Below are 72,089 nucleotides of genomic sequence, written 5' to 3'. Positions count from 1 at the left end.
CAATGGGAATTCCGTGTGCACCCACAGCATGGGTGGCTCCCTGGAACCCACTGACTGTACATAAATGTATCCCATTGCAGTACCCATCACAGCTGAGGTAACGTCCGATTAAATGCAGGTGGTCTTCGGCCCACACTGCATGCCCCAGTCAGACTGGGGTTCTTTAGAAGTGGACACATGCAGTTACAACTCCGTGTGGACCGACAGCATGGGTGGGTGCCAGGAACCCACGGGCGGTACATAAATATATCCCATTGCATTGCCCATCACAGCTGAGGTAATGTCATGTTTAATGCAGGTGGGCTTCGGCCCACACTGCATGCCCCAGTCAGACTGGGGTTCTTTAGAAGTAGACACATGCAGTTACAACTCCCTGTGGACCCACAGCATGGGTGGGTGCGAGGAAGCCACCGGCGGTACATAAATATATCCCATTGCATTGCCCATCACAGCTGATGAAACGTCAGCTTTAATGCAGGTGGGCAAAAAATTTATTGGATTACACTGTAGGCGAGGGCCCCAAAAAATTGGTGTACCAACAGTACTAATGTACCTCAGAAAAATTGCCCAAGCCCAACCAAGAGGGCAGGTGAAACCCATTAATCGCTTTGGTTAATGTGGCTTAATTGGTAACTAGACCTGGAGGCAGCCCAGTTAAAATAAAAATTGGTTCAGGTGAAAGTTTCAACGCTTTAATGAGCATTGAAACGTATAAAAATTGTTTACAAAAATTATATGACTGAGCCTTGTGGGCCTAAGAAAAATTGCCCGTTCGGCGTGATTACGTGAGGTTTCAGGAGGAGGAGCAGGAGGAGGAGGATGAATAGAACACACAGATTGATGAAGCAAAAATGTCCCCGTTTTTGATGGTGATAGAGAACAATGCTTCCATCCGCGGGTGCAGCCTACGTATTGCTTAGGTATCGCTGCTGTCCGCTGGTGGAGAAGAGAAGTCTGGGGAAATCCAGGCTTTGTTCATCTTGATGAGTGTAAGCCTGTCGGCACTGTCGGTTGACAGGCGGGTACGCTTATCCGTGATGATTTCCCCAGCCACACTAAACACACTCTCTGACAAGACGCTAGCTGCAGGACAAGCAAGCACCTCCAGGGCATACAGCGCGAGTTCAGGCCACGTGTCCAGCTTCGACACACAGTGGTTGTAGGGGGCAGAGGCGTCACCGAGGACGGTCGTGCGATTGGCTACGTACTCCCTCACCATCCTTTTACAGTGCTCCCGCCAACTCAGCCTTGACTGGGGAGCGGTGACACAGTCTTGCTGGGGAGCCATAAAGCTGGTAAAGGCCTTGGAGAATTTTCCCCTGCCTGCGCTGTACATGCTGCCTGATCTCTGCGCCTCCCCTGCTACCTGGCCCTCGGAACTGCACCTTCTGCCACTAGCGCTGTCGGATGGGAATGTTACCATCAGTTTGTCCGCCAGGGTCCTGTGGTATAGCATCACTCTCGAACCCCTTTCCTCTTCGGGTATGAGAGTGGAAAGGTTCTCCTTATACCGTGGGTCGAGCAGTGTGTACACCCAGTAATCCGTAATGGCCAGAATGCGTGTAATGCGAGGGTCTCGAGAAAGGCATCCTAACATGAAGTCAGCCATGTGTGCCAGGGTACCTGTACGCAACACATGGCTGTCCTCACTAGGAAGATCACTTTCAGGATCCTCCTCCTCCTCCTCCTCCTCCGCCTCCTCCTCCTCCTCCGGCCATACACGCTGAAAAGATGACAGGCAAGCAGCATGGGTACCCTCAGCAGTGGGCCAAGCTGTCTCTTCCCCCTCCTCCTCATGCTCCTCCCCCTCCTCCTCAACACGCTGAGATATAGACATGAGGGTGCTCTGACTATCCAGCGACATACTGTCTTCCCCCGCCTCCGTTTCCAAGCGCAAAGCGTCTGCCTTTATGCTTTGCAGGGAACTTCTCAAGAGGCATAGCAGAGGAATGGTGACGTTAATGATTGCAGCATCTCCGCTCACCATCTGGCTAGACTCCTCAAAGTTTCCAAGGACCTGGCAGATGGCTGCCAACCAGGCCCACTCTTCTGTAAAGAATTGAGGAGGCTGACTCCCACTACGCCGCCCATGTTGGAGTTGGTATTCCACTATAGCTCTACGCTGCTCATAGAGTCTGGCCAACATGTGGAGCGTAGACTTCCACCGTGTGGGCACGTCGCACAGCAGTTGGTGCACTGGCAGATTAAACCGATGTTGCAGGGTCCGCAGGGTGGCAGCGTCCGTCTTGGACTTGCGGAAATGTGCGCTGACCCGGCGCACATTTCCAAGCAGGTATGACAAGTGTGGGTAGCTTTTCAGAAAGCGCTGAACCACCAAATTAAAGACATGGGCCAGGCATGGCACGTGCGTGAGGCTGCCGAGCTGCAGAGCAGCCACCAGGTTACGGCCGTTGTCACACACGACCATGCCCGGTTGGAGGCTCAGCGGCGAAAGCCAGCGGTCGGTCTGCTCTGTCAGACCCTGCAGCAGTTCGTGGGCCGTGTGCCTCTTTTCTCCTAAGCTGAGTAGTTTCAGCACGGCCTGCTGATGCTTGCCCACCACTGTGCTGCCACGCCGCGCGACACCGACTGCTGGCGACGTGCTGCTGCTGCTGACACATCTTGATTGCGAGACAGAGGTTGCGTTGGAGGAGGAGGAGGAGGAGGAGGAGGAGGAGGAGGGTGGTTTAGTGGAGGAAGCATACACCGCCGCAGATACCAGCACCGAGCTGGGGCCCGCAATTCTGGGGGTGGGTAGGACGTGAGCGGTCCCAGGCTCTGACTCTGTCCCAGCCTCCAATAAATGCACCCAATGTGCCGTCAGGGAGATATAGTGGCCCTGCCCGCCTGTGCTTGTCCACGTGTCCGTTGTTAAGTGGAGCTTGGCAGTAACCGCGTTGGTGAGGGCGCGTACAATGTTGCGGGAGACGTGGTCGTGCAGGGCTGGGACGGCACATCGGGAAAAGTAGTGGCGACTGGGAACCGAGTAGCGCGGGGCCGCCGCCGCCATCATGCTTTTGAAAGCCTCTGTTTCCACAAGCCTATACGGCAGCATCTCCAGGCTGAGCAATTTGGCTATGTGCACGTTTAACGCTTGAGCGTGTGAGTGCATGGCGGCGTACTTGCGCTTGCGCCCAAACAGTGGCGCTAGCGACGTCTGGACGCTGCGCTGAGAGACATTGCTGGATGGGGCCGAGGACAGCGGAGGTGAGGGTGTGGGTGCAGGCCAGAGACGGTAGTGCCTGTGTCCTCAGAGGGGGGTTGGGTCTCAGTGGCAGGTTGGGGCACAGGGGGAGAGGCAGTGGTGCCAACCGGAGGCGGTGAACGGCCTTCGTCCCACTTTGTGGGGTGCTTGGCCATCATATGCCTGCGCATGCTGGTGGTGGTGGCTCCCCAGCTGATCTTGGCGCGACAAAGGCTGCACACCACTGTTCGTCGGTCGTCAGGCGTCTCTGTGAAAAACTGCCACACCGTAGAGCACCTTGACCTCTGCAGGGTGGCATGGCGCGAGGGGGCGCTTTGGGAAACAGTTGGTGGATTATTCGGTCTGGCCCTGCCTCTACCCCTGGCCACCGCACTGGCTCGGCCTGTGCCCACACCCTGACTTGGGCCTCCGCGTCCTCGCCCGCGTCCACGTCCTATAGGCCTACCCCTACCCCTCAGCATGGTGTATTACCAGTAGTGCAGAAACAGAACGCTGTAATTAAATGTGCCGCTTATTGGCCTGTGGTTGGAGGCTGACTTCGCTTACGGAACGCCAGGAAATAATTTTGCGCAAGCCTGCTATAACACTTAGCTGGCTGCGTATGAATGAGGAGGACAACTACACCCAGCACAGACCCAGAACACTGAGGACAGTCACAGGCAGCCCAAATAGATTTTTTTCCCCAAATGTTTTTGCAATGGCCCACTGCCTATATTCAATAAATATATCTCTTCTCTCTCTGCGTCACTGCTACTAGCCCTGGAGTATGTCAAATAACTGCAGAGTGTTGCACTGTGGACTGGAATACAGCGGTGATTTAACAGCCAACACAGAGCCAGGAAATAATTTTGCGCAAGCCTGCTGTAACACTTAGCTGGCTGCGTATGAATTAGGAGGACTACTACACCCAGCACAGACCCAGAACACTGAGGACAGTCACAGGCAGCCCAAATACATTTTTTTCCCCAAATGTTTTTGCAAAGGCCCACTGCCTATATTCAATAAATATGTCTTCTGTCCCTGCCTCACAATATGTCTTCTGTCCCTGCCTCACCACCACTTCTGGCCCTGGAGTATTACTGCAGGGTGCAATGCTCTGCACGGCCGATATACAAAAAAAAAAAAAAGTGCAACACTGCAAAAAGCAGCCTCCACAGTACTGCACACGGTTAGATGTGGCCCTAAGAAGGACCGTTGGGGTTCTTGAAGCCTAAAATACTCCTAACGCTCTCCCTATAGCAACTCCACCAAGACAGCACTTTCCCTAAAGTATGTCAGATCGCATCTGTGGCGAGCCGCGGGAGGGGCCGATTTTTATACTCGGGTGACACCTGATCTCTCCAGCCACTCACTGCAGGGGGGTGGTATAGGGCTTGAACGTCGCAGGGGGAAGTTGTAATGCCTTCCCTGTCTTTCTATTGGCCAGAAAAGCGCGCTAACGTCTCAGAGATGAAAGTGAAAGTAACCCGAACATCGCGTGGTGCTCGTTACGAGTAACGAGCATCTCGAACACGCTAATACTCGAACAAGTATCAAGCTCGGACGAGTACGTTCGCTCATCTCTAACTGTGACCAATCTTAGGCAACACTCAACTGTCATTCAATGAATATCTGAGCACTGCCTGTCAATGGTTAAGCGCTTAGCCAATCAGACCTTTCAGGAGGAGATTTTAAATCCCCACCTGCTGAAAGAACTTCAGAGCAGTGCCGGGAACCAAAGCGACTCTACGTGCAGAGCCCCGACAGCAGCGGAGAAGTGAATATATATATATCTTTTTATAGAAGTGCCAGCCCCAGTGAAAGCAGTGGAAGAACATTGCACTCCTGTGCCACAGGATCGCGATCTTCACTGTATGTTCTCAATGGGGTTGACGGTGCTGCTGCACAAGGTTTCACATCCAAAAAAGACAGATGCCGCAGTTACAGACATTTTAATATCGACTGCCCTATGTTTACTGCTGAGTATTTTTGTGCTCAGTTGAATATCGGGCATATGACCGCTGCCATTGAAAAGCATTGGTTCTTAGTAGATCTGGATCGCAAACGCAAGGAACATGCGCACATAAATATGCCCATCTGACTAAGGCCTTAATCATGCACAGTGAAAGCCATAAGATAGAAATCAACCCGCTACTCCAAGCAACTGAATAAAAAGTGTGAAATCTGATGTCTAGTAAAAAGCTACAGATTATAAAGGTAGATAAAAAGGGTCAGAATGTGGGGCCATAAAGCATAATTTAATGTTTTATATTTTTTAAAGTAATAAAACCTAAAATACTTTCTACATTTAGTATCGCCGTTATCATACTAACCCGCAGAATAGAGACAACATGTCATTTATCCCACTGTGAATGCCATAACTGCAAGAAAACCCCCAGCCTCAAATAAAAGTAAAACCAATAGGTTGCTATTGAAGCGTTCACACAGAGCTTTTTTACAAGCACAGAATCTGCGCTTGTAAAAAAGAACAGACAGTGAGTGCCGGCTCGCCTGTCAGCTCCGTGGTGTGCCGCTGTCCATGGTGCTGACCATAGGCTCCTATGGGAGCCATGGCAGCACTCAGCCCGCATCACAAATTGCTCCACGTAGCTAGGGGCAGCCCTGGTAATGCACAGAATTCCCTGCATGTCAGTAGCGTGTTTTACATGTTTCTTAGCAGCATGTAAAACACGCTCGTCTGACTGAGCCCTAAATGACACCAATTAAAAATACAGATTATCCCGCTAAAAAAGGAAAGCAAATGAGCCCTCATATGCAAAAATAAAAACCTTTTAGCTCTTGGAACCTGAGATGAAAAAATGAGTGTGGCCAAACAAGAAGCGTCCGGTGATTAATGCGGTAAAATCTATAATCCTGCAGCTGATATTTGTGCTTCTCCAGCTTGATGTATTTACTGCACCTTCATGTCTGCAGGCTTCTGCCATAAATCCCTCATTGAAGCCCGCATGGCACTGTGATTACTGTCTCAGGTTTCCTCTGTACTTCATGCACATTGTTGTTTCTCCTTCCCCATGGAGGCTCTCATCTGTTAGTTATTATGTCACTGTATTGTATATCGGTTTACCTTTTGTAGATCGGTAGCGGTCAGATTATACTGTGTGGTATCTGGCAGGAGCCGACACCGCTTCTGATCCTGGGGTCATTTACACCTTTTATTCACTAACGAACATGAAACATATATAGGGGCTTATTTACTATCCAAAATACAACAGTATTCTGGCACACATTACCCTAGAAAACTGTCTTACAAGCTTGCAGCCCATTTATCATGTGCTCAGACACTTTTGGACAGTTTTTTCGACTTCTCTGGAAAAGGGTCATGGTCTAAATTGTGGAAATATGCACCAAATTGCTGCAAATTGCGACAAAAATGTTCTGTAATTTTTGGCAGAAACTTTCATTAATAAGTGTTCTAAACTTAGACTAGAGTCTTAATATTAGACAGATGCATCATTTTAAGACTTTCCAGGCTAAGTTTGCACTGTCTAATTTTTAGGCAGTATTACTAAATAAACACCAATATGTCAGTGTAGCAACTAGAGTCCATGAAGAAGAAAGCGGTACTCACTCTAGACAGTACAAGTTTAAAGAACCATACATATTATAAATATCAGTTCTACAAGCAGTGTAATGAGCAGCATTCAGCCCGGCTATAATGATGTCTCCTTCCTGGTAATATTCATATTCAATAAGGGGCTTGTATCCTGATAGCTTGCATTGAGGATTATGGCTTCTATGAGATGTTACAAGTAGTAAGATTATAGACAGACAAAAGGCGCTGAGAACAGGAGAGCAGCTCATGGCACAGACCAGGTCTTCTCATTCAGTACATGGCCCAACAGCTCAGCAGAAATCAGCAGAAGACAGACATTGCTGTCAGTCTGCAGCTGCTTATATGCAGATCCTGGGACTGATTTAGACTGCAGCTGCACAATGATGATGGTCTTAATAAATATAGTATCAAAGTCTATATTTTTGAGTACATTTACATATGTTCTTTTTACAGAATTGTGCTCAGGATTTAACTCTTTACAGACTTTGCAAAAATAAAAGACATTTCATGGTCTACTATAGCAAGGAAAAGGAAGTAAACTTATGTGTTGAATGGGTTGTAGCTAGAGATGAGTGAGCATGCTCGTTCGAGCATTAGCATACTCAAAGTACTCGTTACTTGAGCCGGGCTCAGCAGCGTCTTATCCATGCTGTCCCCGGTTCTGTAGCGTCGCTGATGTTTTAGCACGTGGGGATTTAAAATCCCCGCCTTCTGAAAGAGCTGATTGTGATTGGTTGAGCGCCTCAGCCAATCACAATCAGCTCTTTCAGCAGGCGGGGATTTAAAATTCCCGCCCGCTGAAAGTTCAGCGGCACTACATAGTCTGGGACAGCGGGGCTAAGACATGGCTGAGCCCCGGCAGCTGATGGTTTAATATAAGCCCTTCCCTGAAAAACCATGAAAAATAGTGTAGAAAATGAAAACAAAAAAAAAGATACTCACCTCCCTTCAGCTGCCGGAGCTCAGCCGGCTTTATCCGCGCTGTCCCCAGTTCTGTAGCACAGCTGATGTTTCAGCACGCGGGGATTTAAAATCCCTGCCTGCTGAAAGAGCTGATTGTGATTGGCTGAGGCGCTCAGCCAATCACAATCAGCCAAGCACAATCAGCTCTTTCAGCAGACGGGGATTTTAAATAAATCCCGTGTGCTAGTAGATCAGGACTACAAAGCAGGGGACAGCGCGGAGAAGATGCAGCTGAGCCCCGGCAGCTAAAGGGAGGCGAGTATCATTTTTTTTTTTTAACTATTTTTTCTGTTTTTTTCAGGGAAGGGCTTATATTAAAGCCCTTCCCTGAAATCCATTGACAGGTGCTAGCTGTCATGTGTGACAGCTGCAGTAGGGAATTGAATAATTCCTCTGCTGCATCTGTCACAGATGTGGCAGATGTAGCAGCAGGGAATTCTTCTTACTAGCAGTAATTGAGTAAACATCTGCTGCAGATGTTTTCTTCATCCCCGTGGGGGACACGACAGGTTTTTTTTAATTTATTTTATTTTTTTACACTAAAATTATTGTTTTTTAGGGAAGGGCTTATTTATAAAGCCTTCCATGAAAAACAATTCAGGGGTGTCGGCAGACCATTGTTTTCAATGGAGCTGCTGGCAGCAGCCTCGGCTCCATTGAAAACAATGCAGAGCATCTGGCACCTTGAAAAATGCTTGAGTCTCCTATTGACTTCAATGGGGTATTTTACTCGAAACGAGTTATCGAGCATTAGAAAAAGCTTGTCTCGAGTAACAAACACTCGAGCATTTTGTTGCTTGCTCATCTCTAGTTGTAGCAAGATCACAAGTAATTTCCTGATCAGTGGGAGGCGCCACCTGGAAAAGTTCATCACTTTCAGTTGTTTGTTGGTCGTTTAGTTTGCTAAACTTCTGCAACTCGCATTCCGGGATTACCCACAGAGATACCACCATGCATGAGTGTGTCTGTGCTGAGCAAAGACTACTGGTTATTCTGTGGTAGGTTCATATGTGGCTCTATGTTCCAAAAAGTGCATTTGCCAAATTGCGTGTGTTTTTTGCCCTTATTTTATTTCAAACATAGTAAAAACATGCATGGTTTCACCAATGCACTTTTTGGTTCATTTTCTATTGCCATGAACTACCCCGTGTGAATTAAGCCTAAAGGTAGCATTCATATGAGGTGTTTTGTTGGTGCTTAAAACCACATCCAAAACTGCATTGGTGAAACCATGTGCGTTTTTACTATGTTTGCAAGAAAACATTGCCAAAAATGCATACAGTTTGTCAAATGCACTTATTGGTGCAGTTTCAATTGCCACCACACTGGCCCGTGTGAATAAAGGTTATAAAGACTATATGACAAAAATTGTACATGGTGTAACCATGCAGTTATTGCTTTGGCTTTTGGCCCCCCAGCCAACCACGCTGTCAGTCCCGAAGGTAAGCCACTATGAGCCAACCCTAAACTGATGTGAATTATGTTTTTTGTTTTTTTTGGTGGGTGTATTGGTTACCGTAACTTGAAATCTATTCTCACCTGTTGTGTATGATAGGCCACAAGGATTGAAATGTGTTTGCAATTTCTATACTCGTTCTCTTCTTCCCACAGTTTCCTTGCCACTGGGAATTCATTTGCTTCACTGCATTTGGGTTTCTGGCTTGGCACCGCTACCATCTCTGGGATTGTCAGGAAGACCTGCAATGTCATTTAACAGCGTCTGATGCCTTCAGTAATAGCTCTGCCCTCTCGTCAAGATTGAATGGACATCGCTGAGTGATTTCTGGTTGCTGCGCAGTTTCCGAACTGTATCAGGTGATTTGACCTGGTGCTGTATGGTAGAACAGCAGATTCTGCTCTCAAAGTCAGGGACATCTTCGCGGACTACTTTTTGATGACTCTGGGAGTGTTTCTGTGGGAGAATAACCATGTGCAAGGAGGCAGATGAGCTAGTCTCTCCAGATGGTAATTTTTTTTTTCGTTTTTTTAAGCTGGCTATGCCCTTTTTGTTTCTTAGTTAGCTACTTATTGGCACATATTTATAGTTAAGGATTCAAAAAACAATGAGGACCCTTGACGTGGGTTGTGAGCTTGTACTAAATTGGCCAACTGCCACTTCCTGAAATGCATGTGGGTCAACATTTGAACTTTCAAACACTTTGGCAACAGGAAAAGCAGGTGGCCAATGTAGTAAAACAATGCTTCACTTGCTTTGCCTCCACAGTGCGCATGTATAAAATGTGAGTCTACACACCAAATGTTAAGTTGCTTTTATCTAATTCGAGGGTCCAGCAGGGTTCAAGGGTATTTTTATAATGTTAAGGCCAATGCTGGTATTCTCAGTTTTTCACCATTGTGGTAGCTAAAGCCCTTAAAATGCAGAGAGAATATAGTATTATTTTCCTAAGAGTTGTAGGGTGGTGTTTTTTGGGGGTAACCCCCACAAACAAAATTAACCATGTAACACAACTAGCCTCTGCCAAGCTAAAGGGTCATTTTGTGCTTAAGTCTGCGTAGATTTTTTCTGTAAACAAGTGTGTTATGTCTCTATTAGAGATGAGCGAGCACCAAAATGCTCAGGTGCTCGTTGCTTGAGTCGAACTTTTCGGGATGCTCGAGAGTTCGTTTCAAGTAACGAACCCCATTGAAGTCAATGGGCGACTCAAGCATTTTTGTATATGACCCATGCTCCGCTAAGGTTTTCATTTGTGAAAATCTGGAAAACCCAAGAAAGTGATGGAAACGACACAGAAACGGATAGGGCAGGCGAGGGGCAACATGCTGGGCTGCATCTCAGGTTCTCAGGTTCCACTATTAACCCACAATAGCAGCAAGAGTGCCCCCCCTAACAATTTTTACTTAGAGAAAACCCTCATTAGCAAGGCACACCTTAGCTAAGCACCACACTATCTCCAACCAAGCACAATCACTGCCTGCGGGACACAATGCTGCCTCTTCTCCTGGATTACATGCTGCCCAACTCCCCCCCCCCCCGCGCGCGCACGATCCTGTGTCCGCAGCGCACACAAAAGTGTCCCTGCGCAGCCTTTAGCTGCCCTCATGCCACACGCTTACTTCATAGCCACACCACCCTCATGTCTATTTATAAGTGCGTCTGCGATGAGGAGGAACCGCAGGCACACACTGCAGAGGGTTGGCAGGGCGTGGGGCGATAGCCCACAATGCAGTTGAGAATCAGTGAGAAATTGACGTTCGATCTTCATTCCAATAAAGTGCCAACCTCCGTCAGGAGCTGCAAACGTGGGCATGAGTTACATAGCTATAGGAAAGCCATGTGCCCACACAGTATTCATTCTGTCTAGGTGTCAGATAGCTCAATCGACACCGCAAGGGGAAAGCCATCTGCACTCTGCCCCCTACCCAAGTCAGTCAGTGTCTTTGTGCCAGACAGGTCAAACACTGCGATGGGAAGTCTGTGTGCACCAACAGAATAGGTGGGTCCAACGCAACCCAAGACATGAACAATAAAGAAATCAGAGTGGCCAAACATGGCAGACTTACACTGCACCAACTACATAGGCCTTCAGGATCGTAGGCATGAAGCGAACTTCAATGCTAGTACACCTGTGAAGGTCTCATTAAATCACTTACGTTTTCTTTCACCGCTCCAAAACTGGATTAGCCAGGAAAAAGTTCCACAGGCCCAACCTGGCGCCATTGCAGTTCCCCCGGGACATAGGCCTCGGCCAACAGCTTCAGCAATCGTAGGCAGGAAGCGGACTTCGATGCTAGTACACCTGTGAAGGTCTTAGTAAATCCGTTATGTTTTCTTTCACCGCTCCAAAGACTGGATTAGCGAGGAAAAGTTCCACAGGCCCAACCTGGCGCCGTTGCAGTTCCCCCGGGACAAAGGCCTCAGCCAACACCTACAGCAATTGTAGGCAGGAAGCAGACTTCGATGCTGGTACACCTGTGAAGGTCTCAGTAAATCCGTTACGTTTTCTTTCACCGCTCCAAAGACTGCATTAGCCAGGAAAAAGTTCCACAGGCCCAACCTGGTGTCATTGCAGTTCCCCCGGGACATAGGCCTCGGTCAACAGCTTCAGCAATCGTAGGCAGGATGTGGACTTCGATGCTAGTACACCTGTGAAGGTCTCAGTAAATCCGTTACGTTTTCTTTCACCGCTCCAAAGACTGCATTAGCCAGGAAAAAGTTCCACAGGCCCAACCTGGTGTCATTGCAGTTCCCCTGGGACATAGGCCTCGGCCAACAGCTTCAGCAATCGTAGGCAGGAAGCGGAACACCTGTGAAGGTCTCATTAATGCAGCTATGCTCCTCTCCTGTGACCCAAACGTGTTTCTCAGATAACTGTGGTAAAACGAGAGAAAATACATGATGCGCAATGCTGACCCCCTGACCCCAAGCAGGAGGAGGAGGTGGCCTCACAAGGCCAAGAAACCAGGACCAGGACCCGCTGTAGCCTGTGCTGAAAGGATGTGAGCGGGCCCTTGGCCAGGCTCGGTCCCAGCAAACACCTTGTGTGGCCCAAGGTGCTGCGAGTGACATAGCAATGGGGAATCTATGTGTCCACACACTACTTATTCTGTTTGGGTGTCGGATACCTCATCGACAACGCATGGGGTAAACCATCTGCACTCTGCACCCTACCCGCATCTGTCAGTCCGCAATGGAAAAACTTAGTGCACCCATAGTATGCACAGACCCCTGTAATATTCCTGTAGCAAAGGTATAAGCTGACCCCAGTAACATTCATGTTGCAGAAGTCTAGGGAGACCCCAGTAACATTTCAGTAGTAACAGTATAGACAGACCCCAGTAACATTTCTGTAGTAACAGTATAGGCAAACCCCAGTAACATTTGTGCACCAGCAGTATAGGCAGCCCCCAGTAACATTTCTGCAGCTGAAGTATAGGCAGACCCTTGTAACATTAATGCAGTTACTCTCCTCTCCTTTGGCCCAAACGAGTTTCTCAGATAACTGTGGTAACACGAGAGAAAATGCATGATGCGCATTGCTGATCACCCTACCCCAAGCAGGAGGAGGAGGTGGCCTTACAAGGCCAAGAAACCATGACCAGGACCCGTTGTAGCCTGTGTTGAAAGGATGTGAGCGGGCCCTTGGCCAGGCTCAGTCCCAGCAAATACCTTGTAAGACCCAAGGTGCTGCGACTGACATAGCAATGGGCAGTCCATGTGCCCATACAGTATTCATTCTGTCTAGGTGTCAGATAGCTCTAGCGACACCGCAAGGGGAAAGGCATCTGCACTATGCACCCCACCCAAGTCAGTCAGTCACTTTGTGCAGGACAGGGAAATCACCGCTATGGGAAGTCTGTGTGTACCCACAGCATAGGCGAGCCGAAGGAACCCAAAGACAGCATTAAATATGAAGGAATCAGACTGCCTAATCATGGCAGACTAAAAGTGCGCCGAGGCCATAGGCCTCTGCCCACACCCTTAGCAATCGTAGGCAGGAAGCGGACTTCGATACTAGTACACCTGTTAAGGTCTCATTAATGCAGCTATGCTCCTCTCCTGTGACCCAAACGAGAAAATTTATGATGCACATTGCTGATCCCCTGACCCCAAGCAGGAGGAGGAGGTGGCCTTACAAGGCCAAGAAACCATGACCAGGGCCCACTGCAGCCTGTGTGGGAAGGATATGAGCGGGCCCTTGGCCAGGCTCGGTCCAAGCAAACACCTTGTGAGACCCAAGGTGCCGTGACTGACATAGCAATGGGAAATCCATGTGCCCACACAGTATTCATTCTGTCTAGGTGTCATATAGCTCTATCCACACCGCAAGGGGAAAGCCATCTGCACTATGCACCCTACCCAAGTCAGTCAGTGACTTTGTGCCGGACAGGTAAATCACCGCGATGGGAAGTCAGTGTGCACCCACAGCGTAGGCGAGCCGAAGGAAGCCAAAGACAGTAATAAACATGAAGAAATGATAGTGCCCAAACATGCCAGACTTTCACTGTGCCGAGTACATAGGCCTCTGCACACACCCTCAGCAATCGTGAGCATAGAGTAGACTCCGATGCTAGTACAGCTGTGAAGGTCTCATCAATGCAGTAACGCTCCTCTTCTTTGGCCCAAACCAGTGTCTCAGATAACTGTGGTAACATGAGAGAAAATACATGATGCCCAGTGCTGATCCCCTGACCCCAAGCATGAGGAGGAGGTGGCATTACAAGTCCAAGACACCATGACCAGGACCCGCTATAGTCTGTGTGGGAAGCACATTAGTGGGCCCAGGGTCAGGCGCGGTTCCAAGCCTCCACCTTTGTGACCCACGGTGCCCTGAGTTACATAGCAACGGGAAATCCATGTGTCGCAACATAGATAGCTCAACACTGGAAGGGGCAGTCTTTGAGTCCCTTGGCCTAGCCTATGCTGTAAGTGCACAATAATGGTATTACACAGGAAGAAATCGGAGTGCCCAACCATGGGAGAGTTTCGCCCCACCAAGCAACTTCACCTTGGCCAGCAATTCTGGCCTAGTCAGTCACTGTATTATTTGTGCCACATAGGTAATACACCGCGTGGGAAGACTTAGTGCACCCATAGTATAGACAGACCGCTGTAACATTCCTGTAGCAAAGGTATAAACAGACCCCAGGAACATTTCTGTAGCAGCAGTATAGACAGACCCCTGTAACATTTTTGTAGCTGCAGTATAGGCAGACCCCAGTACCATTTCTGTAGTGGAAGTATAGGCAGACCCCAGGAACATTTCTCTAGCAGCAGTATACGCAGACCCCCGTAACATTTCTGTAGCAACAGTATCAGCAGACCCCTCTAACATTTATGTAGCAGAAGCATATGCAGACCCCAGTACCATTTTTGTAGCAGCAGTATAGGCTGTGAGGAAGGAGGAGCAGCAGCCAGAGGATTCCGAGTTTCAGCAGTGGACTGCGTAGAAGACTGGGTGTCCGATACATTGCTGGATGCATTTTCTGCCATCCACAACAGGACCTGCTCACACTGCTCTGTTTGCAATAAAGGTCTACCACGTGGACCCATAAATTGTGATATGAAGCTGGGGACACCAGAAACTTGCCTTTCTCCTAATCCCGCAGCAGCCGGCAGGGATACACCTGGACCAGGAACTCGGCCTGTGCCCACACCCTCACTTGGAACTCCGCATCCTCGCCCGCGTCCACATCCTCGACCCCTACCCCTACCCCTCTGCATGGTGGATTACTAATAGAGCAGACACAGACCGCTGTAAATAATTATGCAATTATATGCGTACACTTTCACGCAGAGAGCGGAATCGTAACGCTAACTCCAGGCAGAAAAAATGGAAGGAAGACCGCAAACAGGTCTAGCAATGCAAGAGTGATGCACCAAAACTCCCACCAGGCACCCAGTAAAATGCAGACAGTCAGAGGTAGCCCAACAAAGGAGCTTTTGGTTTTTTTTTCTCTTAAAGAAGGCAGGCTATATACTGTGTATATCACTTTCCCTCTTTAAGTACCTATGTTGGCCGTACGCTGAGCGTCAAATTCACTGCAGACACAGGCCGGTGTAAATAATCTTGGAGTAATGTGCGTAGATTTTGTCGCTGAGAGCAGTCTAGTAAGGCAAACTCCAGGCAGAAAAAAATAGTCAGGAAGGCCGCAAACAGGCCTAAGTGCAATAGTGATGGACTACAACTCCCATCAGACAACCTGTAAAATGCACACGGTCATAGGAAGCCCGAAGAAGGAGCTTTTATTTTAAAAAATTTTTGAAAAAGAATGCAGGCTATATAGCGTGTAAATGACTTTCCCTCTATCAGGGGCTGTTGCCGTACGCTGTGCGTGAAGTTGACGGAAGACACAGAGAGGTGTAAAAAAATTTGGAATTATTGGCGTACAGTTGGAGGCTGACAGCGGTTATGTAATGCTAACTGCAGCCAGAAAAAAATTATACGGAAGGCTGCAAACCGGCCTAGCTGTGCAATAGTGATGGACTACAACTCCTATCAGACAACCTGTAAAATGCACACGGTCACAGGTAGCCCTAAGAAGGACCGTTGGGGTTCTTGTACACAGGATCCTACACAACCACTCTCCCTATCTCAGCAACGCTGTCCCTATATTATGTAGTACAGACTGCAGCCTGAGAACGCTATAGCTGTAATGGGGCTGCACGCCCGATATACAAAAAAGAAAAAAAAATTGCAATTCTGCTACCAGCAGCCACAACAGTAATGCACACTGTCAGATGTAGCCCTAAGAAGGACCGTTGGGGTTCTTGTACACCGGATCCTACACTAACACCTTCCCTATAGCAGCACCAGCACTGTCCCTGATCTCTCCCAGTGTGTGACTGTGGCGAGCCGCGGGCGGCCCCACTTTAAATACTCGGGGGTCACTTGATCTCACCAGCCACTCACTGCAGGGGGGTGGGATAGGGCTGGAACGTCACAGGAGGAAGTTGTAATGCCTTCCCTGTGTTTCTATTGGCCAAAAAATGGCGCAAAACTTTCAGGGAAGGAAATGGAATTGACTCGAACATCGAGCGGTGCTTGCCTCGAGTAACGTGCATCTCGAGTACCCTAATACTCGAACGAGCATCAAGCTAGGACGAGTACGCTCGCTCATCTCTAGTTATACTTAAGTAAGTATTTTTGTGTTTGGAGAAGTTAATCATGTAGGATTTTACTGCGTTTGTGCTACTTTTTCCTCAGCAATTTAGATGTTAAATTTCTCATCTTTCATATTCATATTGTTTGTCTCAGTGACCAATGGTAATAAATGAATTATAACGGATTTGAATCATTGTAATCAAAGTATGTGCCTCTATAAAACCTGTTGTCTCTCAATCAATAAACAGATTACGTTGATCATGCTAAGTGTTGTTGTGGTGAGAGCTAATCTCCGGAGCTCAGCTTATCTTTAACTAAAAATTTGGACTTCAAAAAGCATGTTATATAGCAAATATTGATTTTTGCATTAATTGGGGCCTGGTGTTGTTTCTCTTCCCATGCCATTTAAAATGACCCTTGGACAAATTATCCATCTCCTAAGAGGAAGTTCTTCTTTGGAAGAAGGTCCCACAGAAAAATGGATAGTGAACCAAACACTCCAAGAGCCCTACAGTAGTCACATGTTTTGCCTCTATGGTACTTACACTCTTGATTCTGTAGTACTGATTTGCTGCATCCTTCAGTTTCTGATCAGAACTATTAGGTTATCGGTTTCTTCTTTGCTTCAGGATCTGTGCACTCAGTCTTATCCTGTTAAGATTATCGTTCAGTGTAATGAAGGGTCAGATATCTGGCTTTACTCCATGCTGGGTTATATGCGGCTGCTGGCAGCTGTGATCTTTGTTCTGGCTTTCATGGTGAGGTCATTACCAGACAGTTTTAATGAGGCCAAGTACACCACCTTCAGCATGCCGCTGTTCTTCAGTGTCTGGATCTGCACCATCACATCTTATCTGAGCAGTAAAGGAAGAACATGGTCATAATAGAGATTTGAATTCATGAATCGGTTAGTGCTGCCTCTGATTGGCTGAGCACAGGGACCAATCACAGGCAGCTCTCAGCTGTCATTCAATAGCTGTGAGCTGCCTCTGATTGGTCACAGTGCTGAGCCAATCAGAGGCAGCCCATTCAGCAGGCAGGGATTTTAAATCCATGCCTGCTGAATACTCCTCAGAGCAGTACAGGAGAAGAGCCAGCTGGACGCAACTGAGCCCCGCCAGCTGCAGAGAGGTGAGTATAGATTTTTTTCTTTACATATTATTGGATTGATTTTCAGGGAAGGGCTTATATTTCAAGCCCTTCCCAGAAAATCACTGCATCACTTGCTAGCAGCCCATTGCTTTCAAAGGAGCCAGCTATATTGCAGGCTCCATTGAATTCAATAGGAAAACATCGCTCTCCTCTGCCATAGCTGTGGCAGAGGATCAGGATCTTCAGTATATGTTCACAATGGGGTCGGCGCTGCTGCCGCCGGCCGCATTGAGCGCAAGGTAAAACCCCTGGATGTGACGGCATCCAGGGATTTCACAAACACAGAACACTAGTTAGCCGCAGTTACATGGGTTCTGTGAACCGCTCTCCTATAATTTTCGCCGCAGATTTTTTTCGGAATGTAAAATTCGCACATGTGACCGCTGAAATTAAAACGCATTGGTCCTATCTAATGGAAATTTTTGGACGCGCGGAAAAACGCAAAACACCCATGTGACAGAGCCCTAATGGACTTTTAGAAAATGCAAAATCATGAAAAGCAGAATGTACAATATTATATAATACTACAGTTTTGTTTTTTTGAAGTAAATTAGAACTCTCGGAATCCTCCAAATGCTCTGACTTAAGTAAAATTGGAAAAAACTTACCCCTTTACTTCCTAACATAGTAACATAGTTCGTAAGGCTGAATGAAGACAATGTCCATCTTGTTCAGCCTGTCTAGCCTCCTGTTTTGTTGATCCAGAGGAAGGCAAAAAACCCCAAGAGCAGAAGCCAATAGCCCTTTTGGGGAAAAAAAATTCCTTCCCGACTCCCTAATGGCAATCAGACTGTTCCTGTAATGTAATATTTTGTTGCAGTGAAAATATAGGTAATGTGAAGATCTGTTAACAATGCGGCAATGTGATAACAGCTCACGACCATCTTAAAGGGGTTGTCCCGCGAAAGCAAGTGGGTCTATACACTTCTGTATGGCCATATTAATGCACTTTGTAATGTACATTGTGCATTAATTATGAGCCATACAGAAGTTATAAGAAATTTTTCACTTACCTGCTCCGTTGCTAGCGTCCTCGTCTCCATGGAGCCGCCTAATTTTCAGCGTCTAAGCTCCAAATTAGACGCGCTTGCGCAGTCCGGGTCTTCTTCTTTTCTCAATGGGGCCGCTCGTGCCGGAGATCAGCTCGGTGTATCAGGAGGCTGGAATCGGCAATGGACCGCACAGAAGCCCTGCGGTCCACCGAGGGAGAAGATCCCGGCGGCCATCTTCAACCGGTAAGTAAGAAGTCACCGGAGCGCGGGGATTCAGGTAAGCGCTGTCCGGTGTTCTTGTTTAACCCCTGCATCGGGGTTGTCTCGCGCCGAACGGGGGGGTTGTTGAAAAAAAAAAAGAAACGTTTCGGCGCGGGACAACCCCTTTAATACTATGGCATAATGTTATAATTAGAGATAAGTGAGCACCCAAATGCTCAAGTCCACGTTATTCGAGTCGAGCTTTTCGTAAAATTCGAGAGCTCTACTCGAGTAACAAACTCCATTGACTACAACGGGGGAGACTCGAGCAATTTTGTATGTGGGACGCCGGGTGCCGAGCTTTTTTTTTTTTCTAGTCTCTCTCTGTCTCTGTCTCTCTCTCTCTCTCTCTCTCTCTCTCTGTCTCTGTCTCTCTCTCTGTCTCTGTCTCTCTCTCTCTGTCTCTGTCTCTCTCTCTGTCTCTGTCTCTGTCTCTCTCTCTGGCTCTGTCTCTCTCTCGCTCTGTCTCTCTCTCGCTCTGTCTCTGTCTCTCTCTGTCTCTCTCTCTGTCTCTCTCTCTGTCTCTGTCTCTGTCTCTCTCTCTCTCTCGTCACAGCAGGGAGGGGCCAAAAAGGGGGCGGGGTCGAACACGGCTTGATGCTCGTATGAGTAATGAGCACCATCGAGAATGCTAATGCTCGAACGAGCATCAAGCTCGGCAGAGTATGTTCGCTCAACTCTAGTTATAATGACTGTTTTCTTAGAAAGCAGCCTATCAAAGCTCATTGACCTGGCAATTGCTTTGGCAATTCGTTAGTCAGTGCTAACTGACTAATTGCAGCTAAGGATGGCCTCAAATATCAATTTTTGCATTTCATTCCATCCTTAAAACTGCAGCTGGAAGGTCAGTCTTTCTGAGCAATGCTGTGGTCATATATTAAATGATAAGAAGGTGGGAGAGGAGAGAGCAGAGAGAAACTAAGCCATCAGTCTAGCCTCACTGACGAATCTCTAATAGAGATAAGCGAGCACCAAAATGCTTGGGTGCTCATTGCTCTAGTCGAACTTTCTGTAATACTTGAGAGCTCGTTTCGAGTAACAAACCCCATTAAAGTCAATGGGCAACTTGAGCATTTTTGTATGGGACCGATGCTCCGCATAGCTAATGACTTGTCAAACACCATCATCAGAAAGTCGTGGAAACAGAAACAGATAGAGAAGGGCAGGGGCAGCATGCATGGATGCATCTGAGGCTCCCAGGTCCCACTATAAAGGCACAATGGGGGCAAGAGTCTGGGATCACCCCCCTAACAATTTTTACTTTGGACAAACCCTCATTAGCAAGGCACACCTTAGCTAAGCACCACACTACCTGCAACCAAGGACAATCACTGCCTGCGGATGACACCGCTGCTTCTTCTCCTGGGTTACATGCTGGCATTGCTGTCCAACCCCCCTGCATGATCCTGCATCCACAGCGCACCCAAAAGTTGCATTGCGCTGCGTTCAGCTGCCCTCATGCCACACGCTCGCTTCATAGCCACACCACCCTCATGTCTATTTATAAGCGTGTACTGGATGAGGAGGAACCGGAGGCACACACTGCAGAGGGTTGGCAGGGCCAGGGTACAATGCTGTTGAGAATTCATGATACAGCTAGTACAGCTGTGAACGTCTCATTTAATTAGTTGCAGTCGCTTTCATCGATCCAAAGACTGGATGAACCAGGATGAAGTTCCACGAGTCAAACCTGGTACAGTTGCATTTTCCCCAGGACTTCGGCCTCTGCCCACACCCTCAGCAATTGTGAGCATAAAGCAGACTCCGATGCTAGTACAGCTGTGAACGTCTCATTAATGCAGTAACGCTCCTTTTGTTTGGCCCAAACCAGTGTCTCAGATAGCTGTGGTAACAGGAGAGAAAATTCATGTTGCCCAGAGCTGATCCCCTGACCCCAAGCAGGAGGAGGAGGTGGTGTAACAAAGCCAAGAAACCATGACAGAAGCAGGACCTGCAATAGTCTGTGTGGGAAGCACGTGAGTGGGCCCAGGGTCAGGCTCAGTCCTTGCCTCCACCAAGGTGCCCTGAGTTACATAGCAATTGGAAATCCATGTGTCCACAAACTACTCATTCTGTGTAGGTATCAGATAGCTGAACAACGCAATGGGAAAGCCATCTGCACTCTGCACCCTACCCAAGTCAGTCAGTGTATTTGTGCCAGACAGGCAAAACACCGCTATGGGAAGTCTTTGTGCACCCACAGCATAGGCGAGCCAAAGGAACCCAAGGAAAGTATTAAACATAAAGCAATTACAGTGCCCAAACATGGCAGACTTTCACTCCGCCGAGGACCTCGGCCTCTGCACACACCCTCAGCAATCGTGGGCATAAAGCAGACTCCAATGCTAGTACAGCTGTGAATGTCTCATTTAATTAGTTACGGTTGCTTTTATCGCTCCAAAGACTGGATGAACCAGGAAGACGTTAAATGGGCCAAACCTGGCACAGTTGCATTTCCACTGGGACTTCGGCCTCTGCCCACACCCTCAGCAATCGTGGGCACAAAGCGGACTCCGATACTAGTACAGCTGTGAACGTCTCATTAATGCAGTAACACTCCTTTTGTTTGGCCCAAACTAGTGTCTCAGATAACTGTGGTAACACGAGAGAAAATTCATGTTGCTCAGTGCTCATCCCCTGACCCCAAGCAGAAGGAGGAGGTGACATAACAAGGCCAAGAAACCATGACCGAGGTAGGACCCGCAATAGTCTGTGTGGGAAGCACGTGAGTGGGCCCAGGGTCAGGCTCGGTCCCAGCCTCCACCTTGTGTGACCCAAGGTGACCTGTGTTACATAGCAATGGGAAATACATGTGTCCCCACACAATTCATTCTGTGTAGGTGTCAGATAGCTCAACACTTCTGAATTGAGAGGCAGAGGTGGCAGAGGAGGAGGAGGGGGAGGGTTTGGATGAAGTGGCATAAAACGCCGCAGATACCAGCACCGAGGTAGGACCCGCTATTCTTGGTGTGGGTAGGACGTGAGCTGTCCCAGGCTCTGACTCAGTCCCAGCCTCCACCAATTCACCCAATGTGCCGTCAGGGAGCTATAGTGGCCTTGCCTGCAAGTACTTGTCCACGTGTCCATCGTTAAATGGACCTTCCCAGTAACCGCATTGGTGAGGCCACGATTTATGTTGCGGGAGATGTGCTGGTGTAGGGCCGGGACAGCACACCGGGAAAAATAATGGCGACTGGGGACCGAGTAGCGTGGGACTGCCGCCACCATCATGTTTTTGAAAGCCCCTGTTTCCCCAAGTCTGTATGGCAGCATCTCCAGGCTGATTAATTTTGGCAAGGTGCACGTTTAAAGCTTGTGCATGCAGGTGGGTGGCGGTGTATTTGCGCTTTTGCTCCAACGCTTGTGTTAGTGACAGCTGAATGCTGCGCTGAGAGACATTGCTGGATGGAGTGGAGGACGGTGGAGGTGAGGGTGTGGGTGCAGGCCAGGAGGCACTCGTGCCTGTGTCCTGGGATGGGGATTGGATCTGTGCGGCAGGTTGGGGCACAGGGGAAGAGGCAGTGGTGTGACCTGGAGGCAGTGAACGACCTTTATCCCACCTTGTGGGGTGCTTGGCCATCATATGCCTGCGCATGCTGGTGGTGGTGAGGCTAGTAGTGATAGCTCCCCGGCTGATCTTGGTGCGGCACAGGTTGCACACCACTGTTCATCGGTCGTCCGCGCTCTCACTAAAAAGCATCCACACCTTTGAACACATAGCCCTCTGCATGGAGGCTTGCCGCGAGGGGGTGCTTTGGGAAACAGTTGGGGGATTCTTCGCTCTGGCCCTGCCTCTACCCCTGGCCACTCCACTGTGTCTTCCAACTTGTCCTGCTGCTGCACTTGCCTCCCCCTCTGAAGACCTGTCCTCAGTAGGCTTAGGGTCAGTCACCTCATGGTTCAGCTACTCTTCCTCCGAATGCTCTGTGCGCTCCTCCCTCGGACTTACTGCCCTCACTACTACCTCACTGACAGACTACTGTGTCTCAACATCATCCTCACCCACAAAAAGCTCTTGAGACAGTTGCCGGAAGTCCCCAGCCTCATCACCCGGACTCCGGGAACTTTCCAAAGGTTGGGCATCGGTCACGACAAACTCCTCAGCTGAAAGAGGAACCATTTTTTCCAACTCATGGCAGGGAACCGAGAACAGTTCCTGGGAGTCTGCCTGCTCAGAATATGTCACTTTCATGGAGTGAGGAAGCTGGGAGGAAGGAGGAGCAGCAGCCAGAGGATTCAGAGGTGCAGTCCCTAGGCAGGAACTCGGCCTGTGCCCACACCCTCAACCCTTAACCCTACTCCTCATCATGGCAGATTAAGAATAGAGCAGGGCCCAAATAAATTAACCCACTGTACAGCACTGACAACTGTGGCTTAATTCACCGCACACAGAGACTTGTAGATAGCGGAGGCTCTATGCTGTGACTTGAAAAAATTAACCTGCTGTGTTGCTCTGATACCGCTTGCAGAGACTTGTAGCTAATAGAGGCTGTATGGAGTGGGAGAAGACTCTAAAGCCAGTGGATAGTGCTGGTAACTGCGGCTATCTCAACCCCACCAAGGAAAAGGTATTGTGAGATTCTCTGCAGAGCGTCAGAGCTGACATAGTTTGCAGTGGCCCAGGATATATTACAGTACTGTTTAGCGGTGAGACCTCTGTCTAATGCACTGCAGACACAGAACGGTAAAACTGAAGTTGTTTGCAGTAGGCTAGGAATTGTTAGAGTGCAGTTTTACGGTGAGAGCTGGTTGTACGGTACTGCAGGCTGAGAATGCTACTACTGAAAGGCTGGGAACAGGCCTAGATGTGTAATACAAAAATTGATGCAGTACTACTCCCAGCCAGCCCCAACTATAATGCACACGGTCAGATGTAGCCCTAAGAAGGACCGTTGGGCTTCTTGCACTGAGGATCAGGAGGACTGTGTAACTTTCCCTATATAAGTAGCTGTGTCCCAACACTCTGTCTAATGCACTGCAGACACAGAACGGTATAACTCAAGTAGTTTGCAGTAGTGCAGTTTAACTGTGAGAGCTGGTTGTACGGCACCACATATATGTAGCTGTGTCCCTACACTATGTGTTATGCACTGCAGACACAGAACAGTATAGCTGAAATGGCCTGCACAGACGGAGATGCTTAAAAAAAAGGGGGGGAACTATTGCTCCCAGCCAGCCACAACAGTAATGCACACTATGAAGAGTAGCCCTAAGAAGGACCCTTGGGGTTCTTGAAGACAGGATCCTACGCTAACACTATCCCTGTATAAGCAGCAGCACTTGCCCTAACCTCTGCCAGCATGCGTCTGAGGTGAGCAGCGGGCGGGACCAGTTTAAGTACTCGGCGGTCACCTGATCGGCCCAGCCACTCACTACTGTGGGGGGAAGGAAGGGCTGGCACGTCACAGCAGGAAGTGGTAATGCCTTCCCCACATGTCTATTAGCTAGAAAATGGCGCTAAACATGCAGGGAAGGAAATGCAATTGTCTTGAGTACCGCATGGTGTTCGTCTCAAGTAACGAGCATCTCGAGTACCCTAGTACTCGAACAAGCATCAAGCTCAGACAAGTGTGCTAGCTCATCTCTATTACGGTGATGATCTCCACCCGGTAATGGGCGGTTAACTCCTTCAATAATGCAGACTTGTAGAAAGGAAAAATCTCTTTTATGAACCAAAAAGAAATGGGATGAAACAGCCGATACATTTTTCCTTCCAGCGTGTTCAATATCAGATATATGTCTTCATGTCCTGGTTTATAAACTGCAGACACCCCACATACTGCACTTGGCAGGACAGACATGTGATGAGATAAATCACAGCAGTAGGATTACAGTTTATATATTCAGCTATGCTGAACGTTTTCTCGTGACACAAAGTTTTCTGTAGTGTGAACAATAGAGCCTGGATAGTGAAGCCAAGAGGACGATTCAATTGAATGTCAATCATCATACTGGGTGATAATAAATGCTGCAAGGTGCGAGCTTCTTTAGCTACAAATTTAGAGTCCAAATCAAGAATTCTGGCAAAATCCCTGTCAGCACGCAATAAAGCGAGATATTTCTGCATAATCTGACATATTCTACACTTTTTGGAGTTAAAAAAATCATCATGCCCCTCCCATTACGGCATGGCTGTGGTTTAACTCTTAACAAATCAGTACGATTTTTTTCAGCAGAAATTTTTTGGGCCCTAGACAACATCCAGTTCAGAAAGTGTGAGAAAGAAAAAAGAGGTGATAAAAAGGATTAACAGAGAACGGTCAGGTGTAATTAAGGAGAGTTTGCAGTTCCATGGTCGGAGTAGTTCAGCGAGTTACCCAAGGTAGAGTGAGTTGACCAATCCACTCCCTTGGCATCCAGCTGCAGAGAAAAACAAAGATCCTTTCCAAGGTCCATCTTCATCTAACAGTGAGTTATAGCTACCCGGTGAAGTCAAAGCCAGGATCAGCCATACGGCCACTTGTTCCTACAGTCAAATCTAACTAAATTGGTTCATCTAAAGTTGCTAGTGGTGAAAAGTGTCCAGTCCATCTATCTTCAGAAGAGAGAGAGTGTTAAAGTCAGAGTATCATCAATTCGGTATTACTGTATCGTGCTTGCTTCGTACTACATCCTAGTATACCTGGTATAAATACGTCTTCACAGAATTGTAAAGTTAACCTGTCTTTGCAAATACCAAAGTTAGTAAACTGGACTCATCTCCGTTATTTCTGCGAGATATTATCCGGAGTGTCCAATTAGAATTTGGTGTAACCCTGACAAGGTCTAGGCCTCTGGCCATAAATGCAATACGTTTATTGGGGTGTTACAGATGTTTTGACCGAAGACCGCATTGCATTGCCTGACAGTTTCAGATCCAGAAATGAAATGTGAATTAAATCATACGAAAATGTAAATTGAGATTGAACTGAATATTATTGAGATAAATGACCAGGGTGGGAATGGCCGCCACACTGCTGGACCATGTGAACAGCAGTTCATCAATGTAACTGCTATACCAAACCAAATCTTGCTGAAATGGACAATCTTCATACAGATAATAGATAATGTCGCTCCCACCATGCCATACAAATGATGGCAATAAAAGGAGAGAACTTTACACCCATACTGCCCCTGTGAGCTGCAAGTAGAACCTGGAGTCAAAGGAGAAAATATTGTGTTTGAGCAAATATTGCACTATAGTACTCAGGTAATATCTGAGCTCAGGGGAGTATTAGCCACAGATCCCAAAAAACTGCTGTAATGCCAAATCCTTTAAATGATGGGGTATGACCATGTATAGAGAAGGGACACCAGCTGAAATCCACATGAACCCGCCCTGCCAGGACACATCAGTTAGTGCCCTAACTACATGCTTGGTGTCCCATATACATCCCAGTAATGAGGGAATCAAGGGTTGGAGCAGACTGTCAACTCATGAACAAATGGGTTCATTCAATTACCATATGCCGGCCACGATCAGACAAATAGGAGGGGAAAACCATCCTTATGTAACTTGGGGAATCAGTCAAAAATGGGGGATAACAGGCTGCTACACCTTGATACCACCAGCGTGATTTTGTGTAAGTACACCCAAACCAATACCTTTGTCTATTGGAGAAAATAACACTTTCTGATACTCTTCAGTGAGATCCTGTGGAGCTCATGATAAGTAAACACACCAGATAACATATGGAGATTGGGATGTCTGTACATAGTAGTGTCAAGTACGACCATAGCACCCCCTTTATCTGCTTGATCTATGACTATGTCCTGCATAGATTTAGGTTCACTAAGTGCCTTTTGCTCCCCAGCATACAGATTATAATTGAAATGCTGATCATAAGTGCTTTAATACAGCTGGATTAGATCCCTTTCAACATATTCCTGGAAAGCATCCAGGACAGCTGGACAGGACTGGATCAGGTAAAAACCCAGATTTGCAACAAGACAGGATCTAGCCAGACCAGTAACATCACCGGACCAGATTCACTTTGAAGATGTTGTAGATTAGATACAGTATATAATTCTACAAAGCACAAAGTTAAGAGATGATTGAGGTTCCGTTGCAATATCACTCACATCAGATGGACAACTGAAGCACCTGTTCTTGCCCACCCACAGTGAGGAGGAGACTGAATGGCGCACTGGTAGTACAAACACTCTAGCACTACATTCAATTTTGAGAAAACAACCAATTAATGGTATAAAAGCACATAATTCCTTTGGCAATTTTGCTCTTTTTACCAAGCAGCGGGTCGGCAGTAGTTACAGTAAATATAATTTCTAACAGTATTCCTTGTGATAAGTGTCCTTGCATTGCCACGTGGTGTAGTGAGTTGTTCTTTGTATTAATACAAATCAACCATATACCCCAGATGTACTGGTATTATTCCCATACAGTGTTCTCAGATTTGGGGTAAAGTGTAATTTCTCAAGGCTACATCTACTAACTGATTATTACATTAGTATTTAGAAAGTCTCTATGAAATGCTTATTAATGTACACACATAATAACCTTACTATGATTTACTGTAAAATACTTATTGCAATTAAATTGCATACCAAGGGGGTGAGGCAAGAATGTGATCAGCCTACATCAGTTTACTATATAGGATGTATTCAATAAATGTGCTTCAGAAGAAAAGCTTGAGACACCATACTATTTTACATGTTTCCTTCTCTTATGCATTGTAATTATAATTCGGTACACCTGATTGATACCCCTTGATACCCCTGAAGTATCACCTAAATTAAGTGATTACTTTAATAGTTCTTGAAGGAAAATGCGGAGAAGTGGAATGTTTGGGTCCTGTGGACAACAGATACCAGTCAGGCACAACAATTGTGATGAGTAGGACCCTTGTTCTTAATGCATTGTCTGTCTCTGCTGTCTGGAGAAAAGGTACAATCCTCTGCTTCTATTTCTTGCTGATCTACCAATCAGTATATTTTGTGTGAATGAATAGATGATGTCCGGACTGTGTGGACTGTGTTTGTAGTGTTTGCTATATAAGTAGGAGCTAAAGATTCTTCAAGTTGTCAATCAGAATGTTTGATGTACTTTGTTGAAAAGAATAGTTTGCACAATGGAATGTCTCCCCCTTTTCCATGAGTTTTGCGTACAGAGATAAAAACTGTCCCGACAGACAGACAGACAGACAGAGAGACTGCTGGAATAGAGAGAAATATTTAGTCTGATGAATTTGGATCATAAGAAGTAAAGCCTCTGCTTCAGCTTGGACAGTTAACAAGTATTCTTTATTAGGATTGATTCTAAAACTAAGCTTTATTGAGATTATATCTAAAATAATTAGGGCCCACAACAAACGGACCTGAAAGTCAAAGCATTGGTGACAATCAAGGTCTAATGAAAACATTACAACAACTTAGGCAAACATAATGTGAGGATATTCACAGTGTCAAATTCCTCACCTATAGATATAGTTGGCTTATGATACCTGGCCTACCAACTTACCTCCCACCTTATAAATGTTAATACCACTTAGAGGTGGGGAGAATTTCACCTACATTAGCTATTAGGGTTTGATAATCTAAATTTCCTGTATCCTATACTTATATTGATCCATTTTATAACATTCGCTGCACCAATTGTATTTATTGTGCAGCCAGGTGTCATAAGCCTACTATATCTATAAGTGAGGAATACATTTTAACTATCTATACTATGAAAGGTCCTCCTTTTTGCTAATAGATTAGTACACTGTCCCTGTGAAACTGTTAACAAGAAATACGCTTCGGCTTGGGATCGGTAATGAGTGTGAATAACCTGTATTAATGAATGTAACAGTATGTGAGACAAACTTTTGCTAGATGGATGTACCCTGTAACCTTCTCATACTGGTAGAATGGTGTTTATTCAGTATAATAGCTACCTCATTATTATGCTGTTTGGTAAGTAGAGTCTGGGACTCCACTAATCAGTTTAGACTTCTGGAAATGCCCGTTAGATAGGTAGTCATTCTGGGAAAGACAACTGCAGCAGACATTCTAGATTAATGAATTAAAGGGGTTCTGACATCAAAAAAAAAAAATTGTACTCACCTTGCCTGGCCTGGCCTGGCCTGATCGCCAGGCATGTCCCCTCCAGCCGGCATCTTCTTCTGTGCCTTTAAAGCAGAGCAGGAGCGGTCAAAAAGACCGCTTCCTGCTCTGGTCCGTCCGTCAGGCACTTCCGAGGTGAACGGACGGACCGCCCACAGCACGCACGTCACAAACAGTGCTTGCTGTGGCCGGCCCGTCCGTCCTGCTGAACTCCGGAGTGCTGCGCATGCGCAGTGGAGATGCAGCCCGTCCTGACTCCTGTCAGAGGGCACCTCTCCACTGCGCATGCACGCGATCCCGGAGCGGCGCGGCTCGTGCAGACATAAGAGGAGGAACAGCGCCTGCTGGGAGATGACCCCCCCGATGTCAACAACAACAGAAGAACAGGTAAGTATTATCTTTTTATGCTTTAGCAGCCATTAAACCATGGGTTTCCTGGGTCCATTAGGCAGACCAGGGAACAATGGCTGGTAAAGCATAAAAACAATATTTGTGTCAGAACCCCTTTAAGAATTTGAGGAAGCTTAATTTTTAAGTATGTCATTGAGGGATTGATATTTTACGGCTACAGGTGAGTTAAATGTGTGGGTCATGTGTGATTCTTACCAATTATGATCACTCTGAGAGAGCAAAAAGAGAGACAGTTATGCCCAAAACTGGTTGTCTTGATGCAGAGAAATGCAGTGAAGCAAGTTACAAGTCAGTTTACGCACTGTTGCGGGAAGTACCCCGCTGCCAGGTCATAAACTTACGCCCTGGAGCGGGAAAGGGTTAAAAGTACACTATACTGAAATGCTGAAATAATATAATATATTGTATGTTAAAAAAGATTTTTTTTAGTTATAACAAAATTGAAAAAGATTAAAAGTTTTTTTTTAAAACTCTTCCTGTTTTTAACATAAAACATACTAGTGTAGTAACGTAAAACAACCAATAATGGGAAAAATATGGTTGTCCCTCTCATCTGGAAAAGTTGTCCTAAACATGAGCACAACTGCACTAAACAACCGATCGGGGTGATGATGCATATTTTTCACTTTGAAAACTGTTATCTCTTGTCCTGATGCACCACGAGGGCCGTCCTCAGAGCTCTAAAGATGGGTCAATAATGGAAACCAGAAAATGACAGAACTTGGCTCTGCGTCCAAAAGGGCTACATGCTTCTTGTCTGGATTGGGGGTCGTCCTCAAGCCTGAAGAAGTCCCCAATCATGGGTTCAAATGTGTAGCTCTTTTTATTTCTTGATTGATATGAAATGCTGTTAAGTATTAAAGTGCTTTTCGGCAATGTGTGTGTTTTGGGATCAGCGCCGAGTTCTGTCACTTTCTGGTTACAAATCATATTTGTTCAGTACAAGCCCAATATATTAATATATTGCATTATTCATCCTAGATAGTGAACACGGTCAGAAAGTTGTAGTCATCTCATCTCAATTAATAAACTGTGGAGTCAGAGAAGCTATGTGACCATTCTGGTTGGTGCAGGAGGGTTGCTTGAAAGCGACTCTGAGTTTACAGGGCCAGTAACAACATGTGTACTTAGCAGTATTTTATTAACATAATTATATTAATATAGTAATCAAGAAAAAATAAAAAGAATCAAAATTAATTCTCATATATTGTTGTTCATGTGATGGACACTGTTAAATCTGGAGTTACTACAACGTTACATCACTTTAAATACTTTAGAAGGAGAGAAGCAATGAGCCATATCAGAGTATTGGAAATCCTGTGATTATCATGTAACTCGATCAAAGCACAGCTAATGCTCATAAGCCATATTCTTGTAATGTGATATTTATAAGTTATAACTTAATTTTCTGCATTATTATATTTTTTGAGTTGAGATCTGTTTTTAGAAGCAGAATATACACTTTTGGAAAAAATATACAGCCAAGAACTCCAGCACAGGAGGTCAATATGGCAAATATCTCCACAACCACCATGTATTTCCCTCTGGTGCTCAGATAAGCTGGGATCATGGCGATCCAGACACTGCAGAACAGCAGCATGCTGAAGGTGATGTACTTGGCCTCATTAAAACTGTCCGGTAATGTCCTCACCATGAAAGCAAGAACAAAGCTCACCGCTGCCAGGAGCCCCATGTAACCCAACATGGAGGAGAACCAGATATCTGAGCCTTCATTACACTGAATGATGATCTTTCCAGGATAAGTGTGATGATCAAACTCTACATATGGAGGTGAAACCAACAACCAAATAACACAAATGAGAACTTGTACAGAAGAACACACCAAGACAACATATTTAGATACTTTGAATGAGACAAACTTCACCAAGGAGCTGCCTGGTTTGGTGGCTTTGAAGGCGATGCAGACTGTGATAGTCTTGGCCAAAACAGAAGAAACGCCAATAGAGAATAAGATCCCAAATAATGTTTGCCTCAGTAAGCAGGTTATATGAACTGGATGACCAAGGAAGAAGAAGACACAGAGAAAGCTCAGGAAGATGGAGACCAGGAGGATGAAGCTCACAGTCCGGTTATTGGCTTTCACAATTGGAGTGTCCCAGTAATAAATGAAGAGTCCTGATATAAATAATGTGACAGCACAAAGAAATAAAGCAAGTGCTGAAAAAACATCAACCAAAATGTCCTTCTCATAAGATAGAAACTCATATAATTTGGGGACACATTTCACTTTCTTCTCATCAGGCCACTCTTCTTCAGGACATTTATGACAGATCTCACTATCTATAGTAGCATATATAAAATAGTAGATTTAGCATGCGGTATTCATATCTATATATATAAAGACAAGAGCCCTCACTGACTCGCTCACTGACTGACTCACTGACTGACTCACCACTAATTCTCCAGCTTCCCGATGTCGTAGAACCATGAAATTTGGCATGAGCATGGATTATGTCCAAAATAGGAAAAGTTAACAGGTCCCAACTCGATTATTCAATTTTAAGTGCAAAAAAATTATCATCCAAACTTTAAGTACATAATCTAATTCTCTCACTTCCTGATGTCATAGAAACTTGAAATTTGGCACGAGCATTGATATGTCATAAATAGGAAAAGTTAATGGGTCACAATTAGAGATGAGTGAGTGTGCTCACTAAGGCAAACTACTCGAGCGAGTAGTGCCTCGTGTGAGTACCTGCCCGCTCGTCTCTAAAGAATCGGGTGCCAGCGGGGAGCGGCGGGGATGAGCACGGAGGAACGGGGGGAGATCTCGCTCTCACTCTTTCCCCCCCACTCTCCCCTGCTCACTTCCGCATCTCACCGCTCTCCCCCGCCGGACGGCACCCAAATTTTTAGAGACGAGCGGGCTGGTACTCGTTCGAGTAGTTTGCCTTAGCTAGTACGCTCGCTCATTTCTAGTCCCAACTCGTTTATTCATTTCTAAGCGCAAAAGAATTAGCGTCCAAATTTTATGTACGTAATCTAATTCTCTCACTTCCCGATGCAACAAATAATTACACAAGTTTTTACCGCACAAATGTGAAATTTGCCATGCCCATTATTTGCATACTAATTATTGGAAATTTAAAGGGTTGCAACTTGATTATGTAATGTAACTAATAACACACATTTGTACTGCACAAACTTGAAATTTGGCATGACCATTCCTATGTTATGTAACATATCTGTACCCCGCAATATTAGAGACAGTTATCTTCTCAGCAATACAAAACGCATTTAGAAATATGAGTATATACTGACAGGAATAAGGCTGAAAGGCTGTAAAGTACAAAAGGAAGTGGACATGGACTGCTGGCATGGAGTGTGCCTTTAAGTATAACAAGGTGTTGCAACCTTCAGTCTGGGTAGGAAATTTGAATAAAAAGGGGCGTTACCTTTCAGGGTAAAAATGAGGAGTGTGTGAGGTGGCACATTTTGTGTAGTGGCATTTTCACATAAAGTCTGAAATAAATCTCTCTCCTATCTGCCTATACACTGAGAGGAATCTATATGATCTGTGTGTTATGAGCAGCATGTGAGAGGTGGACATTCTGTGTAGTGACATTTTCACATACAGTCTGAGATAAATCTCTCTCCTATCTGCCTATACATTGAGAGGAATCTATATGATCTGTGTGTTATGAGCAGCGTGTGAGAGGTGGACATTCTGTGGGGTGGCATTTTCACATACAGTCTGAGATAAATCTCTCTCCAATCTGTCTATACACTGAGAGGAATCTATCTGATATGTGTGTTATAAGCAGCATGTAAGAGGTGGACATTCTGTGGGGTTACATTATCACATAGAGTCTGACATAAATCTCTCTCCTATCGGCCTATACACTGAGAGGAATCTATCTGATCTGTGTGTTATGAGCAGCGTGTGAGAGGTGGACATTCTGTGGGGTGACATTTTCACATACAGTCTGAGATAAACCTCTCTCCTATCTGCCTATACACTGAAAGAATCTAACTGGCCTGTATGTAATGAAAAATATCTCTTCTATCTGCCTATGCACTGAAAATCAGCAAGAAATATGATTTATGAGAGAGGGGTTTTTAAAAAAAATATATAGAAATCTGCTGAAGTGATAAACCAAGGTCTCTCAGTTCAAGTATTCTGTTCATCTCAGTTTTAACAAGGGGCAATAACTGGCATGTTGACAGACAGGAGGCATCGCACAGTTATACTGCAATACTTTATCCGATATTTCAAGACTTACATGGCAGAAAAAACTTGCTTTCAATCTGGATTTGATACTATTGAAGCCCCTCCCACATGCCACAGATTGAGCATTTGCATATCTTGGCAACATCTCCAACTTGCTCAATTTGCATAACTTAACAACTTGTCCTTCTTGGTGTTGGAATTTCAATGTAGAGCAGTGTATCTTAGTCAGATGTGAACCCAGCCTTATTGCGCTTTGAATAAGCTGTAGCAACCCAAATGTAGTTGGTTCCCCATAATGGTGGCTGCATTAACCCCTTGACGACTGACCGTATGCCTTTTTCCAATGGCCATTAAGGGCCTTTATTCTGTTGCAATTGCTTTTTTATGGTGCTACATCAGAAGTCTGGCATGGGTCTCTAGTTCCATGGGGAGTGGTGCTTGGCTATTGGATAACAGCCTGGCACTTGCTCAAATGGAGCAGATAGGTGAAACCACCGATCCCCGCTGTTTAACCTTTTACATGCAGCGGGTGCTATGGCACTAGAAGGCTGGAATATAGCCTGAGAGTCTGCCAATTACGGTGGTCTACCAGCTCTATTGTAACACACTGCTAAATAAAAGAATGATAAAATATCTTGATATTCATCTCTCCTAGTGAGGCAAAAATAAAAAGTTATAAAAATAAGAAAAGAAAAAAATGTCAAAGCCCTACCTTTTCCCCTTTACCATGGGAATAAAAAAGAATTAAAATTACAAATCCGGTATTGCCACATTCGGAACCAAGAGAAAAAAGTTTGTGCCTTTTTTAACCAGCATGGTGCTTATTAAAAATAACACGGCAAAATGTTGTCTATCCCACTTTACAAAAATCAGAATGAAAAGCGATGAAAATGTTTTATGGCTCAAAAACAGTAAAATTATAAATTACAACACATCCTGCAAAAATATCCCTTGTATGCATAGGAAAAATGTTAGGGGTCTTTGAATGCAGAGAAAAAAAAAACAACATTTTTTAAAACCATGTGAAAAGCTTGCAAACAATTTATACAAATGTGATATTGACTCAATCATACCGAGCTGCAGCAGTAATTGAACATTCCATTTATACTGAATGGTGAATACAGTTAAAAAAAATAGCAAATGCAATTTTTGTAAATCTTGCTTCTGGGAAAAAAGTGGAATAAAAGCAATCAGAATGTTAGGTGTTTTCCAAAAATGGGGTAAATGAAGACTAGAGCTCATCCTGCAGAAAAGAAGCCCTCATTGAGCTCCGTTAATGGCAAAGTAAAAATTTTCTGGCTCTTGGAATGCTGCGACACAAAAGGAAATATTTATTTTAAAAAAATGTGTTTTTTGGGCACAAAAATATCAAACCATAAAAAACCTGCATAAACAACGTATCGCCAGAAATGTGCTGATCTAATGAATACTTTTATTATGTTACTTATTTTGCACACTGAACGTCGTGAAAATGAAATCCAAAAAACAAAATGGAGGAATTGTGATTTTTATTTCCCCAATCCCCCTAAAAAAATTATCAAAACTTATACATTATATGTACATCAAAATGATGTAATTAAAAACACAACTTTTCACTCAAAAACAATCCCTCATATGGGTGTGCAGATGGAAAAATTAAAAACGTATGGCTCTAAGAATGCAATGATGAAAAAAAAAAAAAAACAAGTTGGTAATAAAGGTGCAAACAGGCGTCGTCACTAAAGGGTTAATAGTCCTATAATTTATCGAGCTCTCTCAGACAAAGTATTATGTTATACATGTTAAATGCAATTAAAGCCATTGTGGGGAATGGTGCCCACTCTAAAGGTGCGTTTAGACTGAATGATTATCATTCACAAAATCATTCAAACAAGCAAAACTGAATGATAATCGAGCCAACGAATGAACGACGAACCAGAATCATGAGGTTCTTTGTTCAGTTGCAGCCTACATAAAAATCAGCGCCGGCTCGTGCCCTTGTCGGGTAATTTATATACTGATCGTTCACTGATGAAAGTGAAACACTGGCAAATTATGAATGAAGCAGCAACACTCCACAAGTAAAGCACCAATGGTGCGAGGCATACAGGGCATGCAAAGATTAAAGAGGACCCGACCCCTAGGATCCAAGGAATACTTCATGGAATAGGTAGATCAAGCAGCATAGCCAAGTCTTTGAAAAATCACTGCATTCAAAATGATGCTCCTCTATTGCTTCCAAATACAGAAAAAATGCAACGTTTCAACTCCTCAAGGGTCTTTGTCAAGGACCTCTGAGGGGTTGAAGCATAGAATTTTTTCTGTATTTGGAAGCAATAAAGGAATAATTTTGGATGCAGTGATTTTCCAAAGACTTGGCTATGCTGCCTGATCTACCGATTCCATGAATGTGAAACACTGAACAATAAGTGAATCTTGCAATCTGAACAGGCGGCTCATGTGCGGACATCATCAGCTCATTCACTTGAGCAGATGAGACTCGTGAGGTTCTCCTTGTGTCTATAAGGGCCATTAGTTTGATACCAAGTGTTTCCTCTGTACATTCCCTTTATGTTAACCTCTTGTTGTGCCGTCTGCTGTACATTTACGGCACTGTACAAGGTAATGAAAGGATAATCCTGGCAGAGAAATCTTCTCCCCATTGGATACACAATAGAGACTTACTATAATAATTTCTGTACTGAAGTTCAGCTCTTCTGGGACATTTGTATCTCACTCACACCAGACAGAATTTGTGTAGTTCAACCCGCCTCTTAAAATGTTTGGCACATCTTTTATTCCACCTTCCTGTTTACTAAGACTGATGTGAGAAACATTTGTTTTAATAAATTTGGCCTAAAGTATCAAAAAAGGAAGCAGATGGAATGATTTTCACCAAATGTACTAAAAGGCGCACAGTTCTGTCATGTTTTTACCTGACTGGCAGACAGTGAGAACTGAACTCCTCATCTGATATGACCAGGCGTAGAGTAGCACTTTGCATGAGCATTAACACAACTGTCCATTTCCATCACACCGTACTGTGAAATCCCACCTCTACTTGTGGAGGATTTTATTTTACCTATATCCGATAATTTTCAGCCTCTGTTCCTGTCTGCAGGTTAGTATATCCATGGTATGCAATATTCTTACCTGTTATATTGGACATTTCACCCTCAGAACATGGGACACAGTCATAGCAGCAGACATGATGTCCTCCATTAGAACGTTTTCTGTATCCTGGAGAACATCGATCATTACAGCGAGACTGCGGCTTCTTGAAGAGAAGAAATATGAACTGAAATACAGAGTGGTCCAAAGGTGTGGAGACACCAGAATTAAAGGAAAACAGTAGCTGGGGGGAAGCGGGAAGGGGGCAAATCTGAGAGAGGTGATGCCAAACATAGTTGCCATTTTGAAAGCAGCCGTCTTGGAACCAAGTCAATATTTTCCAATTGAAAGTAGTGCATGTGATATATGTATCTGATAGAGAATTTTATGAGGAACGCAAATCTATATTTAAGTGACATGTTGTGTATTCCTGAAATACCTCAGCAGAAATGCTTGGACAGGCATCCAGGATTGGGGTACTGTGCTCCCCAGGGATCAACACAATCTCTGCCCTCTCCTCGTCTCACATTAAAAGCTCTGTCACATTAAATTTGGATCCCTCATTCTCTACCTCTAGTCATCAGTTAGTATCATGTGTGTAACTGTGCGTGTATGTAAGATGGTGAAACAGTCCTCCTGCTGTGAATGTCCCTGTTTCTGTTGTAACTGTCATTTTGTTTTTGACCACAAGAGGTCACTGTGCTCTGGACTGGGAGAGAGAAAAAAAGAAGTACATCATGACCAGAGAGAGGAGGAGAGTGAAAGCGGAAGAGGTGCGTGTGAGCGAGCTGAGATGGGCTGGTGAGGACTGCAGCTAGCGAGAGAGACACTGCGATCCACCGGGAAAAGGACCCCAACGAGGACCGGAGCTACCGTGAGGGGAGCTGCATTAGAGACTGTTCCAGAGTTTGTCAGACTACCATCTTAACGGAGAAGATGGTCATTACAGACCGGGCTCAGAAGTAGCGGCGTCAGTGAGTTCATATGGTTCTTGGATGAAATCCTATTCCTGCGTTCCGGACAAAGTCTAAAGGTACCCACCAGACCCGGGTCAGCCAGGGAACTAAGGCCTCTGGTGTAACCGTGCACGCACCGCCAAACTGATTGAGACTAATAACAAGGCCTGTAGTTACCTAGTTTAGTTAGGCATACTGATGGCCGCCGGCCGCACTGCTGGGGACTGAGCTGTCCGACATAGTCCTAACACACAGAGAACTCTATACTCGTAGAGCTGTCTAAGGATATCTACAAGTCACACGTTACGCAACTGTACTTTGCCTTGACTTGTGAGCTATATATTGTTATATCTGTTGAGTGGTGTTGTGTAAGGGGAGAATACGGGTGTGTTGATAAGATTGTAAGCTCTTGTGCTGTGCCGCCGGTGCTTCCCTAGCATCCACACTGATTGTTCCGGCTTCCAGGGTGATAGAAGGTAATAGCGGCTGGTTAGAGACGGCCTGCGGCTAGGCAAAAGCTTGGAGGATATTGAAGGCGCACATTATAGAGCACAGCACTGCATGGCACAAGAGTCTCAGCTTCCCCGCTGAGCGTATGTAATTTTCTGGGGGAGTTCAGGTTGGTTAAGTGTTCTGCCAAATTAAGTAAAATCTCATTGCTACGGATTGGTTTTGAGTCGCGTCTTTTGTTCAGGACTTCGCTGTATTCTGGAAAGCCCACCCCGGTCGGCAGCTTACACTTGGCGTAGTCGGCAGGATACAGCGATCGTCATGGACGGAGACGTGGCAGGAAACATTCCCCTAGCGCCAGCGGCCCAGGGTGCCCCTGCGCAACAAGAATTCCTAGCCCCAGTACCTGTCACGCCAGCCCAAGTAGGGTACTTATCGGCTGGAGCACTAATGCAGCACTTGCCAAAGTTTAACGGTAAAAATATGGGGTTGCAGGACTGGACCGAAAGGGTACAAAGTATAGTTAAATTGAGTAATTTGATACCTGCGCTGCGTGCAGAGATAGCATTGGGGGCCCTGGAAGGCGACGCTAGACGGACCGTGATGGTACGGCCCGAGTCAGAAAGAGACACTTTGGAGAAAATATTCTCCCTGCTGGAGGGGGCACAGGGAGGGCGAACCAGGGTAGCGCAGTTGCGCAGCAGCTTCTTCAACCGGTCCCAGCGAGAGGGTGAAACGTTAATACAATACTCTAACGCCCTACAGGAAGTGTTGAATGAAGTGCAACGACGGGATTCAGGGGCCATGGGAGCTTTCAAGGAAGTGGACCGGCTACTACGAGACCAATTTATTCTAGGACTATCCAATAGATTTTTACAGGATAAACTGCAAGAGATGACCCGGGCAGATGCTGACCTGACATTTTATAATGTTTACCGGGCTGCTGTAGAGAGAGAAGAAGAGCCCATGGCTGTGAGTGTGAAGGCAGTGAGTAGCACCCAAGTGACAGGGGCCCGTGGAGGTCTTGAAGACTCCGAGTCCTTGAAGGATGTGGTCCAGGCCCTACGAGCAGAAATGAGAGAACTCCGCCTGGAAGTGTCCCAGATGAAGGCGGACTCATCCAGGGCCCCGGGATTGACCCCATCGTCCTGCCCACCTCCACAGAGAGTGTTCCGGGGGCAAGGATCCATTAATCCAGACCCATCCGGGGTGCGGGGATCAAGGGGACCTCTGTGCTGGAGCTGCCGACGGTATGGCCATATCGCTCGAGAGTGCCACCAACAGACGGAACCTGAGCTGGCTTTAAACTTCCGACTGCCGCAGTAACAGGGCATCCTGCGGCAGTTCCCTCAGAGCTAAGCCCACTACGCAATGAACGCGATCTCTATGCTAGCAGTCCCATTATGGAAGCTGAGCTGGAGGGCCAAAAGGTACACTGCCTAGTGGATACCGGATCGGAATGCACCCTGATGCCGTTGGAGTTTTTCGAGAGACACTTCGGGCATATGATGGAACCGGAAGATGGAAGTGTCATCCGGTTGACAGCTGCCAATAATGGTGCAATGGATGTACAAGGGATCGTCTGGATGCGAGTCCGGCTGTTTGGGCAGGACATTGGCAAAAAGCGGATCGTGCTGGTAGATCATCCGTCCCGAAAGGGACTCGATGTAACGCTGGGCATGAACGTGCTGAGAGACCTCGATCATCACCTCTATGCCAAGGAAGGGCCTAAATACTGGCAGCGGACCACCACGCACCGGCCAACTCAAAAGGTCCTACAGCAGATGGTGAGGAGCTGCAGTTTACAGAAGAGCCTCATGTCAGGGTGTCCTATTGGGCATGTGAGAGTACCGCTGAGAGCTCCAGTGAAGATTCCACCATGACAGGAGAAAATTTTGATGCTTCCAGTGGGAGCTGGGCGGCCACTGAATGGACTGGAGGTCCTGATCGAGCCTGCTCCACGGGGAGAAATGCAGAACCGCCCGCTGGTAGCCCGAGCACTCGTCACCGTGAAAGATGGGTGCGTGCCTATACGCTGCCTCAATGTCTGGGACAGTGAGTCGATCGTTCCTGGGAATACCCTGCTGGCTGAAGTTCATGTGCCCGAGGGCGGTGTCATTCACCGGAGGAGCTTCACGCTACAACCAGATGGGAGGTCGGCTTGGACCTTTGCTGTGAAGGTCCAGCAAGAACAGGCCCCAACAGCTGAGTGGAACGGTCGAGTGATCATGTCTCTGATGGGAGTGGACCCCCGCTCTCTGACCCCGGGGCAACAAAAGCTTCTGGAAGACACGCTATGGGAGTACCAGGAAGCGTTCTCAAGGCATGATGAAGACTTCGGGTGTGCCACCGCTATCGAGCATGAAATCCCTACCCGCGACGCTGCGCCAGTTTGAGAACGGTACAGGCAAATCCCACCCAAGATGTATCAAGAGGTGAAAAATATGGTGGCCAGCATGCTGGAAAACCGGGTGATACAGGAAAGTAAAAGCCCGTGGGCTGCTCCTGTGGTCCTGGTGCGAAAGAAAGACGGAAGTCTTCGGTTCTGTGTAGATTATCGGAAATTGAATGCCCGAACCATCCGGGATGCTTATCCTCTTCCACGGATCGAAGAGTCACTATCCTCCTTGGGTCGAGCTAAGTACTTTTCCACGCTCGACCTGGCTAGTGGATATTGGCAAGTGCCAGTAGCTAAAAAAGACAAGGCAAAGACAGCCTTTATCTTGCCCATGGGACTATATGAGTTCAATAGGATGCCGTTCGGACTGACCAACGCTCCAGGGACGTTTCAGCGGTTGATGGAGCACTGTCTGGGTGACCTAAACTTTGAATCAGTATTGATATATCTGGATGACATTGTGGTGTTTGGGACTTCAATCGAAGATCATCTTAAAAAACTGCGGCAGGTCCTGGGACGACTACAAGATCATGGTTTGAAAATCAAGCCCAAAAAGTGTCAACTGCTCCAACAGCGCATAGAGTTCCTGGGACATGTGGTCACTCCAGAAGGGGTACAACCGGCCCCTAGCAAGGTGGAGGCCGTGCAAAAGTGGCCCCAGCCAAGAACCCTACGGGAAGTACAAGCGTTTCTAGGCCTGGCCGGTTATTACAGGAGATTTATACCCAAGTTCTCTCATCTGGCCGGTCCACTAAACGAGCTGCTGAGAGGCACAACTGGAGGGCCCAGGAATCGCCCCATTGAGTGGGGGCCACGACAGCAAGAAGCCTTCGAGGCATTGAAAAGAACTCTGACCAGCGCCCCAATCCTGGCCTATGCACAATTTGATAGCCCGTTCTTGCTGTACACGGATGGAAGTTTACATGGTCTTGGAGCTGTGTTATCTCAAGTTCAAGACGGGCGTGAGAGGGTCATTGCCTATGGCAGTAGGTCGTTAAGGGAGTCGGAGCGCAACCCTAACAACTATAGCTCCTTTAGGTTGGAGCTTTTGGCGCTGGTCTGGGCCATGACTGAGAAGTTTGCAGAGTATCTGACGGGTGCAGAAGTGACTGTGATGATGGACAATAACCCGCTAGCGCACTTGGAGAACGCTAAGCTAGGCGCCCTTGAGCAGCGATGGATGGCCCGCCTTTCCAAGTATCAATACCGCATCCAGTTCCGGTCAGGGAGGGAGAATGGCAACGCCGATGCCCTCTCCCGAGTTCCGGTGGGGTCGCCGACCAAGAGGGGAGAAGAGGATTTAGAAGACATTGAAATTCCACACCTCGGCAGAGTACCACCATTCCAGAATCTGACACATTCAAGTGGGGTGGCTTCAGGGATGCCGATGGTGTTGGGGAAGACGTTGGGAGATTGGGAACGAGTCCAAAGTAGCTGCTCGGACCTATGGAAAGTGAGAGAGTGGGTCCGAACTAAGGTTTGGCCTCGCCCGGACGAGCGGGCCAGTCTGACGCAGGAAGGTCAGAAGTTGCTGAGACAATGGGATAAGCTGAGTATTAACCAGGGGCTCCTGTGCCGGAGCATATACGTACAGTCAGAGCTGCAGCACCGGCAACAGGTTGTCATCCCTATGTCACTGGGACCAGCTGCCGCTCAAGAAGCCCATGAGAGGGGGGCTCATTTCGGGAGCACGAAGACGTACCAATGGCTCCAGCGCTTCGTATATTGCCCGGATTTGGGAGAAATGGTGACCGAGGCATGTCTGAAATGTCGGTACTGCGGGCTGAGTAAAAGCCCCGAGCAACGGGCCCCTGTGCAAACTATCCGGACTTCCGCCCCCTGGAAATCTTATTGATTGATGATGTACAGATCGGGTACTCTACCTCAGGACACCCCTACTGTTTGGTCATGACGGACCACTTTACAAAATATGCAGTGGCCGCGCCCACCAGAGATCAGACGGCTGAATCGGCTGCTGAGGCAGTCTGTAAACACTTTATACAAGTGTTTGGGTGTCCGTGGAGAATTCATTCAGATCAGGGGGCATGTTTCCAGGGTGCTTTGATGAGGGAGCTGTATCAGCTCTATGGTATCGAACGTTCCCGCACGACTCCGTACCATCCACAAGGGAATGAGGCGTGTGAGCGGTTCAACCGCACCTTGATACAGATGCTGCGGACTCTAGAGGAAAGTCAAAAAGCCCAGTGGCCAGAGTACTTACCTGAGCTGATGTGATCCTACAACAATAGGGTTCACAATACCACTGGTTACTCTCCACACATGCTTATGTTTGGGAGAGCAGGCCAGGAGATCGAGGATCTTCACATGCCGGATCCGAGGCAGCCTCCGCCGAGGAGCACCACCGCCTGGGTGCAAGACCATCGTCGCCGACTGCGAGCAATACATAAGGTTGTGGGTGAGCGCCTGAGACAAGTGGTGCACCCCAACCCGGGGCCAGTGCAGATGGACGAGTATGCTCCAGGTGATCGTGTGATAGTCAGAGCCAAGAGGCCAACCGGAAAATTGGATGGGCGGTGGGAGGCGGTCCCATACATAGTGAAGCAGAAGGTAGATCCTGATATCCCCGTGTATGAGGTTGAGCCCGAGGGGACTGGGGGACCCTCAAGGAACCTCCACCGTAACACGTTGAGACACTGTCACTTTCAGCAAGGCTGATAAGGAGATGCTTATCCCTACCCCTAGTATTGGGGAACCCCTGGTAGATGATGAATGGTGGGTAGTTCCTGTCCCGGCCATGTCGGAGTCCCCGGTCGAGACAAGCTCGCCACCCAGGGAGAGAGATGCCCAGCCAGCAGAACCACATCCATCGAGTGTGCCAACTGTCCCTGGTCCTATGACTCTGCGCAGGACGGCCAGGTCCACCGCTGGTGTACCCCCACAGCGCTACGCGCAGGATGAGTTTGAGTGGGGGAGGTTGCCAGGGACGGCAACATCTAGTGGGGTGGCATGTAAGATGGTGAAACAGTCCTCCTGCTGTGAATGTCCCTGTTTCTGTTGTAACTGTCATTTTGTTTTTGACCACAAGAGGTCACTGTGCTCTGGACTGGGAGAGAGAAAAAAAGAAGTACATCATGACCAGAGAGAGGAGGAGAGTGAAAGCGGAAGAGGTGCGTGTGAGCGAGCTGAGATGGGCTGGTGAGGACTGCAGCTAGCGAGAGAGACACTGCGATCCACCGGGAAAAGGACCCCAACGAGGACCGGAGCTACCGTGAGGGGAGCTGCATTAGAGACTGTTCCAGAGTTTGTCAGACTACCATCTTAACGGAGAAGATGGTCATTACAGACCGGGCTCAGAAGTAGCGGCGTCAGTGAGTTCATATGGTTCTTGGATGAAATCCTATTCCTGCGTTCCGGACAAAGTCTAAAGGTACCCACCAGACCCGGGTCAGCCAGAGAACTAAGGCCTCTGGTGTAACCGTGCACGCACCGCCAAACTGATTGAGACTAATAACAAGGCCTGTAGTTAGCTAGTTTAGTTAGGCATACTGATGGCCGCCGGCCGCACTGCTGGGGACTGAGCTGTCCGACATAGTCCTAACACACAGAGAACTCTATACTCGTAGAGCTGTCTAAGGATATCTACAAGTCACACGTTACGCAACTGTACTTTGCCTTGACTTGTGAGCTATATATTGTTATATCTGTTGAGTGGTGTTGTGTAAGGGGAGAATACGGGTGTGTTGATAAGATTGTAAGCTCTTGTGCTGTGCCGCCGGTGCTTCCCTAGCATCCACACTGATTGTTCCGGCTTCCAGGGTGATAGAAGGTAATAGCGGCTGGTTAGAGACGGCCTGCGGCTAGGCAAAAGCTTGGAGGATATTGAAGGCGCACATTATAGAGCACAGCGCTGCATGGCACAAGAGTCTCAGCTTCCCCGCTGAGCGTATGTAATTTTCTGGGGGAGTTCAGGTTGGTTAAGGGTTCTGCCAAATTAAGTAAAATCTCATTGCTACGGATTGGTTTTGAGTCGCGTCTTTTGTTCAGGACTTCGCTGTATTCTGGAAAGCCCACCCCGGTCGGCGGCTTACATGTACACACCAAAACATATGCCTGGATGGCCAACTTCCAAAAGCCTATGTAAAGATTAGTTAATCAGCACCACCAAAACCCTATTAAAACCTAATCTATAGCCTCCCCGACATGTTTCGCCTTGCGGAGTCCTCAACAACAACAACCAGCGCTGTAGTGAGCCGAGCGCTGAACTGATAACTCTTAAATAGAAAAGAGGCGGAACAATCTTTTGAGTAGCCAATCTAGACCAGAGACAAGACAGCAGCAAATAACGATGTGAGAAAATCTTGACAGACAGCGAATGGGGCTATAGTTTGACCAATCCCATATCGGTGGCTCCACCAATCATAGTGTTTTGCCAGAGCATGCCCAGTGCAGAACAGGCACAGCTATCTCAATAGAGCGTGTGCAGACACTTTGAAAAATAAATGAATGTTGTCCCCTTCTTATAAAAGGACTCACAAGTTATGTCCCTTTTTCATAGCCTGCTTATAATAATGTTCATATTGGAAATGTTGTTTTTTCTTGCAATGTTATAGTTGAAGTGTCGTGCCGGAGGAAGTAGTTTATAAATGGGCCTATAGTAAGGGGGTGTTAATTTACAAAATAAAAAACGCTCCTGTTTAGGTCTGTGTGACTGGTGTGCATGATTTATGTGTATGGCTAGAGGTTTTTGTTTTTCCTTGTCTTTTTCTAGTATTAGTCCTCTGTCCTAGTCTGTCTCAGTAGGCGGGGCATTCCTTTCACCTTATTGACATAAGCTACTGTCTGTACCATACACTATTACTTTTTTGGAGAGAGTGATGATCTTTCCACTCATCTCTTTATTTTTCCTGCCAGTCATCCTTCTCTATTTTGAAGTGTAGTTACAGTTTTGTATTCGCTCTTTTACACGAGGATGTAATGCTGATTCCACTTGCCTCATTCCTTTTGTCTGTGGAGAGAATAGTTATGTATGTGCTCCATAGCCATATTGGTGCATCCTGAATTCTGTTCAGCTTAGTAGAATTTCTCCTGGTTAGGCCAAACCAGTTTCATACACGCTGTCATAAACAAAGGCTATATTCAGAAAGTTACATTTGTTAGGTGGTCTCAGAACACCAGGAATGGGATTAATCTTTTAGTAAAGTAACTAGGGGGTAGAAGCTGTGTTTATGGGTTTCTGCGACTATGCAGAGGCCTAAGGGCTTCTACCCAGAAGCTTATTTTAATGCTGCGATATCGCTGCATTTTTTTTCAATGGGATTTTCTTATGTTAAAATTGTATTTCACAAAAATCACAAAAGCACAAATTTGCAATTTTTGTGCAATGTGAATTTAACATTAGAAGTCCCATTGAAAAAAACTCAGCAATATCACAGCGTTAAAAAAAATGCTAGTGGGTAGAAGCTCTGAGGGTGAATTGGAGTAGAACACTGAGATATCCCTTCTCCAGATAATACACTCTGTATTAGAAGCGTCGGGGGTGGCTTATTATAAGTAGGGGGGAGCTGTAGTGGCCCAAAATATCTATTCCTGGTCCCTTCCATAAGTGCCATACATATCATGTCTTTAGAGTGTATGCACTTTGTAAACTGTCTTGTCTTTTTTATGTGTACTGCTCAGCTGCAGCAAGTGAGAGGTTAATGTCTGCATGTGACTGGGAGATGTCTGTATCAATCATTGCCCTGTCCCGTGGTATGAGTGAGATTAAAAATGTGAGTGACTTAGGTGTGATTGAAGTCTATTCTTCTGGGTTCCTGAGAGTGTCAGCCTTATAAGGGTACCTTCAAACCTCATGTGGTGAAGATGGAAGAAGAAGAGCAGTTACCTGAGAATGATATGCCTGGAACCGTCCAAGAGAGAAAGAAAGAGAGTTTGAGAGTGAGTGTGAATAAGAAAAGGCCAGGATCACCGTGCAGAGGTACTGCCTTACTTAAGTGTCTGTGGAGCGACCCTACCCCTTGTCCTTCTCTGGAGAGTTCCTCTGCCATGAGCGGTTCCTGACAGATAACTTGGACTGCAGTACCGATGTCATCCTGTGCTTCCTCCCTGACCTCCAATCTACAGTTTTGCCTGCATGGCCATCTTTTACATTTGTGCCTTGTACCAAGGTTTCTGCAAGTAAAGTTTGCCAGGCCCTGACCATTCCCAGGGACCTAAGGTACTTAAAGTTACATAGTTGTGGAATCTTTTCTTTCTTCCACCGAAGTCCTATAACGGCGGGAAGGGAACAGTGGCGTCACCCTTGACAACCTGTTATATATTTATTTGTTTATTGGTCATCCCTATTAAGGGGTGTCCTGGGAGAGGCCTAGTGGTGCCTGAAGTCACGTGTTATCCCTCCTGGAAGGAGTCTGGTAAATGCCACCATGACAAGTGCTAATCTTACCCTCCCAGCTCCTCCGCATGAGTCTCTTGTCTCTAGTGGACCCTCTGGGTCACCACAAAAAAGCAACATATAATAGGTATTACCATGTTCATAACGATCCAAGCAACAAAGATAATTTGTTATGGTGAACACTGTAAAAATAATTTTAAAAAGTAATGTCAGAATAGTTTTTTTTTTGGTCACTTTCCAAAAAATGTAATAAGAAGCATTTTAGCAGTCACATGTCCCTCAAACTGGTACCAATAAAAACTACAACTCTTTCTCAAAATACGAGTCCTCTCACAGTTCCGCTGCCAGGAAGATAAAAATATTCTGGGTCTCAAAATGCAGCAATGCAGATTCAATTGTTTTTCTTTAAAGAGACTCTGTCACCATCTGTTTACACCCCTATCTGAGGGCAGCATAAAGTAGTGAGATGAACACTTATTACAGTGATGAGTCTGCTGTGCGGATCTCTGCAGGAGTTTGGGAGAAACCTGCCTTTTACAAAAGCAGCGCATACACAGAGGACTGGTTGAAGTAGTCCTGAGTATTCATGAGCTGCAGGCTAATCCCACCCCCTCGCCCTCCAGCCAATGACTGACTGCTGTCAGAGTCCTTTTAAAAACATGATTTTATTGTGATAACATAGTAAAACATAAAGGTATCTGTAAACACCTGGTATCACAGAAATCGTGCTGATCCAGATAAGAAAGTCATCACGTTCTTTTTTAAAGAATGGTGAACAATGTAAGAACAAAACCGCAAAAGATTTTTGTAACTTCTGGCTGTTTTTTACATCTTTACCCCCCCCCCCCAAAAAAAAAAATGTAATAAAAGTTCTACAACACATTATATGTACCGCAGAGAGCAGTTATTAAAATTTACAGCTCTCACACCCTCCCCACGCAAAAAATAAAAAAAATAAAAAATTGCTATGTCTTATGGCTATGTCAACCAGTTATGGCTCTAGCAATGGAATGTTGAAAAGTGCTTTTTCGTTAAGGCAGAAAAGAGGCTGGGCACTGAGGGTTTAAATTTATCAACACACTTACTGTCACTTAAAAAAATGTATGTGATACAGATTTAGGGCTTTTACCAACTAGTGTTTTTTTTTTTTTTTTAATGCTGCAATATCGCTGCATTCTGGAACCGCATAACACAAAAATCGCAAGTTTGTGCTTTTGCAATTTCTGTGCGGTGCGATTTTAACATTCGAATGTATCATTGAAAAAAAAGCAGCGATATTGCAGCATTAACAAAAACGCTAGTGGGTAAAATCCCTTATTAGTATTCTGAGGCAAAAATTTAATAGAGACTAAGTTAAAAAAAAGTCAAATTACAAAAAGAAAAGTACAAGCAGTTCCAGAAGAAGGATCAGCGACTGCTTAGGGCCCTCTTATACAAGATGATGTGTCGGTGTAGGGGCACAACAAGACCCCCCAGCTCCTGCACAGGAACGCTTCTTGCTCGGTGAATGGAGGTGGAGAGCCCGCCCGCCTCCATCCACAATAATCAGCCAGTCGTCCATAGATAACTAACGGCACTTTTGTTGCTCTGTTTTCTGCTTGCAGAAATTGACGAATGCCAATTAGAGATGAGCGAGCATACTCGTCTGAGCTTGATGCTCGTTCGAGTATTAGGGTGCTCGAGATGCTCGTTACTCGAGACGAGCACCACGCGGTACTCATCTCGATTAAACGAGCACTGACCATTGAATTCTATGGAGCCGGCAATACAGCCGGCTCCATTGAAAGCAATGGGCTGCCGGCGATCGCGGGATGAGTGACTGCTGCCTCTCATTGGCTCAGCGCAGGGACCAATCTGATTGGTCCCGCTGAGCCAATGAGAGGCAGCAGTCACTCACCCATTCATAAATTCATGAATGGGTGTGTGAGTGAGATCTGCCTCTGATTCGTCAGGCTGTGACCAATCAGAGGAAGCTCATTCAGCAGGCGGGGATTTTAAATCCCCGGCTGCTGAATACTACTCACAGCTGTTCAGAGCAGTTCAGGAGGACTGCCGCCGGCCGCTCTGAACTCCGTCTGGAAGGGCTTATATATTTAACCCCTTCCCGACAATTCATCCCGCGATCACCGGCAGCCCATTGCTTTTAATGGAGCCGACTGTATTGCCGGCTCCATTGAATTCAATGGGCTAACATCGTTCTTCTCTGCCACAGCTGTTACAGCTGTGGCAGAGGAGAACGATCTTTATGCTGACAGTGCGGGGGGGGGGGGAGGGTCTCACTCTTGCCACTATTGTGGCTTAATAGTGGGACCTGGGAACTTGAGATGCAGCCCAACATGTAGCCCCTCGCCTGCCCTATCCATTTCTGTGTCGTTCCCATCACTTTCTTGAATTTCCCAGGTTTTCACAAATGAAAACCTTAGCGAGCATCGGCGATATACAAAAATGCCCGAGTCGTCCATTGACTTCAATGGGGTTCGTTACTCGAAACGAACTCCCGAGCATCACTGAAAGTTCGACTGGAGTAACGAGCACCCGAGCATTTTGGTGCTTGCTCATCTCTAATGACAATTCATCTGCTTCTTGTTCATCGTCAAATCAGGCGAGGCATGAATTTACTGAATTTACACTGAATGATAATCCTCTAGATTCCCAATGGGTGCAGAAATCTGATGATATATCGGCCTACGTAAAAGGGCCCTTACAGAGGAGCTTAGTATGAGCTGTGATGGCCGGTTCCACTTACTTGGCCTTTTTTCCATGTGATAGAATATTTGAATCTTATCTGCTGATTCCCTTCTGATGTTTTCTCCACGATGCTTATGGGTTTGCTTGTGAAGAGAAACGTATCGCTGATCTTGGTTTTGTGGAGAATCCAGTTTGCTATGTACAATTGACAGCGCACTTGACCTTTGTCATTAAAGGTAATCTCCTCTCCATAGGGATCTATGTAATTGACGTATTTCATGTATTTGTTAAACTGCAAAAAAGGGATAAAGATGTTGTAACACCCGAATGCGCTTACAGTTGGTATGGCCAGAGGCCTTTACTTGTCACTGTGACACCACACTGTATTTGGACACTCGGAATGATGATGACGCAGAAATAACAGGGACCAGTCCAGTATAGCTTAATAAACTGAGAGTGAGCAGTTTTACTAACTTTGGTATTGGCAAACAACAGGTTAACTTTACAACTTTCTGTGGAGGTCTTTATCTCTGGTGAACAGGGACGCAATATAAGACAGGCAAGATACAATAAGATACATTTGATGATTTGCTGGTTTCCAACGCTCTCTCTATTATTTAACCGCAGACTGATTTAGTAGACAAATTTCCCCACAAGTGAAATTAGATGAGCAAATGTAAGTTTGCTTTAACTGAAGGTCTATTTGTGAAGCGGAGAGACTAGTGACTATATGCTAATCCTGGCTTTGATTTCACCGGGTAGCTGTAACTTGCTGTTTCATAAAGATGTGCCTCGGAAAGGGTCTTCTGGACCTCTGCTGTAAAATAGCAAGGGAGCAGGTTGTTCATCACACTCTACCTTGGCTAGGAATAACTTACTGAATACTCCTCCTCGCTGACTACAGAAACTGCAAACTCCTCCTTAATCTCTCCTGCCGAGTCTGCTAACTGCTCTGCATCACTTCCTTTTATCCCTTTATCTCTACCTGCCCACTTGCACAGGGACTTGTATGTTTTCTGCCTTTGGGACTTTGTAGCAGTGAAATTAAACCTGAATTTCAGCCAATGAGAGGCTAGCTGATGTCAGTGATGAGCTCTAGCAGAAGGGGAGACACAGGGTCTCTTCCACAGACAGCACCTTCTGTATCCAGGGAAGGCATACAGACAGGTGAGACAGGACAAGTGTGCTGCTATTGTCCTGTAGTGCCAGATGGGCCACTACAATGTGAAATTTTGTACAACACCATTTACTATAGGATTGACTATAGTTATTATCACAGACAGACGTCTGGACTAAGAATGAACCCACAACATCAGTGCTGGATTTAGCTTAGGCCACAGTCAGATGACTGATTTCTTTAGCGCATGTATAGGTGCGATTAAAGATAAACTCTATTTGAACTAATGCTTTCCAATGAAAGTGGTCACATGTACGATTTTTACATGCGCAAAAAAATTGCACCTGCAAAAGATAGGACAGTGTTTAAAATCGCACATCGCATGTGTAAAAAACGTGTGACCATTGCAAAAAATCACACATAAATAGTGCAATCGGTATCCCCTGCTGTGGCTGTGACAGCTGCAACAGGGGATTCCTTGGATGTGAAACCCCTGAATGCTGTCACATTCATTGAATGGCTGAGCACTGCCTCTGATTGGTCACAGTGCTCAGTCAAACAGATGCAGCGCTTTCAGGAGGCAGTTATTTTTCAATCCTTGGGCAGAAGAGATGCTGCAGAAGACTGACAGGGACCTTGAAGAAGACAAGCCAGAAATGGCAGCACTTCAAAGGTGATGTATTATTATTCTTTTTTCTGCAGCAAGGGATTTTTTCAGGGTAGGGCTTATATTTCAAGCCCCTTCCCCCCTGAAAATCCTCCTGAAGGGGGTTGCCTTCATCCTATCGCTTTCAATGGGGTGGCAGCAGCACCAGCCCCATTGAAAGCAATGGAATAGCATCACACTCCTCTGCCACAGCTGTAATAGCTGTGGCAGGGGATTCCTTTATGCCCACAGGGAGTCCCCTAGTTTTTTTCTTTATTTAGCCGGGTAAAAGTTTATATAAGCCAATAAAAGACAGGAAGTTAGGTAATTCAGGTTGTGTGCTGATAGGCCATTCTCATAGGGAGGTATTTGTGTGGTAACTGTGAGATCATTCACCCGGGAGGAGCTTCCCTTGAGCATGCTCTATTCATTCTTGAAGTGTTGTCCGAAGGAAATGCTTCCTGTGTTTCTCTCCAGCCAACCATTTCCTGTCCCTTTACACAAGGACATTCCTGGATAAGTTTTCAACTGGTTAAAAACCGGTTTGACCTGCTTTTGGACACAAAGCACTGCTCCTTCAATTCTTGTGGAGGTGGGGGGGGGCGATGTTCCCTTCCCCCAAAGGTTTAGATGAAAGACACAATATAGCATCTTCACAGCTGATAAAAATACAGAAAATACAAACAAGATGGTGAACCTCTCAGCCATCTCCCACAATGAGCAACTTAAATCTGCCCACATAAGGGACAGTTCATCTACGTATGTGCAGCTGACAACCGCATGGCACTCGTGCAAGACATGACAGAGCTACATGTGTCTGAGAAGGCAAGACAAGCAGACTTGGGGGACGAATAGGCAGCTAGCAGGGCTGGCACACAACCAGACCACTCTGACTCATTTACATATAGCACACCACCAAACTACTCTGCCTCATTTACATATGGCCCACCACCAGACAACTCTGCCTCGTTTACATATGTCACACCACCAGACTACTCTGCCTCATTTACATACGGCACACCACCAGACTACTCTGCCTCATTTACATATTGCACACAACCAGACTACTCTGCCTCATTTACATATGGCCCACCACCAGACAACTCTGCCTCGTTTACATGTCACACCACCAGATTACTCTGCCTCATTTACATATGGCACATGGCAACTTTAAGCTCAAATTACTGAGGTATGCATTTCTTATCAGATAAACTAGGTTCTATTTAAAATCTATCTATATAAAATAGGATGTATGTATGAATGCAATAATAATAATAATCCTTGTATAGCCCCAACTTATTCTGCAGCATTTTAAAGCACATAAGAACACAGACAATACAACAATAACATGTGACAAACAATCAGTTTAAAACAAATGGGGTAAAGGTGATACAGGAGGTATAAGGATGGGGGGGGGGAATCAGGCATGGGGGAACACAGGCTGTACGAGAGTTACATATGGAAATTAATTATTAAGAAGAAACAGGGAAGAGGTGGTAAGGATGTGCAGGGGTAGAGGTCATATGCAATAAGCAGGGTGCAAAGTGTGGGGAGCCATAGGGAAAGGCAGGTGGACTAGGTCAGGAGATTTGGTATGCCTTCCTAAAGAGGTACGTTTTTAAGGCGTGTCTGAAATTCCGTGCTTCGGGGATTGTCCTGGATGCCTTAGGGTAGAGCATTCCAGAGGATGGGTGCTGCTCTGGTGAAGTCCTGTAGGCAAGCATGTGAGGTTCGTATTAGAGGGGTGTTTAGTCTAAGTGTCTTAGCGGATCAGAGTGAGCGGGCTAAGTGGTATACAGACAGGAGGGAGGCGATGTATGGTGGTGCTGCACCATGGAGAGCTTTGTGAGTGAGGGTGTGGAGTGTAAATTTAGTTCTGCAGTGGATGGGCAGTCAATGCAGTGACTGGCATAATGCAGAGGCATCTGAGAAATAACTGGATAGAAAAATTAGCCTACCTGCTGCGTTTAGTATGGATTGGAGAGGAGCGAGTCTGGTGTGGTGAAGGCCAATGAAGAGGAAGTTGCAGTAGTCAAGTCAGGAGTGGATTAGGGCAAGAAGTGTCTTTAACGTGTCCATGGTGGGGAATGGATGGATTTTAGCAATATTTCTAAGGTGTAGGTGGTATGTTCAAGCAAGAAAATGGATGTGGGGAGTAAAGGAGAGGTTACAGTCCAGTGTGACCCCAAGGCAGCGGATGTGCTATATGGGGGTTATGGTGATGCCAGACACTGCAATGGAGATGTTGAGGGGAGGTCGGTTGGAAGGCGTAAAGACTAGAGATGAGCGAGCACCAAAATGCTCGGGTGCTCGTTACTCGGGACGACATTATCGTGATGCTCGAGGGTTCGTTTCGAGTAACGAACCCCATTGAAGTCAATGGGCGACCCGAGCATTTTTGTATATCACAGATGCTCGCTAAGGTTTTCATTTGTGAAAATCTGGGCAATTCAAGAAAGTGATGGGAACGACACAGCAACGGATAGGGCAAGCGAGGGGCTACATGTTGGGCTGCACCTCAAGTTCCCAGGTCCCACTATTAAGCCACAATAGCGGCAAGAGTGCCCCCCCCTCCCAACAACTTTTACTTCTGAAAAGCCCTCATTAGCAATGCATACCTTAGCTAAGCACCACACTACCTCCAACAAAGCACAATCACTGCCTGCATGACACTCCGCTGCCACTTCTCCTGGGTTACATGCTGCCCAACCCCCCCGCACGACCCAGTGTCCACAGCGCACACCAAAGTGTCCCTGCACAGCCTTCAGCTGCACTCATGCCACACCACCCTCATGTCTATTTATAAGTGCGTCTGCCATGAGGAGGAACCGCAGGCACACACTGCAGAGGGTTGGCACGGCTAGGCAGTGACCCTCTTTAAAAGGGGCGGGCCAAAAGCCCACAATGCTGTACAGAAGCAATGAGAAATATAATCCTGTGCCACCGCCATCAGGAGCTGCACACGTGGGCATAGCAATGGGGAACCTATGTGCCACACACTATTCATTCTGTCAAGGTGTCTGCATGCCCCAGTCAGACCGCGGTTTTTTATAAATAGTCACAGGCAGGTACAACTCCGCAATGGGAATTACGTGTGCACCCACAGCATGGGTGGCTCCCTGCAACCCACCGGCTGTACATAAATGTATCCCATTGCAGTGCCCTGGACAGCAGAGCTAACATCAGATGAAATGCAGGTGGGCTTCGGCACACACTGCATGCCCCAGTCAGACTGGGGTTCTTTAGAAGTGGACACATGCAGTTACAACTCGGTGTGGACCGACAGCATGGGTGGCTCCCTGGAACCCACCGGCGGTACATAAATATATCCCATTGCAGTGCCCAGCACAGCTGATGTAACGTCAGCTGTAATGCAGGTGGGCCAAAAATTAGTTGGATTACACTGTAGGCGAGGTCCCCAAAAAATTGGTGTACCAACAGTACTAATATACGTCAGAAAAATTGCCCATGCCCAACCAAGAGGGCAGGTGAAACCCATTAATCGCTTTGGTTAATGTGGCTTAATTTGTAACTAGGCCTGGAGGCAGCCCAGTTAAAATAAAAATTGGTTCAGGTGCAAGTTTCAACGCTTTAATGAGCATTGAAACGTATAAAAATTGTTTAGAAAAATTATATGACTGAGCCTTGTGGGCCTAATAAAAATTGCCCGTTCGGCGTGATTACATGAGGTTTCAGGAGGAGGAGCAGGAGGAGGAGGAGGAATATTATACACAGATTGATGAAGCTAAAAGGTCCACGTTTTTGATGGTGATAGAGAACAATGCTTCCATCCGCGGGTGCAGCCTACGTATTGCTTAGGTATCGCTGCTGTCCGCTGGTGAAGAAGAGAAGTCTGGGGAAATCCAGGCTTTGTTCATCTTGATGAGTGTAAGCCTGTCGGCACTGTCGGTTGAGAGGAGGGTACGCTTATCCATGATGATTCCCCCAGCCTCACTAAACACCCTCTCTGACAAGACGCTAGCCGCAGGACAAGCAAGCACCTCCAGGGCATACAGCGCGAGTTCAGGCCACGTGTCCAGCTTCGACACCCAGTAGTTGTAGGGGGCAGAGGCGTCACCGAGGACGGTCGTGCGATCGGCTATGTACTCCCTCACCATCCTTTTACAGTGCTCCCGCCCACTCAGCCTTGACTGGGGAGCGGTGACACAGTCTTGCTGGGGAGCCATAAAGCTGGCAAAGGCCTTGGAGAATGTTCCCCTGCCTGCGCTGTACATGCTGCCTGATCTCTGCGCCTCCCCTGCTACCTGGCCCTCGGAACTGCGCCTTCTGCCACTAGCGCTGTCGGATGGGAAGTTTACCATCAGTTTGTCCGCAAGCGCCCTGTGGTATAGCATCATTCTCGCACCCCTTTCCTCTTTGGGAGTGAGAGTGGAAAGGTTCTCCTTATACCGTGGGTCGAGCAGTGTGTACACCCAGTAATCCGTAGTGGCCAGAATGCGTGTAACGCGTGGGTCACGAGAAAGGCATCCTAACATGAAGTCAGCCATGTGTGCCAGGGTACCTGTACGCAACACATGGCTGTCCTCACTAGGAAGATCACTTTCAGGATCCTCCTCCGGCCATACACGCTGAAAGGATGACAGGCAAGCAGCATGTGTACCCTCAGCAGTGGGCCAAGCTGTCTCTTCCCCCTCCTCCTCATGCTCCTCCCCCTCCTCCTCCTCCTTAACGCGCTGAGATATAGACATGAGGGTGCTCTGACTATCCAGCGACATACTGTCTTCCCCCGCCTCCGTTTCCGAGTGCAAAGCGTCTGCCTTTATGCTTTGCAGGGAACTTCTCAAGAGGCATAGCAGAGGAATGGTGACGCTAATGATTGCAGCATCCCCGCTCACCATCTGGGTAGACTCCTCAAAGTTTCCAAGGACCTGGCAGATGTCTGCCAACCAGGCCCACTCTTCTGTAAAGAATTGAGGAGGCTGACTCCCACTACGCCGCCCATGTTGGACTTGGTATTCCACTATAGCTCTACGCTGCTCATAGAGCCTGGCCAACATGTGGAGCGTAGAGTTCCACCGTGTGGGCATGTCGCACAGCAGTCGGTGCACTGGCAGATTAAACCGATGTTGCAGGGTCCGCAGGGTGGCAGCGTCCGTCTTGGAGTTGCAGAAATGTGCGCTAACCCGGCGCACCTTTCCGAGCAGGTATGACAAGTGTGGGTAGCTTTTCAGAAAGCGCTGAACCACCAAATTAAAGACATGGGCCAGGCATGTCACATGCGTGAGGCTGCCGAGCTGCAGAGCCGCCACCAGGTTACGGCCGTTGTCACACACGACCATGCCCGGTTGGAGGCTCAGCGGCGCAAGCCAGCGGTCGGTCTGCTCTGTCAGACCCTGCAGCAGTTCGTGGGCCGGTTGCCTCTTCTCTCCTAAGCTGAGTAGTTTCAGCACGGCCTGCTGACGCTTGCCCACCGCTGTGCTGCCACGCCGCGCGACACCGACTGCTGGCGACGTGCTGCTGCTGCTGACACATCTTGATTGCGAGACAGAGGTTGCGTTGGAGGAGGAGGAGGGTGGTTTAGTTGAGGAAGCATACACCGCCGCAGATACCACGACCGAGCTGGGGCCCGCAATTCTGGGGGTGGGTAGGACGTGAGCGGTCCCAGGCTCTGACTCGGTCCCAGCCTCCACTAAATTCACCCAATGTGCGATTAGGGAGATATAGTGGCCATGACCGCCTGTGCTTGTTCACGTGTCCGTTGTTAAGTGGACCTTGGCAGTAACCGCGTTGGTGAGGGCGCGTACAATGTTGCGGGAGACGTGGTCGTGCAGGGCTGGGACGGCACATCGGGAAAAGTAGTGGCAACTGGGAACCGAGTAGAGCGGGGCCGCCGCCGCCAGCATGCTTTTGAAAGCCTCCGTTTCCACAACCCTATACGGCAGCATCTCCAGGCTGATCAATTTGGCAATGTGCACGTTTAACGCTTGAGCGTGTGGGTACGTGGCGGCGTACTTGCGCTTGCGCTTAAACAGTGGCGCTAGCGACGTCTGGACGGTGCGCTGAGAGACATTGCTGGATGGGGCCAAGGACAGCGGAGGTGAGGGTGTGGTTGCAGGCCAGGAGACGGTAGTGCCTGTGTCCTCAGAGGGGGGTTGGATCTCAGTGGCAGGTTGGGGCACAGGGGGAGAGGCAGTGGTGCAAACCGGAGGCGGTGAACGGCCATCGTCCCACCTTGTGGGGTGCTTGGCCATCATATGCTATGTCAGTGCACACCACTGTTCGTCGGTCGTCAGGCGTCTCTGTGAAAAACTGCCACACCGTAGAGCACCTTGACCTCTGCAGGGTGGCATGGCGCGAGGGGGCGCTTTGGGAAACAGTTGGTGGATTATTCGGTCTGGCCCTGCCTCTACCCCTGGCCACCGCACTGGCTCGGCCTGTGCCCACACCCTGACTTGGGCGTCTGCGTCCTCGCCCGCGTCCACGTCCTCTAGGCCTACCCCTACCCCTCAGCATGCTGTATTACCAGTAGTGCAGAAACAGAACGCTGTAATTAAATGTGCCACTTATTGACCTGTGGTTGGAGGCTGACTTCGCTTACGGAACGCACAGCAGAGCCAGGAAATAATTGTGTGCAAGCCTGCTGTAACACTTAGCTGGCTGCGTATGAATTAGGAGGACAACTACCCCCAGCACAGACCCAGTACACTGAGGACAGTCACAGGCAGCCCAAATAGATTTTTTTCCCCAAATGTTTTTGCAAAGGCCCACTGCCTATATTCAATAAATATGTCTTCTGTCCCTGCCTCACCACTACTGGCCCTAGAGTATGTAAAATAACTGCAGACTGTTGCACTGTGGACTGGAATACAGCGGTGATGTAACAGCCAACACAGAGCCAGGAAATAATTTTGCGCAAGCCTGCTGCAACACTTAGCTGGCTGCATATGAATTAGGAGGACAACTACCCCCAGCACAGACCCAGTACACTGAGGACAGTCACAGGCAGCCCAAATAGATTTTTTTTCCCAAATGTTTTTGGAAAGGCCCACTGCCTATAGTCAATAAATATGTCTTCTGCCCCTGCCTAAGCACTTCTGGCCCTGGAGTATTACTGCAGGGCGCAATGCTCTGCACGGCCGATATACAAAAAAAAAAAAGTGCAACACTGCAAAAAGCAGCCTCCACACTACTGCACACGGTTAGATGTGGCCCTAAGAAGGACCGTTGGGTTTTTTGATGCCTACAATAACTCCTAACGCTCTCCCTATAGCAGCTCCGGCACCAGCAGCACTGTCCCTGATCTCTGTCAGAATGCATCTGTGGCGAGCCGCGGGAGGGGCCGATTTATATACTCGGGTGACACCTGATCTCGCCAGCCACTCACTGCAGGGGGGTGGTATAGGGCTTGAATGTTGCAGGGGGGAGTTGTAATGCCTTCCCTGTCTTTCTATTGGCCAGAAAAGCGCGCTAACGTCTCAGACATGAAAGTGATAGTAACTCGAATATCTCGTGGTACTCATCACGAGTAACGAGCATCTCGAACACGCTAATACTCGAACGAGTATCAAGCTCGGACGAGTACGTTCGCTCATCTCTAATCATTAACCTAACCCCGAACGCCCATCACCTGAAATCCTCTTCATAATGCCACCAGGCCAATCTGCCATGTATTTTGTATGCACTGTAAATGCTATTGAGGTATACAATAAAATCCAGACCTCTTTGCGGTTGCTGTTGTCACGCAACATGTGCTGAAACCAAAGAGGCCTGCAACCAATTCCCAAATGTTTTGGCTACCCACGGCTTTTTATTTGCTCCCTGATTTGTAAAAACATCCTTTGTCAACCGTGATGTGACCGGCCTACAATGAAAACCAAATGTCCATGTACACACTATTTTAGTTATCTCCTCCATCAGCCCAACACTAAGGGGGCAATACCACAAAACATTGAATCAGCATATTTTAAACCATCAAAAACCAACTCTCATTCCGCGAGCTCGCAACCCTTGGTGAGCCATTGGATGCATGAGAAGAACCTTTACCATCGGGCGGGTGTGTGCCCCTCGGATAACTATAACACTGGAAGCCCTTTTTCATTTTCAAAACAATTTACCAGTGCTTTCAGCATCACTATAAAATCCCCATCATGATCATCAGCAACCGACATCACACTTTCCCAAACATGATTGCATGTTGACCCCCCTATTCTTTCCGACCTCTGGCTCTGCCAAAGGAAGAATCCACCCAATTAACAAAGACTGGTGACCTTGCTGACGACTATGTGCCGAGTGCATTTCAAGTTCTGGATGTGGGATGCACCCCAACACCTCATTTTCTCTGCAGCCAAACGGGCCGAAGGTCCTGCTTCCTTCCTGGCCCTATGATGACCATCCCTACTGTCCTTTGACGATGCCGACGAAAATGCCAATGGCGACAGCTGGCACCATATGCAGAAAGACCATCCCTGACGCCTGTAATGGCCACCGCCATAGGCTGCCTCCCTCTGTGCCCTCCTGCTTTGCTGTTCTTCCCCTTGATGGCCCCTATCATCCTCTTTTGAGACAGACGAAGAAGATCCAATATCCCTGTGCCAAGAATCCCTTCCTCTAATACTGCTATATCTACATCCCCCTGTCCCGCTGCAAAACCACTCGAGCCAGCTGCCATTACCCTGTAACAACACAATATCCTTGCCTCATTCCGCTGGCCATACTTACTGCTTGCCACCACTGCTCTGCCTCCTGCTGTCTGTGCACCGTGGACCACACTGCCCGTCGTCCGCCACACACCCGATGCCGATGCCTCTGCTCCTGTCAACCCTCTTGCTGACTGTCCTCTTCCGTCAACCATGTCTGAAGCTGCTCCAGGACTGACTCTTCTCCCTCCTCTCTTCACCGCCGGGCTGGGACTCAGCAGTGCTAGTGGATTCCGGCATCTCCGCGGCCTATCCTGGACCTCTCCACTGACATCTGGAGGTTGACCCCTGCTGTCTTTATTCTGCTGCAATTGCCGGGCATTGCATCGCCTCCAGGACCTTTTCCAGCCACTGGGGACACTCGCTAGTGAACGCTTCTCGGATCTGCAACAACAGGTTTTCCATGTTTTTTTTTCTTTTCTTCTTCATGCTGCCATCCTCTGTCTTCTTCCTTCCTCTGCCTGGAACACAAGTACCATGCTCCTCCTTTTACTCACTTTGCCTAACCAATCCATTAAATCTTCTCATTCTCGGTCGCTCCATCCCACCCCCTTTTCTAACCTCGCCCCCAGTCCCCAGCAGCTTTGTTATACACTTTGCTGCTATGCAGTCTGATGTTCCAGATACAGGTTTCTTTATTGAAGCTGTTACAACTGGAATTGGACAGTATTCAGACTATCAATTTTCCCACACCAATGCTTCTTATTATCCCACGCATACAAGAGTATAGGTTGACAACTTTCAGACAGCTGTTGAGCGGGATCTAATTAAACTATATGATGCTTCCATAATGCAATAAATGTAGCACAGCTTGTACTGCCATGAAAGATTAGCACTTATTGATTTGAAAAATAATAACGATATTATCATCAAGAAGGCTGACAAGGGGAGCGCTATTGTTGTATTAGTCAGATCTATATAGGGTTCTTGCATTAGAAATCTTAGAAGATGTGAACACGTATAGGAAACTAGCCGTTAACCCCATGAGAGATTTTTAGACTATACTCATAGGTCATAGATGAAGGTCTTAATCTCGGTATTTTTAAATGACAAACAAGTCCCACATCTTTACTTAGACTCGCCAATTACACTCATTTTCCATGGCTTACCTAAAATGCATAAGTCTCTTGTCAAAAAAGTAGAAGTGGAAAGGAGCTGCTACTGTTATAAAAAATTAGCTTGTTTATTGAATAAAAAGCATGCAGCTTACAGGTCAGCGCTGAATGTGTTTCGGCTTCAATAGCCTTTGTCAACAGCCATTGCAACCTATTATCACTGCTTTTGGGGTCTCTCAATGAGAACAATTGTGAATAGCTGGATATCCTATTGCAACTATTGGTACAGAGAACAGCAGGTTATAGTAGGGACTGTAAATAGGTATTAGAAAGGTTTCAAGATTTTGAGTGGAAAGATTCGTTTTCATGGTTAACGTGATATAAAAGCTCTATATTCTAGGATACTACATACTATTGCCTTAACAGCTTTGACTTTTCATCTTTACACCTATAGTAATTACACATGTGAATTGAAAGAATATATCTTTAAATAGTGCAATATTTATTGGAGCATATTTATTTTATGTTTGACCAACAATACTATCTACAAACATGCAGAGCGGCTATGGGAGACATATTCTCATGATCCCTTGCTAACCTATTTGTCTCTTGGTGGGAGTAGAGAGACATCTTCACCTATGACAATGAACATTTCCGCCTTTTACACTGGTATGGTCGTTTCATAGATAAAATTTGGTTGTGTGGGATGGCAGTGTGGATAACGTACCTATTGTCATCTCATTTCTGAACAATAATATTAATTCACAATTTACCAGTATCTGACAAAAACTCTATAATTTTTTTTGGATATAACATTGATTGGTGACTTTAAATCACAGTTTATAGTAACACCTTTCTGCAAGGATACAGCTAGAAATATGGCTGCTAAATCCCTTGCCTCCCCCCCCCCCATCTATGCTCTCCTAGCAACAATTTTGGACCACATAATGAGGCACTGCAGCAACATGGCCTCAATGGGACTTAAATACAATTTAATCGGGCTTCGTATATGTGTCAATTTTACATTCCCCCAAATCATTCCCGGCCAAGTGAGGCCATGATACAAATGAGGGTATAAGCTGTCCATTTGCTGTCATGCTCTCTGGCATTAATTGTGCCCACCACAATCCAAAGTTAGGGCCTGTGGGATGTGCTCATGCCCTGCAAAAAGCCCAGTATATAAAATAGTGCCCCGTGATCCATATTTTTAGAAGTCCTGGACCTGAGGAAAGAAACAAACACACACACAAAAAATGCTTAGGTCAGAATCAAATCTGGACGAACATATGACCAGAAACAATCTACCCAGAGCCTTAACACTCTGCAAACTGAGGCCCAAAGCATCTGCCTCTGTGGCAGTCCCAATTCTAAATAAATAAGAACCAAGTTTCACTGCTGCCAATCTCAACTTTCATAGTAAGGCCCGAAAAACGGAAATAAACTAGAGGTGTGTCAAAGGTAAGCCATCCTGGTGAACCAAACATTGTGGGGATAAAGCTCTAACAGCCCAAAATTGCCAAACCCCTCTAACAGGACAAAACGTAGATTGAGATAGATAACCATGAACCTCTAGCCAACTGATCAACTTTGATTTACGAATGACATTTTTTAACACTGGATCCAAAATTAAAACATCCGATATTGCCAAACCCCAATTAACTGAAAGCAACCAATTCATCAACCCATAAAGCTCCAAAAAAAATGTCATTACAAAAGCTTCTCTGAATAATGAAGTCTTATAAGCATCCGAAGCTACATCAATTAAATAATAAACGTTTTAGCAAAGAAAATGTTACAGGACGCTGTAAATTCATTGTACGGGGCTCCTGTCTCAAACCTTTTAACAACTGTTGTATGGAAAATGACTTGGTGACATCTGAGAAACCCCCGAGCTGGAGCATAAACGCTACCCCAGTCAAAAGTTTAGCTATCATAAAAGCCAATGCCCCCAAGCCATATAAATTCACTAAATAATCTAATGTGACCGAAGAATGCTGAGGATCAACACTTGGAAAACTAGATCCCTCCACGTGCAATAATTCCATCTTAGCTGAATAATGGCTTCTCCAAGTACTAGGTAATAAACTGACAAACGGTTTATGACCAGGTCCCATAATTGATCTAGGTAATACTCACCACATTTCCTCACCAGTTGGTGCAACTCACAGAACATGAACACTCACAAACAAGACAAAGCATCAGCTACCACATTCTTCGCTCTAGAGACATATTTATCTTGAAACAGGATGTTATGCAGAAGACATTGCAAAACTAAGTGATGCAATAAAGTAAAGACAGGTAAAGAAGATGAAGCTAGATTGCTGACAGCACAGACCACCGATGAATTATCTGATCAAAGACGTATGCATTTCTTTTCTATATAGGGTTCCCATAATCAATAGCCAGGACAATAGGAAATGGTTCCAGCAGCATAAAGTTTTTAGTGAACCCAAAGTGTCCCAGACACCCAGCCAAATGCCAACAAACCAACAGTTCACAATATCGCACCAAAATGAATATCACTGGACATATCCATTAATAATTCAAAATTCACATTAGAATAGCCAGTACTGCATGAGGTGACACGTTGGATAGGCTCCGATAGCAGAGAGGCTGGCAATATACAGTAAGAGAATCCCGACGGATGTCTTCCAACATCGGAGCTGTACAGCCTTAAATCATAATGTCTTCAGAGGTCAGACAGTGGATTGGAAAGGGTTAAACTCCTCCATAAATACCTGACAAATGCACAAATCATGCTGCATACTTTTGGTAACACATATGAAATGACCTCTGATAACATGAGAAGTGCTGAAGTTTCAATGAGGATCACAAAACCGCAACTAAATCCATCAGCAAGAAGCGTTCTTTGCCACTTCCTCAGATACCTTTCCAACCTCGGCTGCATCGCATGAACACTTACAGGGTTCTGTGAGGCTTCCACTGTGGAAGCAATGCACTGCTGCATGGTTGTTATCACAAAAGGAACACTCATGGTGGAATTTACAATTTGTGAAAACCTGGCTTTGTTCTTCATTGAAAAGCCAACAGGCTCTTGTGGGTCACTGAGCCATGGCACTTGGCCCCAGGGCCCCAACCATGGCTCCCCATTAAAAGGAACAAGGCTGCTTCTGTGATTGAATACACAACATCTGTGGCCTTAGTTGCCCAACCTATTTCTGGTTACAAGGCTGAAATTTCTCATTGTAACGCCACCAACTGCACAGCCTCCACTCCTGTGCTGCAAGTCTCATGCACCTAATGGTGCCTTGCAGCATGGTTGTGGGCAAGTGCAAATCCAGCAGCATACCCTCACAGAAACCAGGCGAACACCCTGTGGAAACCTGCTAAGTTTGTATAAATTCTGCAACAGACTTCTTGATAAACCCCTGCAGACCAAACTTAACCTGTCCCTCCTCCACCCCATGCCTCCACCATATTTAGGGCAAAGGTCTGTCTGCTGGACTCCTTTGGCAGAAGGATGGGAGATGGCAGGTTACCAGCAGTTCTGACAACTGGGGTTCTGGTGTTTGGACAGGACCTAGCACAGAGGGTGCAGTAAATAACACAGCATACCTTCCTGAGGCATCCTATGAACCTCCATTGCAGGATCCTCTCTCCTTTTTTCTTGCTGTAGAAATTCCTTCAGCCAGATTGTGCTACAAAAGGCAAGCTCTTGAGCCCCACTAACACTGAAGGTAGTGATAATACTGTTCCTAATGCTGTCCAGGGGTTACAAGGTAGACCACTCACCCAACATCTCTTTTTTATTAACCCAACCTCTTCACCCATGAACTCCAATCACACCAGGTGCCTCTTTAAGAGATAAATTTACAAACCAAGTACACGGTCCTATTTAATTACCCAGTGATGAACTGCAAATTGTTATGCTTGCTAGACAAATGTAATAGCTTTGAGGATGTCACACAAGACTCTTATGGGTGTTACTAGATTTAAGAGTGAATACATTTGAGGAATGCTGCTTAAGAACGGGATTGTTTCCAGCAGCTTTATCAGCGGTGTTTATTTATAAAAAAATTTCCTCTAAAAAGTGAATTTATCATCACGCTGACTATATTAATATCAGTGGATAGTTCTGACAAGATGTCTGAGAGATTACAGTATAATTGGGGCATTTTAATACAGCTGGTGAAAGCAACTGCAACAGTCATGAAGTCTACTTTGCATAATGCAAGCAATGATTTAATGTCAAGCAGCGTCTCAAAAGATTGCTGAGCTTCCAATAAATAGACTGTTGGAGAACAGAAATATTACAACGTGGAGTGATAAAAGTGAGTTTATTTACAAGAGTGCTGTAATTCATGGATCTAACATACTGGACTTGGTGCGTAATACAACACAAAGCAACAGTATAGTCAAAAAAAGTTAGCTTTTTGGCTAAGACATATTAATGCAGGCAATGGCCGAGGGTAATATACGCTCTACTGTTGTGAGGAATCCAGTTACTAGAGAAATCCTGGAAGGATTAAAAATGGACTTGAATGCAGCTTCTGGAGTCACCAAAACTTAATGCAAAATTTATAGTTTTCCTACTTCACTTCCAAGAGTAATACAGGGCAGTTTTTTGCCTAAAACAGACCTCTACCCCTGCTTCACCCTATGTGGGTAACTTTGTAAACTCAAACTATACTATAAATAGATGAATGCTATATGATGTTTGCCTATAAATTCTAACTGATGTATGCTTGTTATTATTCAATTTGGCCTTCAAACTTTGCAACAGTGAGCTTTGTGAATTTCACTGGAGCCCTAGTATACTCGCTGACTATTGCTGGACTATGAACAGAGACATCCCAGAAGCATAATATTTCCATCAATCATCATCAAAAATGTTGTAGATAAACTGTATTTTACATAATGTTGACTTACAGAAGTACTAATTTTATATAACTTCAAATACATGTCACAAAAAAAACCCTCATGAAAAATTTCTACAACATATTTGAATTTGGGAGGTGGAATACTACTAGAATCACCAATAAATATTCTTGTGAAAGAAAAAAAAAATTGTTTTATAGGCCTGAGTTCTTTTACTGCAGCTGTCAAGGCGAGAGAGGGGACTCCATGCTGATCCCACCTCTGTCACCGATTTGTCATGGATCGACTAATATGAGCAGACTCACCACTACTAATTGTCTTGGCAGAACCTGGATCAATTACTCTGGAGGAATTGCAAATGCGGAGTCATTAGAGTACAGGTGTTTTTTACCCTGCTTTTCCTGGCTCCTGTACGCATCCAGAACGGAAGCTCAAATCACCCCTGAACTGGTATAACACTTTCAGCTCTCTGCATTATCCACACACACTCGCTGCCATCACCAGACTTGAAAGGTAAGCTGGAACCCAGACTAGGAATTATGAACACAATTTTCGGAATTAAGGTTTGTTTTACAATGGATAATGCTTGACTAATAATTGCAGATTTATTCTAAAAAACATTAGCAGTGCTAAGTATTTATAGGTATACAGAAATATACAGAAAAATATGTTACAATGGAGGTAAGGTCTACAGGTGTACAGAACAGACACTATTTTAAAATAAAACAAAGAGAAAATAAAGAAAGGTAGCAGATTTAGGATAGTTGGCCCAAGGTTCTGGTTTGTGCAAAGTCACTGAAGCAAACTAGAAGGCCTTACGCCATAGCATATCTCTGAAGTCTGACAATATGGATTCACTCAGCTCCGAGTTATAAAGGATACGACAGAACATACTTCCCCTCTGCCCCTCTGAGGTTATTTTGATAAGGATGGGTTATATGTGTACAACCTCTGAAAAACCATTATTCCCCATTTTGGCCATATTTCCGCAAGAGATCCTCTGATCGGGAATATATGCCGGAATATTTCTGGTTATAATTTTATCTATTAGCGATATCAAGCATGACACTTAAATTATAACAAGGTACGTGTACACGCCATTTGGGGGTGTTCTGGGGCCTTTGCCTCAATGTGTGTAGATGTGTTTTAAGCGGCTGGCCGACCAATTTTGAAAATATAATTCACTAGCCCGGGTGCCCGATACAGAACGCGTGCAATACAAAACGTGACATCTAAAACTCAAAAACCTTTTGCTTGTGTCGTATACAAATCTCCAGTTCTGGTCCAATTTGAGTAAAATTTAGCATTTTTTATTGCCAATAGTAGCCCATCATAGCTCAGCTTTCATTTGTTATTCTGTTGAGGTAAAATGAAAGCTGCACCATCATTGGTTGCTATATATTATACTGCTGAGGTAAAATGAAACGTGTGCTGTGATTGGATGCTATAGGCAACAGCTTTTAATCCTCTTAGTGCTGAGATAAAATGAAACTTGTGTTGTGATTGGTTGCTGTGGGCAACAGTTTTCAATCCTCAGTGCTGAGACAAAATGAAAGCTGTTCTGTGATTGGTTGCTATGGGCACCAAAAACTGTCTTTTATTGCTGTGTTGATTTACTGTTAGAAGGTTTTAATAAATTAGGGACGGTGTTCATAAATTTGCTCCATGCATTCCTGTCTGGGGACATATCATTTTTGCAAATGGTTATCCACACGGACATCCAAGGCAGAATTAGAAAGGATACAATTGGTAAATCATTGGTGGCCTCCTCCAGGATTAGACTGGCGCTAAAAGCAGTCTTGAAACACAAATTTTCAACCCTCAGTCTGACTCTTCTAGTGGCAATTACTTGTTGGAAATAACCAGTAATACTAAATCAAGTACATAGAAACCATTGGCGAAATCAAATTTGGTTCGTGGCTGCATCTAAATTCAAGCAAAGGCAAAAAATGTAAATAAGGTTTCCAAGACAACATTTAACATATTTTTTTAGCCTATAACCTTCTCTAGGTCAAAATTATACTATGTGCAAAATTTCATAGCAATTGGTTGTAGAGTTTGTGTGTAATGCGCCAACAAACAGACATTGACAAATATATAGACGATATCGGGCTAGGGCCTTTGCACAAACAGTAAACCTTATTAAAAGATTTTCTTATGATTTGAATCTTGAAGCCAGGATGCCTATGGGAAATGCCCGAGGTGTCAAACCTCCCTGGCAGGGGGGTAGTTAATATACCCCTGTCCATGGCCAATTTTATTTCCATCGTGATCAAAGACTTCCTGAGATCAAATTCATAGACATCAGAGACTTCTCAGAGGAAGCAAGGGGACATTAAAAATATTGAGGAGTTTAGCTTTCCCAGTATCCTGGGTGGCAACTGATGGAAAGCTGGGTGACACTTTATCATTATACCACAATGGCTACTATTAGAGGAATTGGGAGACGTAGAGAGAATGGTTACGGCTCTGCATGGGAAATGAATAACTCCTGTTTTAGCAGAATCATGACATGTCATGGGGTGAGGCTATCACTACTCAAGGGATAGGGTTGGGTTTATGATCTTTATTAAAGGGATGAGTCCGCCTGTCACTACTACAATGAGGTGGGGGGATTGATAAGATATGCTAAGTGGACGTGCCATCTGTTACTTTACCCAAAGAGGGTGATTTTACGAGATATATAGATACATTACTACTAACCTTTAATTTTAATAATAAAATAGGGTGAATTCACGTAGAACTATACCCGATTTCAGCTGAAGAAAGAATCCTAGAAAGTCTAAAGCTTGTCTTCTTCTGCAGAAGAGAGCCAATCAATGCCAAGTCCTCACAGTTATTAGGCCTGTGCCCCAGACCTGCCTGCCTCCGGTTATTTCCAACAGAAGGAGTTGTCGTCTGGTTTTTATGGTAACCTGAACTGCAGTACTTTTCCTTCCAGCAGTGCAGGGGTTAATGTTCCAGTTCACCTGCTAAACATCAGCCATCAGCTTCCTATTAAACTGAGCTGGGATCGTATCTTCATTGCCTTAGTGCTGGTGTATCTTGCTACAGCTATCCAGTCAGGTTCCCATTTCCAAGTGCTTTCCTCCTCTGTTTTGTACTTCTCCCGTGTTCCTGTTCCCTAGTGCCGTCCTGTCTTGTATTGTATTCATCTCTGTGGTCTCTTCTGTTTATCTTTATTGTTCTCTGTGTGTGCTTTTAGTTTTCAGATCCTCTTTCCTGCCCCTTTCAGAGATAGGCAGGTCTCAGGTAAAGATTGTAGGGCCATTCTTCTCAGAACGATTGCCCTAAGCAGGGCTTTTCCCCGAAGCCTATTTCAGTTTAGGACAATACCCCATCTCCCATAGCCCATCTGAGGACATCAGTCTCTACCTGTACTTGGTACTCCTTGTGCCTCTCCTGCCTGTGGATCAGAGTGACTCGCAGTGTCACGTTCCAACACCTTCATCCACCGGGATCATCTGCTATCCTCACTGGTCAAAGATCACGGCCTAGCCGGTAAGTTGGCACAGTGGGTCCACACCCGTCAGCTATAATAACAGAACTCGATTGAAGGCTTCTGCCCTCTTGCTTTAATGATTGGTTGGGGTCTCAGCACTGTGACCCCTATTAATCGAAAATTTCTAACATGCTTCTATGGCATGTAAATGTTTTGTAAAAATTCAGCAAATTTTTAACCCATTAGCGCCATAGGACATTAAGTTACGTTATGACAGCATGGTACTTAATGCAACAGGATGTCCTGTGGATGATGCGTGACATTATCTGAGTATGCGCCATCTGGCAGCGGGAGTCGGCTGTTAGCGGTAGCCAGCCTCCTGCTGCAACAGCAGGGGATGTGAGGACAGCAACCACAGCTATTAACCACCTACATGCCACAATCTATGTAATTGCATAGGGCTGACAGTTGCCATGGCAACAAGACACCAGAAACTGCCGTCCTGGCTTGCCGTTGCCTATGATTGCTATTACAAGCGATAAGGCCTTGCAATGCAGAGCCCCTCAATGCTTTATCATAGGGATCATGAATGAGTGGCTGTCTGGGGCTGTATGAGAGGCTCCACTGCAAACAATGGGAGCCTCTGACAGTGTTTATTGTTGCGCTGAAAAAATCATCTGTGTGAGGGAGGCCTAATGGGTTAACTCTTTCACAACACAGGACGTACAGTTGCAGTGTAACAAAATACTATACTTTTACCTCATACTGCATAAGCAATCAAGTGATCGCCAGTTCCAGTCCCCTATAGAGACGAAAAAATGTAAAAAGATGTGAATTTTAAAAAATTCATGAAAAAATAAAATAGGTAATAAATAGAGATGAGCGAGCGTACTCGGCCACGCCCCTTTTTCGCCCGAGCACTGCGATTTTCGAGTACTTCCGTACTCGGGCGAAAAGATTTGGGGGTGCCGTGGGTGAGTGGGGGGTTGCAGCGGGGAGTGGGGGGGAGAGGGAGAGAGAGAGGGCTCCCCCCTGTTCCCCGCTGCTACCCCCGCTCCGCCACGCCTCCCCCCCACCCCCCCGGCGCCCCCCGAATCTTTTCACCCGAGTACGGAAGTACTCGAAAATCGCGGTGCTCGATCGAGTAATTACTCGAAACGAGTAGGTTCGCTCATCTCTAGTAATAAAAGTTTAAAAGAAAATCTATCCCCATATTTATAACAAAATTAAAACAAAACAAACAAAATAAAAATTTGGTATTGCCACATGCATAAAAGTCTGATCTATCAAGTAATGCATTATGTATCCTGCGTGGTAAAAGTTGTCCAGAAAAAAAAAATACAATGCCAGAATTGCACTCTTTTGGTCATCCCGTCTCCAAGATAAAGTTAAATAAAAAGCAATCAAAAAGTTGTATGTACTCCAACATGGTACGGGATATCCATGAAACTACAGGATGTGCCACAATAACTGCGCTATTAAAAATGAATCATTAAAAAATGATGGCGGTCAGAAGTTGGCGGCACAGAATAATTTTGTTTTTCAAGAGATTTTATTTTTAAGTAGAACAATGAGCCTATGTAAGTTTTGTATCATCCTAATCGTATTGACATAAATAATAGTTATCTTGCCATTTTTGCCGTAGTGTGTACACCATAGAAACAAGACCCCGCAAAGATGGCAGAACTTTTTTTTCCCATTTCACTTCAATTAGAAACTTGTTTATGTTGATTTGTAGGCTTGAAAAAGACCATAATTGGTCGAAACGTTGCCTCTTTTTAAGTGATAAAACAATAAAAGTTTTACTTTTATAATATTTTGAAGCACCAGTTATGCTGCCACCTCTTTTCTTTATATTAGAAACTCGTAAAGGTTTTTCAGAACATTATATGGTACATTAAATAGTATCAAAGAAAAATACAGCTTATCCCACAAGAAAAGACAGTTATAGTGATGGGTAAAGAAAAGAATTATGATTTTTTGAAAGTGAGAAGGAGAAACCGAAGACAAAAATAAAAAAAAGGTTAACGTCAGAGTTGAGCGAACATACTCCAATGAGCATCAAGCTGTGTTCGACCCCCGCCCCACGCGTCATTGGCAATTTTTTGTCAAAGAGAGAGAGAGGAAAAAGGAAAAGAAAAAAAAAGTGCGTCTCCCGGCGTCTCACATACAAAAATGCTCGAGTCTCCCATTGTGGTCAATGCGGTTCATTACTCAAGTAGAGCTCTCGAATTTTCGAAAAGCTTGACTCAAATTACGCGGAACCGAGCATTTGGGTGCTCGCTCATCACTATTTACGTCTATAAGGTGTTAATACTTACCCGTTGCTGTATTTGGTGTGTACTTGACTCATTACCAGTTTCTATCATCATGTCTATGGCTTGCGCCACAACATACACAGATACATAAGTATAGTATAAACTTCTATCTCCTATCTTGAACTTGGTTTGTGGAATATAATGCATCTCGGTGCAGTTCACTCCATGGCGATTATAGAGCCGCTGGTAAATGTCATTTCTTCTTTTATCTTTAGTTAGACATTTTAATTTCTCGAATAAGATTTCTTCCAGCAGCCGGTCATTTGGACGGGTTGTTGGGTTCACATTATTAATAGATTTCTCAACGTTCACTATTGTTCTTATCGGCACCATAAAAACTAAACTGCAGTTAATAAAAGTCATCATGTCGGATTGCATTCTGTATATTATATCAATCCAGGATTCATCGAGGATCACAGTCTTGTTGTTAATAAGCTCTTTAGATTCTCTGATAATATTAACATAACCTACTGAGTAAGATCCACAGATCACCACAACTTCAGCAGTCGATTTATCAATCTTAGATATTTCCCTCTTTGCTTTCTCTTTATCACCCAGATTGATGATAAACTCAGTGCAGATCTTATAGTCGTCCAAGATCTGTTTTACTCTCACTTCATCACATCCCTTACTTGCTATAATAAGTCCAACCCAGTTCCATCCCCTGTCGCGCAGAAATGTAGCAATAATTATAAATCGAACGCCGTCATCAAGTCCAAACTGATATATGGTTGGGTATAGGGT

General features: G+C 45.9%; 2 protein-coding genes across 2 annotated transcripts in view; both read right to left on the bottom strand.

The window, feature by feature from the left end:
* LOC136573419 (vomeronasal type-2 receptor 26-like) overlaps positions 1-9,398 on the bottom strand; it is a 17,869-nt gene extending 8,471 nt beyond the window's left edge. Inside the window, exon 1 of the mRNA XM_066574711.1 lies at positions 9,261-9,398. Coding sequence (XP_066430808.1) covers positions 9,261-9,398 — 138 coding nt within the window. The remainder of the gene's footprint in view (positions 1-9,260) is intronic.
* A 21,140-nt stretch (positions 9,399-30,538) lies between these two features.
* LOC136573418 (vomeronasal type-2 receptor 26-like) lies at positions 30,539-38,401 on the bottom strand. Its single transcript, XM_066574709.1, has 3 exons — positions 38,378-38,401; positions 36,470-36,614; positions 30,539-31,446 (listed from the first exon to the last, which is right to left on the bottom strand). Exons 1-3 carry the CDS (start codon positions 38,399-38,401, stop codon positions 30,539-30,541), a joined length of 1,077 nt encoding a protein of 358 aa, XP_066430806.1.
* Positions 38,402-72,089: the final 33,688 nt, after the last annotated feature.

The sequence above is a fragment of the Eleutherodactylus coqui genome, chromosome 7, assembly GCF_035609145.1.
Source record: "Eleutherodactylus coqui strain aEleCoq1 chromosome 7, aEleCoq1.hap1, whole genome shotgun sequence".
Taxonomy (NCBI): Eukaryota; Metazoa; Chordata; class Amphibia; order Anura; family Eleutherodactylidae; genus Eleutherodactylus; species Eleutherodactylus coqui.
This window is presented reverse-complemented; position numbering and strand designations above follow the sequence as displayed.

Bases quoted from the DNA above. Each gene is read 5' to 3' on its own strand.
- LOC136573418 (XM_066574709.1), bottom strand. From the start codon at position 38,401: ATGCTATCTCTGCACGCAGCGCAG. The intron at 36,615-38,377 runs GTATCAAATTAC...TCTGTATTTCAG, and splicing joins TATCTCTGCACGCAGCGCAG to TTCATATTTCTTCTCTTCAA. The intron at 31,447-36,469 runs GTAAGAATATTG...ATGCTACTATAG, and splicing joins TGAAATGTCCAATATAACAG to ATAGTGAGATCTGTCATAAA.